Source organism: Arachis hypogaea, chromosome 17 (genome assembly GCF_003086295.3).
Source record: "Arachis hypogaea cultivar Tifrunner chromosome 17, arahy.Tifrunner.gnm2.J5K5, whole genome shotgun sequence".
NCBI lineage: Eukaryota > Viridiplantae > Streptophyta > Magnoliopsida > Fabales > Fabaceae > Arachis > Arachis hypogaea.
Window position 1 is genome coordinate 46,295,019 of NC_092052.1, and position 72,089 is coordinate 46,367,107.

At 39.0% G+C, this 72,089-nt stretch overlaps 2 protein-coding genes and 2 non-coding genes across 4 annotated transcripts; all 4 read left to right on the plus strand.

Annotated features, from left to right (window-relative positions):
- The first annotated feature begins 5,037 nt into the window (after positions 1-5,037).
- Positions 5,038-5,145, plus strand: LOC112767618 (small nucleolar RNA R71). The gene has a single exon (XR_003185060.1). It is a non-coding gene; the product is annotated as a small nucleolar RNA R71 (small nucleolar RNA).
- A 13,586-nt stretch (positions 5,146-18,731) lies between these two features.
- Positions 18,732-19,322, plus strand: LOC140180594 (uncharacterized). Its single transcript, XM_072221841.1, has one exon. The coding sequence runs from the start codon at positions 18,732-18,734 to the stop codon at positions 19,320-19,322; it is 591 nt and encodes a 196-aa protein (XP_072077942.1).
- Positions 19,323-37,392: 18,070 nt separating this feature from the next.
- On the plus strand, positions 37,393-37,499 carry LOC112768008 (small nucleolar RNA R71). Its single transcript, XR_003185447.1, has one exon. It is a non-coding gene; the product is annotated as a small nucleolar RNA R71 (small nucleolar RNA).
- Positions 37,500-67,414: 29,915 nt separating this feature from the next.
- LOC140180595 (pentatricopeptide repeat-containing protein At4g13650-like) lies at positions 67,415-68,299 on the plus strand. The gene is made up of 2 exons (XM_072221842.1): positions 67,415-67,468; positions 67,976-68,299. Exons 1-2 carry the CDS (start codon positions 67,415-67,417, stop codon positions 68,297-68,299), a joined length of 378 nt encoding a protein of 125 aa, XP_072077943.1.
- Positions 68,300-72,089: the final 3,790 nt, after the last annotated feature.

The following is a 72,089-nucleotide window of genomic DNA, read 5'->3' on the forward strand; positions in this document are numbered from 1 at the left end:
TCTCGATCATGCTGGAATAGGATTTACTATCCTTTTGCGTCTGTCACTAACTCCCTGCAATCGCGAGTTTGGAGCTCGTCACAGTCATTCATTCATTGAATCCTACTCGGAATACCACAGACAAGGTTTAGACTTTCCGGATTCTCTTGAATGCCGCCATCATTCTAGCTTACGCCACGAAGATTCTGGTTAGGAGATCTAAGAGATATTCATTCTAGCTTATTTCATGTAGAACGGAAGTGTTTGTCAGGCACGTGTTCATAGGGGAGAATGGTGATGAGCGTCACACATAATCATCACCTTCATCACGTTCTTGGGTGCGAATGGATATCTTAGAAGCGAAATAAGAAGAATTGAATAGAAAACAGTAGTACTTTGCATTAATCTTTGAGGAACAGCAGAGCTCTACACCTTAATCTATGGAGTGTAGAAACTCTACCATTTGAAAATACATAAGTGAAAGGTCCAGGCATGGCTGAATGGCCAGCCCCTCTGATCTAAGAACCAGGCGTCCAAAGATGGTCAAAAAGACTAGTAAAAGGTCCTATTTATAATAAACTAGTCACTAGGGTTTATATGAGTAAGTAATTGATGCATAAATCCACTTCCTGGGCCCACTTGGTGTGTGTTTGGGTTGAGCTTGAGTGTTGCACATGCAGAGGCCATTTGTGGAGTTGAACGCTAGCTTTTGTGCCAGTTTGGGCGTTCAACTCTGGTTTTAGCTCCTTTTCTGGCGCTGGACGCCAGATTTGGGTAGAAAGCTGGCGTTGAACGCCAGTTTATGTCGTCTATTCTTGGCCAAAGGATGGACTATTATATATTGCTGGAAAGCCCTGGATGTCGACTTTCCAACGCAATTGGAAGCGCGCCATTCCGAGTTCTGTAGCTCCAGAAATTCCATTTTGAGTGCAGGGAGGTCAGAATCCAACAGCATCAGCAGTCCTTTTTCAACCTCTGAATCTGATTTCTGCTCAAGTCCCTCAATTTCAGTCAGAAAATACCTGAAATCACAGAAAAACACACAATCTCATAGTAAAGTCCAGAAATGTGAATTTAACATAAAAACTAATGAAAACATCCCTAAAAATAACTAGATCTTACTAAAAACAATGTCAAAAAGCGTATAAATTATCCGCTCATCACAACACCAAACTTAAATTGTTGCTTGTCCCCAAGCAACTGAAAATCAAATAAGATAAAAAGAAGAGAATATACTATAAATTCTAAACTATCAATGAAACAGAGCTTCAATCATATGAGCGGGAGTTATAGCTTTTTGCCTCTTAAATAGTTTTCGCATCTCACTTTATCCATTGAAGTTCAGAATGATTGGCATCTATAGGAACTCAAAGTTCAGATAGTGTTATTGATTCTCCTAGTTCAGTATGATGATTCTTGAACACAGCTATTTTATGAGTCTTGGCCGTGGCCCTAAGCACTTTGTTTTCCAGTATTACCACCGGATACATAAATGCCACAGACACATAATTGGGTGAACCTTTTCAGATTGTGACTCAGCTTTGCTAAAGTCCCCAATTAGAGGTGTCCAGGGTTCTTAAGCACACTCTTTTTTTGCTTTGGACCTTGACTTTAACCGCTCAGTCTCAAGTTTTCACTTGACACCTACATGCCACAAGCACATGGTTAGGGACAGCTTGGTTTAGCCGCTTAGACCAGGATTTTATTCCTTTAGGCCCTCCTATCCACTGATGCTCAAAGACTTAGGATCCTTTTTATTGCCCTTGCCTTTTGGTTTTAAGGGTTACTGGCTTTTTGCTCTTGCCTCTTGGTTTTAAGAGCTTTGGCTTTTTCTGCTTGCTTTTTCTTTTTCTTTCTATTTTTTTTTTGCCTATTTTTTTTTCTGCAAGATTTGTTCTTTGCTGCTTTTTCTTGCTTCAAGAATCATTTTTATGATTTTTCAGATTATCAAATAACATGTCTCCTAGTCATCATTCTTTCAAGAGCCAACATATTTAACATTCTTAAACAACAACTTCAAAAGACATATGCACTGTTCAAGCATTCATTCAGAAAACAAGAAGCATTGTCACCACATCAATATAATTAAGCTAAGTTCAAGGATAAATTCGAAACTCATGTACTTCTTGTTCTTTTGAATTAAAACATTTTTCATTTAAGAGAGGTGATGGATTCATAGGACATTCATAACTTTAAGACATAGTTACTAACTACTAATGATCATGTAATGAAGACACAAACATAGATAAGCACATAACATAGAAAACGAAAATAGAAGAAATAAGAACAAGGAATGAATCCACCTTAGTGATGGTGGCGTTTCCTTCTTGAGGAACCAATGATGTCCTTGGGCTCTTCTATGTCTCTTCCTTGTCTTTGTTGCTCTTCCCTCATTGCTTTTTGATCTTCTCTTATTTCATGAAGCATGATGGAGTGCTCTTGATGTTCCACCCTTAGTTGCTTCCAATAATTGTGTGGAAGAAAATGTATCCCCTGAGGTATCTCAGGGATCTCTTGATTTGCAGTCAAATGTTCTACCACTGAGCTATAGACCCTTGATGGAAGCTTTTGTCTTCCCTTTCCTCTTTCTAGAGGTTTCTCTGGCCTTAGGTGCCATCAATGGTTATGGAAAGAACAAAAAAGCTATGCTTTTACCACACCAAACTTAGAATGTTGCTCGCCCTCGAGCAAAAGAAGAAAGAATAGAAGAAGAAGAAGAAGATATGGAGGAGATAGATGGGAGTGTGTATTCGGCCATATGGGTGGGATTGGGTGGGAGAGAGATGTTGATGAATTTTGAAGGTAGTGGGTGTATGGATGTGAGTGGTAAATGGAAAACAGAAGGGATGATCATGAATGGAAAGAGAGATGATGAGGTAGGTGGGGATTCTGTGGGGTCCACAGATCCTGAGATGATCCTGTGGGGTCCACAGATCCTGAGGTATCAAGGCATTTACATCTCTGCACCAATTTAGGCATGTAAAATGCCCTTGCACACAACTCTGGGCGTTCAGCGCCAGGTTGGTGGCCATTTTGGGCGTTCAGCGCCCATTTGTGTGCCATTTCTGGCGTTGAACGCCAGAACCATGCCTGTTCTGGCGTTCAGCGCCCAGAAGCTGCCCATTTTGGGCGTTCAGCGCCAGAACCATGCTCTGTTCTGGCGCTGAACGCCAGACAGATGCTCCTCCAGGGTGTGATTTTTCTTCTGCTGTTTTTGATTCCGTTTTCAATTTTTATATTTATTTTGTGACTCCACATGATCATGAACCTATAAAGATATATAATTAAGAAAAATATAGTTAGATAGATAGAAATTGGGTTGCCTCCCAACAAGCGCTTCTTTAATGTCAATAGCTTGACAGTGGGCTCTCATGGAGCCTCACAGATGTGCAGAGCTTTGTTGAGACTCTCCAACACCAAACTTAGAGTTTGGATATGGGAGTTCAACACCAAACTTAGAGTTTGGTTGTGGCCTCCCAACACCAAACTTAGAGTTTGACTGTGGGGGCTTGGGTTGACTCTGCTTTGAGAGAAGCTTTTCATGCTTCCTCTCCATGGTTGCAGAGGGAGACCCTTGAGTTTTAAACACAAGGGAGTCCTCATTCCATTGAAGGACTAGTTCACCTCTGTCAACATCAATCACAGCTCTTGCTGTGGCCAGGAAAGGTCTTCCTAGGATGATGGATTCATCCTCTTCCTTTCCAGTATCCAGGACTATGAAATCAGCAGGGATGTAAAGGCCTTCAACCTTTACTAACACGTCCTCTACTTGTCCATATGCCTGTTTTCTTGAATTGTCTGCCATCTCTAATGAGATTTTAGCAGCTTGCACCCCATAGATTCCCAGTTTCTCTATTACAGAGAGGGGCATGAGGTTTATTCCTGAACCAAGGTCACACAGAGCCTTAAAGATCATGGTGCCTATGGTACAGGGTATTATGAACTTTCCAGGATCCTGTCTCTTCTGAGGCAATGTCAATTGATCCAGATCACTTAGTTCATTGATGAACAAGGGAGGTTCAACTTCCCAAGTATTAATGCCAAATAATTTGGCATTCAGCTTCATGATTGCACCAAGAAACTTGGTAGTTTGCTCTTCAGTAACATCCTCATTCTTTTCAGAAGAGGAATACTCATCAGAGCTCATGAAGGGTATAATGAGGTTCAATGGGATCTCTATGGTCTCTAGATGAGCCTCAGAGTCCTTTGGTTCCTCAGGGGGGAGCTCCTTATTGATCACTGGACATCCCAGGAGGTCTTCCTCCTTGGGATTCACGTCCTCTCCTTCCCTTACAGGTTCGGCCATGGTGCTTATGTCAATGGCCTTGCACTCTCCTTTTGGATTCTCTTCTGTATTGCTTGGGAGAGTACTAGGAGGGGTTTCAGTGATCCTTTTACTCAGCTGGCCCACTTGTGCTTCCAGATTTCTAATGGAAGACCTTGTTTCATTCATGAAACTTACAGTGGCCTTGGATAGATCAGAGACTAAGTTTGCTAAATTAGAAGCATTTTGTTCAGAGTTCTCTGTCTGTTGCTGAGTGGATGATGGAAAAGGTTTATTAGTGTTAAACCTGTTTCTTCCACCATTATTAAAGCCTTGTTGAGGCTTTTGATCCTTCCATGAAAAATTTGGATGATTTCTCCATGATGAGTTATAGATGTTTCCATAAGGTTCACCTAAGTAATTCACCTCTGCTATTACAGGGGTTCTCAGGATCATAAGCTTCTTCTTCATGAGAAGCCTCTTGAGTACTGTTGGATGCAGCTTGCATTCCATGCAGACTCTGAGAGATCATATTGACTTGCTGAGTCAATATTTTATTCTGAGCCATTCAGAGTATCAACTTCAAGAACTCCCTTCTTCATAGGCATCCCATTACTCACAGGATTCCTTTCAGAAGTGTACATGAACTGGTTATTAGCAACCATGTCAATGAGTTCTTGAGCTTCTGCAGGCGTTTTCTTTAGGTGAATGGATCCACCTGCAGAAGTGTCCAGTGACATTTTTGATAGCTCAGATAAACCATCATAGAATATATCCAGGATGGTCCATTCTGAAAGCATGTCAGAAGGACACTTTTTGGTCAACTGTTTGTATCTTTCCCAAGCTTCATAGAGGGATTCACCTTCTTTCTGTCTGAAGGTTTGAACATCAGCTCTAAGCTTGCTCAGCTTTTGAGGAGGAAAGTACTTGGCTAAGAAAGCCGTGACCAGCTTATCCCAAGAGTTCAGGCTGTCTTTGGGTTGAGAATCCAACCATAATCTAGCTCTGTCTCTTACAGCAAAAGGAAAAAGCATGAGTCTATAGACTTCAGGATCTACTCCATTAGTCTTAACGGTATCACATATCTGCAAGAATTCAGTTAAGAACTGAAAAGGATCGTCAGATGGAAGTCCATGAAATTTGCAGTTCTGCTGCATCAGAGAAACTAATTGAGGTTTCAGCTCAAAGTTGTTTGCTCCAATGGCAGGAATGGAGATGCTTCTTCCATGTAAATTGGAATTAGGTGCAGTAAAGTCACCAAGCATCTTCCTTACATTATTATTATTTTCGGCTGCCATCTCCTCTTCCTGTTCGAAAATTTCTGAAAGGTTATCTCTGGATTGTTGTATTTTAGCTTCTCTTAGTTTCCTTTTCAGAGTCCTTTTCAGGTTCTGGATCTGCTTCAACAAGAATGTTCTTGTCCTTGCTCCTGCTCATATGACAAAGAAGAGGGCACAGAAAAATAATAATAATAATAATATGGATCCTTTATACCACAGTATAGGGATCCCTGTGTGAGTAGAAGAAGAGGGGGAGACAAAGAATGTAATATAATGGAAGAAACACAACTGTGAGGATGGCAGAGATGTGAGATGAGATGTTAGGATATGAATGAATAAATAGAATAAGATGGGGGAGGGATAATTTTCGAAAAATATTTTTGAAAAAGAGTTAGTGATTTTCGAAAATGGTTTTTGAAAAATGTTAGTATTTTTTCGAAAAAAATTTTAAAATTAAAAATAAAAATAAGAATAATTAGTTAATTAAAAATAAATTTTTGAAAAAGAGGGGAGATATTTTCGAAAATTAGAGAGAGAGAGTTAGTTAGGTAGTTTTGAAAAAGTTAAGAAACAAACAAAAAAGTTAGTTAGTTAGTTGAAACAAATTTTGAAAAGGTGAGAAGTTAGGAAGTTAGAAAAGATATTTTGAAATCATATTTTTTGAAAAAGATAAGATAAGAAGATATTTTTGAAAAGATATGATAGAAATTAGTTTTGAAAAAGATTTGATTTTTTTTAAAATCTCGATTAATGACTTGATTCATAAGAAATCACAAGATATGATTCTAGAACTTAAAGTTTGAATCTTTCTTAACAAGCAAGTAACAAACTTCAAATTTTTGAATCAAAACATTAATTGATTATGTTATTTTCGAAAATTTGATATAAAAATAAGAAAAAGATTTTTGAAAAATATTTTTGGAATTTTCGAAAATAACTAAGAATTTTTAAAAAGATTTGATTTTTGAAAAAGATTTTGAAAAAGATAAGATTTTCAAATTGAAAATTTGATTTGACTCATGAGAAACAAAAAATTTTTTGAAAAAGTCAATCCAAAATTTCGAATTTGATGAGAGAAAATGGGAAGGATATTTTTTTGATTTTTGAATTTTTATGATGCAAGAGAAAAACACTAAAAAGATGCAATGCATGAAATTTTTTTTGATCAAAACATGTGATGCATGCAAGAATGTTATGAATGTCAAGATGAACACCAAGAACACTATGAAGATCATGATGAACATCAAGAACACAATTTTGAAAAATTTTTAATGCAAAGAAAACATGCAAGACACCAAACTTAGAATTCTTTAATGCTTAAACTCTAAGAATTCAAGAATGCATATGAAAAACATGAAAAGACACAAAACAAAAAATCATCAAGATCAAACAAGAAGACTTACCAAGAACAACTTGAAGATCATGAAGAACACTATGAATGCATGAAATTTTCGAAAAAATGCAAGATGCATATACAATTGACACCAAACTTATAACATGACTCAAGACTCAAACAAGAAATAGGAAAATATTTTTTGATTTTTATGATTTTCTAATTTTTTTGGTATTTTTTCGAAAATTATATGAAAAAGAAAAAATAAGGATTCCAAAATTTTTAATATGAATTCCAGGAATCTTACATTCTTAGTCTAAAGCTTCAGTCCAGGAATTAGACATGGCTCACTAGCCAGCCAAGCTTTCAATGAAAGCTCAAGTCCAAAACACTAGACATGGCCAATGGCCAGCCAAGCTTCAGCATTTAACACCAGAGTATATTGCTCTTGATAACAAATTGCTGCCTCAGTCCTAATAATTTAGACATGGCTTCATGAAACACTAGAATTCATTCTTAAAAATTCTGAATCAAAATATATTTTTGAAAATATTTTTTTTTTTCGAAAACAGGTGAGAAAATTTTGAAATATTTTTGGAAAATTTTTGAAAAGAAAACAAAAAGAAAATTACCTAATCTGAGCAACAAGATGAACCGTCAGTTGTCCAAACTCAAACAATTCCCGGCAACGGCGCCAAAAACTTGGTGCACGAAATTGTGATGTCCAGGCTCGAACAATCCCTGGCAACGTGAGCAACTTGGTACACGTAATCGTGATTACACTTTAATTATGTAAAATTCATGGCTCTTTCTTTCCCTGGCAATGGCGCCAAGAACATGGTGCCAATACCATGGTTCACAACTTCGATACAACTAACCAGCAAGTGCACTGGGTCGTCCAAGTAATACCTTACGTGAGTAAGGGTCGAATCCCGCGGAGATTGTTGGTATGAAGCAAGCTATGGTCACCTTGCAAATCTCAGTTAGGCAGATATAAATTGATAATGGTGTTTTCGAATAATAAATAATAGGATAGGGATAGAGGTACTTATGTAAATCATTGGTAGGAATTTCAGATAAGCGAATGGAGATGCTTTTCGTTCCTCTGAACCTCTGCTTTCCTACTATCTTCATCCAATCAATCTTACTCCTTTCCATGGCTGGCTTTATCTGATACATCACCACTGTCAATGGCTACTTTCGGTCATCTCTCGGGAAAATGATCCAATGCCCTGTCACGGCACGGCTAATCGTCTGGAGGCATCACCCTTGTCAATGGCTTCATCTTATCCTCTCAGTGAATAATATGCTCTCGCACCCTGTCACGGCATGGCTATTCATCTGTCGGTTCTCGATCATGCTGGAATAGGATTTACTATCCTTTTGCGTCTGTCACTAACGCCCTGCAATCGTGAGTTTGGAGCTCGTCACAGTCATTCATTCATTGAATCCTACTCGGAATACCACAGACAAGGTTTAGACTTTCCGGATTCTCTTGAATGCCGCCATCATTCTAGCTTACGCCACGAAGATTCTGGTTAGGAGATCTAAGAGATATTCATTCTAGCTTATTTCATGTAGAACGGAAGTGTTTGTCAGGCACGTGTTCATAGGGGAGAATGGTGATGAGCGTCACACATAATCATCACCTTCATCACGTTCTTGGGTGCGAATGGATATCTTAGAAGCGAAATAAGAAGAATTGAATAGAAAACAGTAGTACTTTGCATTAATCTTTGAGGAACAGCAGAGCTCTACACCTTAATCTATGGAGTGTAGAAACTCTACCGTTTGAAAATACATAAGTGAAAGGTCCAGGCATGGCCGAATGGCCAGCCCCTCTGATCTAAGAACCAGGCATCCAAAGATGGTCAAAAAGACTAGTAAAAGGTCCTATTTATAATAAACTAGTCACTAGGGTTTACATGAGTAAGTAATTGATGCATAAATCCACTTCCTGGGCCCACTTGGTGTGTGTTTGGGCTGAGCTTGAGTGTTGCACGTGCAGAGGCCATTTGTGGAGTTGAACGCCAGCTTTTGTGCCAGTTTGGGCGTTCAACTCTGGTTTTGGCTCCTTTTCTCGCGCTGGACGCCAGATTTTGGTAGAAAGCTGGCGTTGAACGCCAGTTTACGTCATCTATGCTTGGCCAAAGTATAAACTATTATATATTGCTGGAAAGCCCTGGATGTCTACTTTCCAACGCAATTGGAAGCGCGCCATTCCGAGTTCTGTAGCTCCAGAAAATCCATTTTGAGTGCAGGGAGGTCAGAATCCAACAGCATCAGCAGTCCTTTTTCAACCTCTGAATCTGATTTCTGCTCAAGTCCCTCAATTTCAGTCAGAAAATACCTGAAATCACAGAAAAACACACAATCTCATAGTAAAGTCCAGAAATGTGAATTTAACATAAAAACTAATGAAAACATCCCTAAAAGTAACTAGATCCTACTAAAAACATACTAAAAACAATGTCAAAAAGCGTATAAATTATCCGCTCATCAGGAAGAAAAAGGAAAATTAGAAGAGGAGAAGAAGTAGATCTAGATCTAAAACGTAATCTTAATTCTAGAGAGAAGTGAGAGCTTCTCTCTCTAGAAACTAACTCTAACTACTTCTAAAACTTAAACTATGACTAATGATCAAAAGTATGTTAATTTCCCTTCAATTCTTGGCTTAAATAGCATTAGAAATGAGTTGGATTGGGCCCACAAGGCTTCTAAAATCGCTGGCCATGAGTTGCATTAAGTGAATCATGTGCAACGATCAGCGCGTACGCGTATAGTGCGCATGTGTGCCTGTATTCGCGATACAACTATGGCAAATATTATATCATTTCGAAGCTTCGGATGTTAGCTTTCCAACGCAATTAGAATCACATCATTTGGACCTCTGTAGCTCAAGTTATGGTCGATTGAGTGCGAAGAGATCGACTTGACAGCTTTTGCAATTTCTTCATTCCTTCATGAGTTCTCCATTTTTACATGCTTTTCCTTCATTCTCTTGATCCAATCTTTGCCTCCTAAATCTAAAATCACTTAACAAACATATCAAGGTATCTAATGGAATCAAGGTAAATTAAATTTAGCTATTTTAAGACCTAGAAATCATGTTTAACTCTTAAGCACAAATTAGGAGACAATCATGAAAGCATGCTATTTCATTGAATAAATGTGGGTAAAAGGTTATAAATTCCCCTAAATGAAGCACAAGATAAACCCTACAAAGGGGGTTTATCAACCTCCCCACACTTAAACCAAGCATGTCCTCATGCTTAAACCAAGAGAAAGCAAAGGGATCAGCATTTATTCATTGAATTCTAACTAAATGCAATCTACCTATATGCAACTATCTAAATGAATGCAATTGCTTAGTCAAAATAAATCAATTTCCAAGGAGCGTATATGCACAAGGGCCTAGGACTAGCAAGTCTACTCCACAATTGAATTGAGTTATTAAATATTTTTACAAACTTGCATGAAAAGATGATCATTGGTGAAAACATGTAATTGAGCAATCGAACCCTCACCGGTAGTGTTTGCACTCTATTCGCTCAAGTGTTTACGGTTGATTCACTCGATTCTCCTCTATTTCATGCTTTCCAAGACTTGTTTTTCATCTAACAATCAACATATATTCAATGCATGCATACAATTATCATGAGGTCTTTTCATCGGTTGTAATAGGGCTAGGGTCAAGGTAGGATGCATATTTGGTCAAGTGAGCTTGAAATTTGAATCTTCGATAAGCTTAAACTTCCCACCTAACCTATGACATCCTATACAATTAAGTTTTAATCTAACTACCCATTTTTCACTTTTTCACATGCTCATGCATTCTCTTTTCATTTCACAACACATATGCATTGATTTTATTGAGCTTCACTTGCTTTGGGGCATTTTGTCCCTTTTTTATTTCTTTTCTTTTTCCATTTCTTTCTTTCTTCTTCTTTTTTTTTCATTTTTTTATTTTCTTTTTCTTTTGTTTTTTTCTCATCTTATTTTTTTCTTTTCTTTCAAACTATATACAAGAACGTCAATGCATAAGGTCTATACATTTTAATTAACACATGAGCATGTACCCAATTCCCAATATTTACAACAAAAATAAAAAACTACCCTTTTATTCACCCAATGTCCCAAGTTTTCTCACACTTGAATGATACACACACACACTAGCCTAAGCCAATCAAAGATCCAAATAGAGGACTTTTATTGTTTTTCACTTTAGGGCTTGTAATGTGCTAAATTAAAGAACAAAGTGGGTTAATCGTAGGCTCAAAGTTGGCTAACAATGGAAGGTAAAAGGTAAGGCTATTTAGGTAAGTGAGCTAAATGAAATGATGGCCTCAATCATATAAATGCATTAATACACAAAGTAATAGACATAAAGAATCAAACAAATCAAAGATCACAACCATAGGAAGAGAATAATGCACACAAGAAGGAAAAATAAGTGGTTATAAGATGTAACCACACCATTAGGCTCAAAACTCACAAGCTTGTGTTCTTAGCTTAAAAATCATGTTCCACAATATATATATGATTCAAGCAAGTTTTATGAAAAGTTTTCACTCAAATCAATTGAGGTGCCCGAAAACAGTTTCTTGGAAAAGAAATCATCACCTTAACCAAGTAGTCCTAACATAAAAGGGAAGTGGTAAAATATGTACAAATTCTAACTAACATACAACCTATCATGCAATGCAACAACTAGCTAACATCAGTGTTGAAAAAGAAATTGTTACCCATAGAGATTGATGAACGGATTTCTTGACGGTTTAGAATTCACAAATGAAAGCTCGTTGCAATATAGTATCTAAACCAATCAATAATCCTTTCATACAAAAGATTGTTTGTCACTAAAACAAACCCCTAAATTTATAAACTGAAGTATTGGAACCTCGGATCGTTCTCCCTAGGAATTGCAATAAAGTGTCTTGTTATTGGTTATGGAGTATGTTTTGGGGTTTTTGGGATAAGAGACATGAAATATAAATGGCAATGAAAATAAACTAACAACTAGAAAAGTCTTGGCAAGGTTTGGTGGTCAAGGATCTCTATCCTTATCACTAACCACAACATGAGAATTGGCAAGGATCAATCCCACTAAGTCAACCCCTAACTAATAGTAGAGGAAAGTCAAGTGAGCTATATCAATCCAAGTCCATAAGTCCTAGTTCTCCACCAAATCAATTAGTGAGATCTAGAGTTAATGGCTCCCAATCGTCAATCACTTGGACATTAGTAACTCAAGAGTTCCTAAGTTACCTTTCCAAGCCAAGAACATAAAATTCTATACTAAAATCCTTCCAAGCATTTCATCAAACACTTGGAAGGCACAAAAGGAAAGCAAAGTAAAATTGCAAGGAAAGTAAATCTACACTACTCAATTGCAAGGAATTAAACAACAACAAATCAAATGAACAATAAAGGAACATGAAAACATAAAGTGCATCAAGATAAAAGTAGAGAATTACATGAATTAAATGCTAAAATAGAGAGAGGAGAAGTAGAAGAAGAAGAATTGATAAAGGAAAAGTAAATCAAAGCATGAAATTAACCTAGATCTAAGAATTCCTAATCTAGATCTAACCTACTCCTAATTCTAGAGAGAAGAGAGAGCTTCTCTCTCTAGAAACTAACTAAAGCATGATAAAACTAAAATAAAACTAAACTAATGACTAGATGCCTCAGCTCTCTTCAATTCTTGGGTTAAATAGCATCAGAAATGAGTTGGATTGGGCCCAAAATGCCTTAGAATTCGCTGGCCACGAGTTGCATTAAGTGAACCATGTGCAACCATCGGTGCGTACAAGTATCGTGAGCGTGCGCACCTCTATGCGCGGTGCAACTATAACAAATCTTATATTATTTTGAAGCTCTAGATGTTAGCTTTCCAACGCAACTGGAACCGCATCATTTGGACTTCTGTAGCTCAAGTTATGGTCGATTAAGTGAGAAGAGGTCGGCTTGACAGCTTTTGCGATTCCTTCATTTCTTCATGAGTTCTCCATTTTTACATGCTTTTACTTCATTCCCTTGATCCAATCTTTGCCTCCTAAACCTGAAATTACTTAACAAATATATCAAGGCATCTAATGAAATCAAGGTGAATTAAATTTAGCTATTCTAAGACCTAAAAAACATGTTTTCACTCTTAAGCACAATTAAAGGAGAAGTTATAAAACCATGCTATTTCATTGAACAAATGTGGGAAAAGATGATAAAATTCTTCTAAATTTAACTCAAGATAAATCCTACAAATAGGGTTTATCAGAGATCGGTCGGACGACCTCCCCACACTTGAAGATTGTACCGTTCTCAGTGCATGCAAAGGAGAGAGCAAGGTGGACGAGTTGCTATAATTGGTGAGCTCCTTCAAAGGGTTGTGCGGTTGGACTTGTTTGTTGCCCCATTTAAAAGCTCTTCCTTTTCTTCCTTCGGTGGCCAACCTAAAAGGAAAGAAAGAGAAAGAAAATTAAGCCTACAATAAAGATAGCAAAGCAAGTAGAACATAGGCGGGGCTAATGCCAACTAAAAGTAAGGTTCTCACTACATGGTAGCTACAACATGTGGGTGAGAGAGCAATATAAGCTAAGGCATATTAATGCAACAAGTCACGAAGCACCAAAATAATACAAGAGAGTCTCAACAATTGAGTAGAAAAGTTCAACACCATTATTAAAATGAGAAACTTCGGAAAAAAAGAAAATAGTCTATAAAAACAAAATTGAAATGCAAAGAGTAGAAGTATACGAATGCGATAAATAAAAGAAAATGGAAGATGAGAGAAAAAACTCTTTTGAAAAGGAAACTCTTTTTTATTTTACCGATGCGGACGCGTCATGCACGCTTACGCGTCGATGCGCAGTTTGGCCGAAGGGTACATACGCGCTAGGTGCGCCTTCGCGCAGATAAGCTGTGTAGGCATGGGCGCGGACGCGTTCGGTGCGCGTCCGCGTCTGGTGAGTTGGGCTAGAGGCTTAATGCTGGCCCAGAGCTGGCATAACTCTCGGGTCATTGTCCTAGAAACTGTTTCAGCGGATTGGCGTGCACGCGGCATGTGCGCGGGCGCGCGCATTGCAATATATGTAAATTGACGCGTATGCGCACAGTGCACGTACACGTGAATGGGGTTATGCGATTGGCCCAGTGTTGTCGTGAGAGTGGCCCAACTCTCTGAAAAATGTATGGGCCTGCATCCGCGTATGGACGCGTGCGCGCACAGCGTGCGTACGCGTCCTTGACCTTTTTTTTTTTCAGAAATAGCAAAACTAGCTCAACATCCTCCTAACACTATCTACAGCTCAAAATTAACTCAAAATACAAAATGACAAAAATCTTTTTGGCTTTTTGGGAATCTTCAAATATAAGCAAGGGATACTTACCCCACAAGCAACCTACAACCAATTTATTGAAACAAATATAGGAAAAGAAATCTAACTACAATGGTAACTCAATTCACTTATTAATTAAAATTGCAAGAGGGTGGAAAGAGTATACCATGGTGGGGTGTCCCCCACCTAGCACTTTTAGTTTAAGTCCTTAAGTTGGACATTTGATGGGGTCCTTGCTATGGTGGCTTATGCTTGAATTCATCCTTGAATCCCCACCAATGTTTGCACTTCCAATGACCACCGGGATCCCAAATTAGGCGTATAAAGTCTTCAAGGAAGCGTAAGCAAGTGACAAGGCCCCAAAGTTGATGATTGTCTATGTATATTCCGGGGTCCTATACTTTGTTTGTCAACCCCCCTTCTTCTTGATTTTCATGCTTCCAATAGGATGACAAACTTATTGAATTCTCTTTGTAACTCCTTCTCATCATCCTAATTCCATTGACTTGAATTCCACTCCACCTTTGAATCCTAAAATTTGAGTTTCTACGCACTATGTACCTTGATTCTTATTGCCAACCAACATCCAACTCTTTTCTACTTTCTAACACACAAATAGTTCTAAGTTGACCATCCGTTTCTAGCAATGCATATTGATATGGGCCAAGGAAATTAAAGGATGAGATGATTACCCACTCAATTTGTGATTTGGATGGTGGCTTAGCAAGGAAGATATCCAATGGTCTTGACATTGTAGGCTCCACTTCCTTTGGCTCCTCCTTGATGATTTCCATCTTTTGACAACTTTCTTCAATTTCCTCTTGTTTGCTAACTTCTTCCAACTCTTCTTCATTGATCAAAACATGCATCGGAGGTTGTGCACAAGCCTCCTCAACATCGGTTTCACATCTCATGGAAGAAGCTTCAACAAGATCACCATTGTCACTTGGTGTATAGTTGTCTTCAATGATGGAGTTTTCTTCTTGTTCAACCTCCCCTAGGTCTTCTTCCACTTCTTCTTCTTCAACAATCTCCATCTCTTCCACTTGTTGCAAAACACGCTCTATTTCCTTGTGCTCAACTTGAGACTCTAAAATCTCCCTCACACTTCCCTCTTCGGTTGCTTTTTCACAATTATTTGTGGACATATTTTTCTTGTGGCATGAATCCCACGAGTCCAACTTTTGACAGATGGTTGCTTAAAGCCGATCCATTGCTTCCTTAAGATGATCCTTTGACTCTTGTTCCTCTTCACTAACATAAATATGATCATATGGCTCTTGGATTGATGGACATGGATATTCTTCCATGCAGGGTTTTGATGGAAAGGAGAATTTATCATGTGGTTGGAAAGGAGGTTCATCAAAGCTTGGAGGTTGGAAGGTGTTTTGGTTGTTCGTAGAAGGTGGAAGTATATGGGACATAAGTTCTTGGAGGGTAGAGGTGAAACTAGTTAGTGCGATTTGGAGCTCTTCTTGCTCTTGAGGAATGATACCAAGTGTATCATCCATGGGAACTTGATTTGGAGGGTAAAGATATTAGAGTGGTGGTGATTCAATGGTTGTTTGTTCATAATTATCACAAGGATATGCATAGGGGGAATATGAATTAGGATTTGGTGGAGACAATTGGTGGAAATAGGATGTGGCTTGAGAGTATGGTGGTTGGAATGATGGTATTTGAGGACTATATTGAGAGTATGGTGCATGGAATGATGGTGGTTGAGTGGAATAATCATGATAAGAACCGTCATATCCATTGGAATGATATGCATTATAGGAGGGATTACTATCATAGTAGCTTGAATGAGGAGGTTGCCATGGTGATTGCTCATATGGATGTGGCTCCCTTCTCAAGTATTCATCTCTCCCATAATGTGAGCCATCATTCAAGTTTTCATCACCTAAAACATAGTCATAACCATATCCAAAACCACAAGGACAAGAATTCATAGTGACAAATAAAAAAAAACAAAACTAATAGAGTCCTAAAACTAACAAAATCTAACAAACAAGTGAAAAACAAACATATTTACAATATTCACATATGTACAATAACCAATAACAAGGCACACAATTGCAATTCCTCAGCAACGGCGCCATTTTGATGATTGGATTTTTGACGGTTTAGAATTCACAATAAATTCTCATTGCAAGTATAGTTTCTAAGCCAACATTAATCCTTTCATACAAAAGATTGTTTGTCACAAGTACAAACCCCAAAATTTATAAACCGAAGTATTGAACCTCGGGTCGTTCTTCCTAGGAATTGCAATAAAGTGTTCTTGTTATTGGTTATGAGTTATGTTTGGGGTTTTTTATAAGAGACATGAAAGATAAATGGCAATGAAAATAAACTAACAACTAACAAAGCTCTTGACAAGGTATGAGAACTAGAAGTCCTATCCTAGCTATCCTCCTCAATTGTGATGAGAATTGTCCATTGCTACCACTTAGTTAACCTCTAACCATGGAGGAAAGTCAAGTGGATGAATTAACTTGATTCTACAAGTCCTAGTCAACTCCTAAGGAAAGACTAGCTTTAGTGGTATCCAAGTCAATTAACAATCTTTATTTATCAATCAACAAAAGTGTTTGATAACTTAAGTGTCACTAATTACTCTACCTAGGCCAAGAGGAACAAAATCTAACTAATAACTAGAAGAAGCATTTCATCAAACACATAGAAGGCAATAAAAGTAAACAACATGAATTGCAAGAATTAAAGGGAGATCTAATTAGAATAGCAAGAGATCAACAATAGAGACGGAAAATAATTATGAAACAACAAAGAACTTACCAATTGCATTGAAGAAGAAGTGTAGATCTACAAAAGAGAGTTCATAAACTACAACTAACAATACAAAGGAATTACAAGAGAAGAAGAATTCTACAACTACAAGAGAGCAATTAGGGAAGAAAAAAGGAAAATTAGAAGAGGAGAAGAAGTAGATCTAGATCTAAAACCTAATCCTAATTCTAAAGAGAAGTGAGAGCTTCTCTCTTTAGAAACTAAATCTAACTACTTCTAAAACTTAAACTATGACTAATGATCAAAAGAATGTTAATTTCCCTTCAATCCTTAGCTTAAACAGCATCAGAAATGAGTTGGTTTGGGTCCACAAGGCTTCTAAAATCACTGGCCACGAGTTGCATTAAGTGAATCATGTGCAACCATCGGCGCATACGCGTATAGTGCGCGTGCGCGCCCCTCGTCGCGAAGCAACTATGGCAAATCTTATATCATTTCGAAGCCCCCAGATGTTAGCTTTCCAACACAACTGGAACCGCATCATTTGGACCTTTGTAGCTCAAGTTATGGTCGATTGAGTGCGAAGAGGTCGGCTTGACAGCTTTTGCGATTTCTTCATTCCTTCATGAGTTCTCCATTTTTACATGCTTTTCCTTTATTCCCTTGATCCAATCTTTGCCTGCTAAATCTGAAATTACTTAACAAACATATCAAGGCATCTAATGGAATCAAGGTAAATTAAATTTAGCTATTTTAAGATCTAGAAAGCATGTTTTCACTCTTAAGCAAAAATTAGGAGACAATCATGAAAGCATGCTATTTCATTGAATAAATGTGGGTAAAAGGTTATAAAATCCCCTAAATCAAGCACAAGATAAACCCTACAAAGGGGGTTTATCAGGCACTGGCTCAGCAATTTCCAGAGTCGAATGTACCTAGCTGACGCCTCTGATGCGACTTGTTGCAAAGCCTTCACGACAACTTTGACCAAAGCTGCGATGAAGTGGTTTGATAACCTGCCTCCCAGGTCAATAACTTGCTTTGATGACCTAGTGAGGAAATTTCTTACCAGATTTTCAATTCAGAAAGACAAAGTGAAGCATGCTCCAAACTTGCTAGGAGTTAAACAAGAAGCCAGAGAGGCACTCCAATACTATATGAAGAGATTCAAAAAGCCTGCTTGAAAATATAAAACTTGCCTACTAAAGTAGTGATAATGGAATTAGATAATGGAATTAGTTAATGGCCTTAAAGAAGGATCATTCTCTCAATACATATCTAAGCGACACCCGACTTCCTTGAAAAAGGAGGAGTACAACTTAGAGAGCCTCCCCCAATGCCCAACCTGTCCTACCCAACTCGGGAGAAGAAGAAAGAAACTAAGAAAAATGAGTACAACTTGGAAAAACCTCAAAGGTACCATAATTACACCCCACTCCGAGTCTCTATTGTGGATGTCTACAGGGAGATATGCCACACTGAGAAACTTCCTCCTCCTCGCCTAATCAAACATAAAAAGGCAGAAAGTCGGACAAAATACTGTGAGTAGCACAAGCTTTATGGATATTCTACCAATGATTCCTATGATTTAAAGAATGTCATAAAAAAGTTGGCCAGAGAAGGTCGGCTAGACAGATACTTGGTTGAGAGGTCGGATGACCAAAGGAAAAGAAAGAGAGATGAAGATTGGGGTTGGCAAGAATGCACCCCCACAAACTCCTGAATGACGCGTACACATGATTAATAGAGGGTTTGCTGGAGGAAGAATCACAAAATCCTCAAGAAAAATGCATCTTAGAGAGGTATACCAAGTCGGGAAAGATAACAGAATTCCCAATTTGTTAACCATCTCGTTCACCAAAGAAGATGCTCAAGGAGTAACACCTGGCCATGACGACCCAGTGGCAATAACAGTAATCCTTGCCAATGCAAATCTCCATAGAATTCTGGTGGATCAAGGGAGTTTGGCGGACATATTGTTTAAGCCTGCCTTTGACAAGCTCGGGTTAGATGTAAAGGATCTAAAGGCAAATTCTGACAACCTCTTCGGGATGGGGGACATGCCAATCCAACCTCTTGGATTTATATCCCTATACACCACCTTTGGAAAAGTCACAAAGTCAAGGACGTTAAGCGTTGACTATATTGTGGTCGACATCATATCAACATACAATGCCCTAATAGGTCGGATCACTTTAAACCGACTAGCAGCAGTTGTCTCTACAAGTCACTTGTGTATGAAGTTTTCCACTGCAAAAGGAATCGCCAGCATAAAGGGATATCAAAAGTTGGCACGAAAGTGTTACAATAAAAGCCTTACTCTAAAAGGCAACCCGGGCAGAAAGGAAGTCAACATTATCGAGCTCGGTGGTGTTTAACCTCGGGAAAGTAGAAGAAGTAAAAATTGGAGATCATGCTGAAAAGATAACGAATATATGGGCCAACCTAGATGGAGGCCTTAAAGCACAACTCATTGACCTCCTACGAAGAAACTCTGACCTCTTTGCTTGGAAAGCCTCCGAAATGCCTGGTATAGATCCCGACCAAATGTCTCATAAGCTTGCCGTCTACCCAGGTTCCGGACCTATTCAGCAAAACCGTCAGAAACTCGGGCCGAAAGAACACAGGTCATGGAAGAACAAGTGCAAGCGTTATTAGAAGATGGATTCATAATAGAGGTAACTATCCATTGTTTCTGGATAACGTAGTTCTGGTAAAAATGCAGAATAGAAAGTAGAGGATGTGTGTCGACTACACCGACCTGAACAAGGCTTGTCCAAAGGATTCATATCCTCTCCCAAGCATCGATGCTCTGGTTGACTCGTCCTCATGTTATCGGTATTTATTCTTCATGGACGCATACTCGGGATGCAATCAAATCCCAATGTATAAACCAGACCAAGAAAAGACTTTTTTCATCACTCCCAAGGCTAACTATTGTTACGTAGTAAAGCCTTTTGGATTAAAGAACACCGGAGCCATAAAGCAGCAATTGATGAACAAGATGTTTTCCACCACTTAGCACTTAGGAAAACTCATGGAAGTATATATGGACGATATGCTCGTCAAAACTAAGGACAACATAGCTCTTTTGTCTGACCTTTCCGAGGCATTCTTCACAATAAGAAAGCATGAGATGATATTAAATCCTCCAAAATGCACTTTTACAATAAAGGCTGGGAAGTTCTTAGGTGATATGCTCACTCAACGAGGCATAGAGGCCAACCCGGACAAGTGCACAATCATACTAGAGATGAAAAGCCCGACTTGTCTCAAAGAAGTCTAACAACTAAATGGAATGTTGGCAGCACTATCCAGGTTCTTAGCAGAATCAACATTGAAGTCTCTACTATTATACTTAATACTAAAAAATGAAAGTCAAATTGAATGGACCCAAGAATGTGAGCAAGCCTTTCAAGGTTTTAAAGCATTCCTGGGCTAACCCCCTATACTCACCAGACCTATTACGGGAGAAGAGCTCATTCTCTATTTGGTAGTGGCAAGCCGACGTATCACCTCTGCACTAATCTGAGAAGATGAGAACGGACAACAGCCTATCTACTTTATCAACAAAGCTTTGCAAGGAGCAAATCTAAACTACCAAAAGATAGAAAAGTTTGTATATGCTCTTATCCTTGCCTCCCGAAGGCTCCAACCTTACTTCCAGGATCACACTATAAAGGTCCAAACTAATCAACCCATGAAGCACATTCTACAAAAAATGGACCTAGTAGGAAGGATGCTACAATGGGTTGTGGAACTGTCCGAGTTCAATTTGAAATATGAACCTCGGACAGTAATCAAGTCCCAGTACCTTGTCGACTTTGTAGCTAAATACACTGAAAGTCGGGGAAGCCCAACAACTTGGAGCTTATACGTAGATGGATCATCCAATAAAGCCGGCTGTGGAGCAGGTGTCATCCTGGAAAGCGAACAAGGAACTCAGATAGAACTCCTGTTAAGGTTCAAGTTTCCTGCTTCTAATAACCAAGCAGAATATGAAGTCTTACTCGTTGGCTTGAAATTGGATGATAGTGTTTAGTGACTCCCAAGTGGTAACTTTGCAAGTTAATGGCACCTATCAAGCCAAAAATCCCAACATGAAAAGGTACCTAGATGAATCTTGGGAACAACTATCACAGTTCTTGAAAAGAGAGGTTTGACGTATTACTCGGGAATCAAACGCTGGAGCAGATGTCCTCTCCAAGCTAGCCAGCACCAAGCTATAGGACAACAATAGAAGTCTCATCCAGAAAACTCTCCACGCACCATCAGTTTCAAAGGTAGATGACAACTCGGACACTATGGCCATATCCAACCAAAATTTAGGATGGATGAACCCATAGTTAACTATATTAAATTTGATGTCCTTCTTGAAGATGAAAAAGAGACTCGAAGATAAGGGAAGCCCAAAATTATAACTTGGTTTACAATGTTCTATACAAAAGAGGGATATCAACACCTCTCCTAAAGTGCGTCTCGATCTCTAATATGAAAGAGGTCCTAAAGGAAGTACACAACAGCATATGTGGACACTACTTGGGAGCCCGATCACTAGCCAAGAAGGTTATCTGAGCCGGCTTCTTTTGGCCGACCTTGCAAAGAGAAGCGACTGAGTTCGTCAAAAGGTGCCCGCCTACTTCCACGTTGCACCTCCCGAAGAGCTCATCAGTGTCACCTCACCATGGCCATTCACAAAATGGGGTCTCAATCTTCTCGAACCATTCCCTCAAGCTCCAAGACAAGTAAAATACCTCATAGTTGAAATTGACTATTTTACTAAATAGATTGAGGCAGAACCATTAGCGACCATCACGGCCTAGCGAAGTCGGAAGTTTTTCTACAAGAACATTGTCACAAGGTTTAGAGTTCTCCATTCTATCACCATGGACAATGGAACTTAATTTACCGAATTGACCTTCAGAAACTTGGTGGCCAATCTCAAGATAAAGCATCAATTCACATCGGTAGAACACCCTCAGGCCAACGGACAAGCTGAAGGTCCAAACAAATTCATATTGGCCGGATTGAAGCACTGACTACAAGACGCAAAGGGAGCATGGGCATATGAGCTTTCTCAAGTCTTTTAGGCATATCAGACCACTCCTCGTTCCACAATAGGGGAGTCACCTTTCCAACTTGCTTATGAAGTGGAAGCCATGATTCCTTAGAGATCGTTGAAGAATCTCCTAGGGTTATATTCTACAATGAAGGGGTCAATACCCAAGAACAAAAGGAAGAGCTCGACCTTCTCCTGGAAGTTTGAGAACAAGCTCGGATCAAAGAGGAGGCATTAAAGAAAAGGATGGATTTGAAGTACAATCAGAAAGTAATCAAAAGAAGGTTTACGACGAACGACCTTATACTGATCCGAAATGACATCAAAATTCAGAAGTCGGGTCATGGAAAGCTGGCTGCAAATAGAAAAGGATGCTAAAAGATTGTTGAAGACATAGGGAAAGGTTATTACAAAGTGTCTGACTTACAAGGGAAGGAACTCCCGAGGTCGTGGCACACGAGTAACTAAAAGAAGTACTATAGTTAGGTAGCGTACTTTGTTCCCTGGTGTACTCTTTTTCCCAACTTCATTATTTTTTTTCCGAGAAGGGTTTTTCCTGAAGGGAGTTTTAACGAGGCACCATTGATAAACCACTATTTTATAGTTTATATTGTGTTTAATTGTGTGATTTTATCATGATCCTTACCTACTTATTCATTAAATTAGCATGAAATTATAATTCCTTCCTGAATTTATAACATGTGTGAAAACTGCTTCCTAGAGACTTTAATTATGTAATTTTAATTCTCCTCTATTCCATTCGATGCCGTGATCTGTGTGTTGAGTGTTTCAGACTTTATAGGGCATGAATGAGTTGGAAATTGGAAAGGAAGCTAGCAAAAATGGAAGGAACACAAGAATTTGAGGAGGTAACCAGCGAGAAGTGACGTGGTCGCATGGCTCACGCGACCGCGCGAAGGAGAGCAAATCACAGTGACGCGGCCGCATGGCTCACGCGGCCGCGCGGATTGGGAAATCTCAAGCGACGCGATAGCGTGGACGACACGAACGCGTGGCAAGGAAAAGCGCGAATGACGCGTCCGCATGGATGACGCGTTCGCGTTACATGTGCGATCTGCATAATCTGCAGAATTTGCTGGGGGCAATTTTGGACCTTATTTCGACCCAATTTTCGGCCCGGAACAACAGACTAGAGCCAGAGAATATGCAGAAACAAAAGACAACATTCATTCTACACAGTTTGCAGTTTTAGATCTAGTTTTACTCTTTTAGGTTTCTCTCTCTAGGTTTTAGAATTTTAATTTTCAATTGGTCTTAGCATTGGAACATTGAGAAGAGCTATTTCCTCATCAAGACTTCGTCATTCTAGTTCGTTCTCTTAACTTGGTTTTATTCTTCCATGTTCTTTGCTTTGTTCAATTTTGTCATTTGAATACTTTCATGATTATTTAGTACAAGGATTATTTCTTCCATTTTAATTTATTTTCCATTCCAATAATCATATCTTCTTTTAATTCCCTTTCATGTGTTATGGATTATTATTTACAATGAGTGAGTAGTTCCCTCACTTGATGGGGAGTTGATTGAAAGGAACTCTTGAGTTGGAAGGATTGAAAGAAAATTTGTAATTGGGTTAACTGTTGGATTGTTATCTAATCACTAACACCAATCCCTTTGAACTAAGTGGGTTGTAACTCGTGAACAGATCTAGCATTCCAACTTGTTTGACTTTCCTTTACCTAGTAAAGGATAACTAAACAGAACAACCATTAATTATAAATTAATCTTGAAATCATCTCATCAATAATAGAGATTCCAACTAATCAACTCCCAGTCAAGGCTTTTATTCATATTATTTGAATTTTCTCAATTTAGTTTTCCACCTACTTAACTCAACTTCTTGGAACATTTGATTAATAAAATAGCACACTTTTCTGCAACTCGTTGGGAGATGACCTGGGACTTAAACTCCCAGTAATTTTTAATTTAAACTCTCTGTGACATATTTCTAAATTGATAGGCAGATTTTCGGTGACTTAAGAACTATACTTGCAACGTAACTATTTTAATAATTTTTAATTCACCAACTTCTGTGCTTCGTCAATTTTTGGCGCCGTTGCCGGGGAGTTGCAATAGAGTGCTAAAGTTATTAATTAGAATTTATTTATTTACATTTTATTTTATTTTGCTACTATGAGCTGCATGTTTCTTTCGTCAAATGACGCGTTCACTTCCTGATCCGCGCTTGCTAATATTCGATCCTGAAATTGAAAGGACTATTTCACGAATAAGGCGAGAACAGCGTCGGTTAGTCCGCTCTGAGGGCGGATCTGAAAGTGAACTTGAGGAAGAAACCAGCCCCCGTTCTATTGATTCGGTTGTTTTACGTGCAGAAGACATGGCAGCTAGGAGAGTTACCATCCAGGAGGAAGGAGCCCCTGATTTTATAATGCAACCGTTTCAAGCGCATCATCCAGCGGTAGCTACAGATTTTGAAATAAAGACTGCACTGCTAAATTTGATGCCCAAGTTTCATGGCCTACCTGCTCAAGAGCCTATCAAGCACTTGAAAGATTTCCAGGCAGCTTGTTCTACTGTCAGACGTGATGGTACTGATGAAACTTCAATTTTGCTGAAAGCTTTCCCGTTTTCTCTTGAGGGAAAAGTAAGAGAGTGGTACTACACTCAACCTATAGCAAATGTATCCAACTGGGATACACTTAGAAAGGAGTTTTTGGATAAATTCTTTCCATCTGAAGTTACTGATAAACTGAGGAAGGATATTTTCACAATTGTTCAGGATGACAATGAGACTCTCTTTGAATACTGGGAGCGCTTCAATAATCTTCTGGAAGCATGCCCCCACCACATGATTAACAAGATAGTGTTACTTAGCGGCTTGGCAATTGATCAGTGATTTAGCTGAATCTACTAGGAACCATAGACAAAAGTAAGGTCATTCAAAAGCCGTTGCAGAAGTATCCTCTAGCAGAGAGACTGCGGCTCTAGCTCAGAGTATATGTGAGATGACCAACTTGATGAAGCAGATGCAATTGAATCAACAATAAGCTCAGCAAGCTCAACCTCCTCCACCACAGCAAAACCAACAACTAGTCCCGCAAAGAATTTGCGGAATCTGTGCTAATTATAGCCATTACACTGATGAATACCCGCAGCTCCAACAAGAAGACAACATGGTGGCATCCACTCATAACTTCTATGACCGCCCCAACCAAGGGTACAATCAAAGTGGAATAATAACAACAATAGGCAGATTTTCGGTGAGTTAAGAACTATACTTGCAACGTAACTATTTTAATAATTTTTAATTCACCAACTTCTGTGCTTTGTCAACCATAGCAAGGGCCAAGGATACACAAAAATCCTTAGTAGCAAATTTATGTAAGGCATATTTCATTTATCAATGGTAAATCCACTTTTTCTTTAAAGTTTCCTATAAAAATGCATTAATTTAAGCTTGATAAACTGCGAAAATCATTGCCCGACCTAGAATGGTCGGCAAGATGAAGCATCGAGGTACAAATTAATGTAAGAAGTTATATGATAAACCCCAACTTTGTGGTTTATCTTTTGTTGAATTTAGGGGATTTTATCAACTTATCTCACATTTATTCAATAAAATAGTATGGTTTTTGTAATTCTTCCCAATTTGTGCTTAAGGGTAAAAACATTCTTTTTAGCCCTTAAAATAGCTAAATTTAATTCACTTTAATTCCATTCGATGTCTTGATATATTTGTTGAGTGATTTTAGGTTTATAAGGCAAGTATTGGATGGAAGAAGTGAAGAGAAAAGCATGCAAAGTGGAGAATTCATGAGGAAATGAGGATTTGCTAAATTAAAGGCCACGCGTACGCGTCGGTGAGGAGGAGATCTGCCAACGATGCGCACCCGTCACCCACGCGTAGGCGTGAGGAGAGAATTCGACAGGCGACGCGCACGCATGACGCTGATCATGTGACCTCATTAAAGTGAAAACCCTGGGGGCATTTTCTGAGGCTATTTGGTGCAGAATTCAAGATGGAAAAAAGGGGGAGCAATTAGATAGTGTAGGAAACATGCCTTAGGTTAGTTCTAGAGAGAGAAGCTCCCTCTTCTCTCTAGAAATTAGAGTTCTTAGTTTAGTTTTCTCTTAGATTTAGGTTTAATTACTTATTTTGATTTAGTTCCCTTTACTTTTCCTTGTTGATTTGCTTTAATCTTCTTAGTTTCTCTTGTTATTTCCTTTATTTTACCAATTTTTATGTTATATGAACTCTTATTAATTCCCCTTTCCTTTAATGCAATTCGAGGTTTTATGTTCCTTTTCTTGCTTGTTTGAGTTGTTATTGTTAATTTCTTGTATTGGGTAGTTGTAGAGTTTATTATTCCTTGCAATTTACTATGCTTTCCCTTTATGCCTTCCAAGTGTTTGACAAAATGCTTGGTTGGGCTTTAGAGTAGTTTTTTAGCGTTCTTGGCTTAGAAAGAGAAATTAGGTGCTCTTGAGTCATTAATACCAAATTTAGATTGGTGATCTAGAGTGATTAGTTAGCTTGTATCATTAATATTACTTATGGATTGGGATTAACTAGTCCTATTTGACTTTCTTCCTATGTTGAAGATAACATTATACCTTCTTCCGATTTTAGAGATGACAAAATAGGATTAGCTCTTGTTAACTATTGTATGATAGTTAATGACTAGGGTAGAAAGCCTAGATTCTTAATCCTTGCCATGAATGCCTCTTTTTAGTAATTTCTTTCTTTAGCTGTTTTCTTTACTTTTGTTGTCATTTAAATTCTTGTTTCTTTATCAACCCAACCCGTGAAACTCATAACCAATAATTGAGCACTCGATTGTAATTCCTAGGAAGAACGACCTGGGACTAATACTCTCAGTTATTTTTATTGGGTTGAACTTGTGACAACCAAAACTAAACTTTGAGTAAGGATTGTGTGTTGGTTCGAAAATATACTTTGACGAGGTTATTTGTGACATTCCTAACCGACGATAATCCTTACATCAAGTTTTTGGTACCGTTGCCGAGGAATTGCAATGTGTGCTTATTATTGGTTATTGTATATATGTTGATAGTGTGAATAGGTTTTCTCTTTGTTTGTTTGCTTGTTTGAGTCACTAGTTAGGTCCTAGTTTCTTTATCTCTTGTTAGCTTTTGTTTTTGGTTTTCCTTTTCTACCATGAATTCTCATCCCTTTGGCTGTGAGTTTGGTTCAAACTATATTGTAGGAAATAGAAATGGAGACTTTAATGGAGGCTTGCATCAAGGATTTGGAAATCAAAGATGGGAGGAGCCTCAAGCATATAGACAACCTTCTTGGCAACAACCTCCTCCGGTTTCTTATGGGTATAATCCAACTCCTAATGCATACCAACCTAATGGATGTGGTGACCCTCATTGTCGTTGTCAACCATAACCACCACATGCATAAGACCTCTTCCCTTAACATAGTCCTCAACAACCTCACTCACAAGCCCCATACCACCACTCACCTCCATATGATCCAAATCCATATCCACCACACCAACAATCATATGAGCCATATTTAGAACCACCACCATTCCAACATCAATATTCTCAAGAACCGTCAATTCCATATACATCACCTCCATACTCTTACCAAGATGAACCACCTTCCAATTATGAACCCTTTCTCCCAAGCAATGAACCCTCTCTTCCACCACCTCCTTCAATGGATAAAGTTTTCCAACCCTTTATGCAAGAACAAAGAGATCTTTACTCTCGTCTTCAAAAGCAAGAAGAGGAGCAGAAGAGGTTAGAAACCATGTTGGCTACCATGAATGAAGCCGCAAACCGTATGGCCTCCTACATAAGTTCATATATTCAAGACACTCCCATTGACGAATGTGGAGGATCAACCAAAGAGCATAGTGAATGAGTGAATTTAGAGCTTCAAGGTCAAGAAGAGGAGTTAAAGTAGGAATTGCAACAAGAGGAGGAAGTTGAGACAATTGAGCCAGAAGGAGTGGTTGAAGAATGAGGAGAGGTTGATCAAGAATTGGACTCAATCGTTGATGAGTTCTTGTCCTCACTAACAAATCACCTCGAAGATCCCATTGAGCTTTCTTCCATAGAGCTTGAAAGTGATGTTAAGGAGGGTGCACAACCTCCAAAGCATATGGTGAATGATGAAGAATTGGAAGAAGTTGAGCAAGCAATAAATATTCCTCTTGATGATGAATCTGCACCAACACATGAGCCTCTTGAGATTGAAGAATCTTCTTCTATTAAAATTGAGGTTGATGTTGAGATGAGTTTCACATTACCTCCAAGTTATGACATGAAGGATGGAGAAGAGTTAAAAGAGGTTGGTGAGCAAGCAAATGAATGTAAAGGACCTTGTCAAGAGGTGAACATCGAAGATTCTTGTCAAGAGGTGGAGGTAATCAAAGAAGAGCACAAGGGAGTGGACCTCACATTGTCAAAGTGTGGGGATGTCTCTCTTCCTAAGTCACCATCATCCTTTATACCATTCAAGTGGGTAAATCTCTTATCTCTAAGCTTTTTAATTCCACTTGAATATGGTTTGCTTGAAATGGATGGCCAACTTAGAGCTCTTTGTGGAATAAAAAGCAAGAAAGAGTTGGTTAGTGGTAGGCATCACAATTCAAGGTTCACTATGGTTGAATCACCAAAATATAAGTGCAAGGGATGGTGTAGTGCTACATTGATAGGATCTAGGAAGGTGTCTAGATACTCAATTGAGAATTCACAAGCCTTGTCACTCGGACTGAACTATGGTAGTCAACAAGAAGATGGATGCAAGAACAAGGTTTGGGACCCCAGAATTCATTTCAATAATCAACACTCTTGGGGCCTTGTCACTTGCTCAAGCTTACTTGAAGGCCGTATGCGCCTAATTTGGGATCCCGATGGACATTTGATATGCAAACATTGGTGGGAATTCAAGGATGAATTCAAGCATAAGCCACCATAGCAAGGACCCCATCAATTTTCCAACTTAAGGACAATAAATAAAAGTGTTAGGTGGGAGACTGATGCGGGGAGAGGCTAGGATCAATTCGCATGTGGGTTAGGAACTCGGTTATCCAAAGAGAACGAATTTAACGTTGCAAGTATAGTCCTAACCCTATGAATTGGCCCCTTGGATCAAATTAGAAAAATTCACAAGATATGTCACAAGCAAGACCAAATTAAAACTGAGAGTATTAGACTCCCGAGTCATCTCCCTAGGAGCACTTTTAGAACAATGAGTGTGCAATTTCGGTTGTAGTAATCAACGGGTTGTGAATGAAGAAATGAACATATAAAGTAATAAAAGAACATGCAAAATTGTAATGATTGAACTCATTAAGAAATTAAAGAACCGACTATGTAATATAAACAAGTAAAGTATAAAAGAAATCAACATATAAAGGTATAAAAGATTGAAAGCATCGAAAAGAGTCTTGGCTTGGAGTGAGCTAAGGGTCCTTTCCTTGTTGGAACCACAACTATGACAATTATGATGGATTAGTCTCACTTGATCAACCCTTACATCGGAAAGTACGTTAAATGAGCATAAGTGTCCTTTACCCACAAATCCTAACTTGCTTGCTAATTACCTTAGCAACAAATTAGCGTTAGTGGGAACAAGAACAATTAACAACCCAAGAATTGAAACTAAATGTTGGACATTCCAACTCTAGGAACCCAATTGCTCACCTTACCCAAGCCAAGACCCAAAAATTTAGCCTAAAACCATGTTTGACATTTTGTCAAATACTTGGTGGGCAAAAAGCTTAAACATAAGGAAAATTGATGCACGGAAACTTGTCTCTCAACAATTTTCCTTCGGCAAGTATACCGAATTGTCGTCAAGTAAAAACTCACAATAGAGTGAGGTCGAATCCCACAGGGATTGATTGGTCAAGCAACTTTAATTAGAGGAATGTTCTAGTTGAGCGAAGCAGAATTTGATTTGAGATTTGCAGAAAATTAAATGGCGGGAAAGTAAATAGCAGAAAATGTAAATTGCTGGAAATAAAGAGCTAAATGTAAATGGCGGAAAGTAAATTGCAGAATCTTAAATGGGAATGGGGAAGATGCTCATAAAAGTAAATTGCAGAAATTAAAGAGAATGGGTAAGATCAAAAATGGGGAATTCATTGGGTTTAGGAGATGTTGCATTCTCCGGATCAAGTTTATTTTCATCTCTTCCTCAATCAATGTGTTCATTGATCTCCTTGGCAATATTAAGTAATCGAATTACAATTTCTTGTAATTCAATCTCTCAAATCTTGATCAATAGCCAATTCCTTGGTCAATTGCTCATGAGAAGAGATGAAGTATGGTCACTGATTATACCACATGCCTTCCCAAATCAAGTGTTGGTAGAATTATAGTCACCATATCCATCCAACCCCAATTTGGTCCAACATGAGAAAGTATTTCTAGCATGATCTCTTCATTCCTCATCCAAGGTTCAGAAGAGATCCAAGTATGAATAGCTTCTTTTCCAAGATAACTACCCAATTGGATGAAGATTGAAAGCTTTCTAGTAAAATCAAGAGAAAAGATAGAAGAAGAATAATGAAAACTAATATTGATCCATCAAATTACAACAGAGCTCCCTAACCCAATGAAAGGTGTGGGTTCTAGAACGTTAGTGACAATCACCTTTTCACTAACGTTCCTCACCCAGGGATGATCCATGTTAACTTCAACGTTAGTGGCATCAACGTGACCACTAACGTTGCCTCTTGATCCTTCGCACACGTTATTGGGACTCACCTTTTTCAATAACGTTGAGAGTCCTCCCTCCCCCTACGTTAGAGTTCACGTTAACTTAGTTAACGTGGCTCTTAACGTAGGCTTGCCAATTCTTCGAGAACGTTAGTGACACCTACCTTTGTCACTAACGTTCCAAGGTGCCCCTACTTCCCACGTTAGAGTCCACGTTAACTAAGTTAACGTGGCTTCTAACGTGGTAATGGTAGCAATCTCTAACGTTAGTGACAAAGGTGAGTGTCACTAACGTTGGCTCATCATCCTATCCTCAACGTTTGCTTCCACGTTAACTAAGTTAATGTGGGAGTTAACGTGGCTCATAGTGGCTCATTGTGGCTCATTCCAACGTTAGTGACAAAGGTGAGTGTCACTAACGTTGGCGATTGTTTGCTTTCTCTACGTTAACTTCCACGTTAACTAACGTTAACTAAGTTAACGTGGGAGTTAACGTATCTCAAGGTGGCTTAGTCCAACGTTAGTGACAATGGTGAGTGTCACTAACGTTGGCCATTCTTTTGCTTCCCAATGTTAGAGTCCACGTTAACTAAGTTAACATGGAAGCTAACGTGGCCAATATGAGCTTGGTCCAACGTTAGTGACAAAGGTGAGTGTCACTAACGTTGGCTCCACTTTCTTTCTTCCACATTAGAGTTCACATTAACTTAGTTAACGTGACTCTTAACGTGGGCTATGATGGCTTCGAGGACGTTATTGGCAATTACTTTTCTTATTAACGTTGCAAGCTAGCTCCCATTCCACGTTAGTGGTCACGTTAGTTAGACTAACGTGGCTGCTAACGTGGTTCTTTCTTGCTTCCTTTGTCCTGAAATCAAGCAATAAAGTGCATCAAAGTTCTAATCCACATCATGAGACATGCATCATCCAATTTGTCATCTAATTCATGCAAAATTCCCATGAAATCATGTAAAGTGCACAATGTATGCTTAAATCAAGATGTAAGTGAAATTCCACCCAAAACTTGCTTATTTCCTAAGAAAATGCATGAAACTACCTTAAAATAGTAAAGAAAAGGTCAGTGAAATTGGCCAAAATGCCCTGGCATCACAACACCAAACTTAAAGCTTGCTTGTCCCTAAGCAAGTATTGGAACAAGAGAATGATGAATGAAATGCCAAGAGAAGTGAGTCATTATTGTGGAAGTTATGTCCTTGGTTTTATGGTGGTTTCATGCATAGCAACTTAGGTTCGTTCCTTCACTGGCTTTCAGACCTTTATCATGTCCTGAAATGCTCATTTGACTGCACCCTATGAGACTCTTATTCTCTGATCCTTTTTGTCATTTTAGGGCTTATTTGAGTTCTTAGACTAGATGCTCTGTAAGGGGGCGACTCTTTAAGATAAGCTTTCATCCAGCACTCCCGAACCAGTTGGTTCAAGGTGCTAGGTGTTAAGACACCCCTAAGGACTTACTCCCTCAAGTCTCTTTCCCCCATACATACACACCACAGGCACATGGTTTGTTATTTTCTTTCTTGAGACCTTGGTGTCCAGCACCTCTTTGGGTTACTAAGTGTTCTGTAGCGAAGGTTACTCTTGATAGTGGACTTTCAGCTGATAATCCCGGGTTATTTAACCCAAGTTACCAAGTGATAAGGCACCCCTAAGAGCTTATTCATCCAAGTAAATCCCTTACACAGGAACACCAGAGACACTTCCCTCAAGATTCAAACCCTTGGTGCCTAGCCTTATTTCTTACTCTTTTTCTTTTATTCTTAACTTTCATTTTTCTTTCCCTTTTCTTTTATTTGGATCTTGTTATTTGGCTAGTCTCATGGGGTGTGTTTCAAACATATGATTCAGGACAGATAGTTGCCTTCCCACCTTATTGGTGAACCAACTTAGCTAATCTATTATCACACCACAAATCTAGGAACTTACTCCACAATATGAATTCCACTCTGGTCTTTGATAACACACATTCTCTTTTTATTTGATTAAAAAGGAGGCAAGCAACACAATAAGCAAGATGGAATTAAAAACTAGCAATCACAGACCTAAGCAATGAGAATACTAAAAATAGAATTGAAAATCCTAAACTACCATGGAAGCATGTTCTATTTCATACATGATTTTCCTTATTTAAAACTTTGAAAAAGATGGGACAATGAGGGAACTCCACCACCTTTTACTCATGGGGTTGCCCCTGCTCTCCTTCTTGTTTGTCCTCTTTGTGTCTACTTGTGCTTCCTTGCATCCGTGCTAGTCTGGCTCTTTTCCAGTCTTCAAGTGCCTTCTTTACTGATTCATGACTCTTCTCAACCCTTACTCTTTCTTCTCGTGCTAACTCATCCTTCACTTCGTCATATTTTGTGATTCCCGGATGTACATTAGGTAGCTATCCAACTAAGTATCCAAGCCTTGCTAGCATGTTTACATGATTTCCACTTTCACTCATGTAAACCCCTTCAGAGAATGCCCTGTGCTCGTCAAAGAGTTCTGCTTGTTCTATTTGTTTTCGATGCATCTCATGTATGAGTGCACCTTGATGTGCTTGGATGTTGATTAGCTTCTGGAAAGATTCTTGTTGTTCATTTTGCCTTTGTTCTATCTTGTGAAAAGATTCACCCCATTGTTTTCCTTGTTCCAATTGTTGCTCCATCACATTTGCTTCTGCTACTCCCCTTGTTGATTCGTCCATCTAGAAAATGATTCTTCTTGGTGGTTCATCATTTGTAGCTGGAGCTCCTTCTGTGCCTCTTGATTTTCCCAATATTGCCTAGATAAGCCATCAATAGCTTCTTGTAATTGGTGCATGTTCAAGGTGGCTGGGGCTTGCTCTTCTAGGTCTTGTCCTTCTACTACTTGATGGGCTGGCCTCTTCCTAGGCTTCCATTGAGGTAGGGGAGATGCAACAGCATTCATCCGTCGGACCGTAATTGGAATGCCCTCTTTTATCCACTCGGGGTCTTCGTCTTCAAACACCACCCCAGCCCTGTCGCATAGTCGAAAAATAGTGCTGGGGTAGCCTAACTTTCCTCTAGAATCGCTATTCTCGGCCCTCTTCCTGATGCCTTGGGCTATGAGTTCATGAACCTTGATCTCTCCTCCTTTGAGTATACAGTGCACCATTGTGGCTCTCTTGAGATTCACCTCTGAGTTGTTCCCGGTGGGGAGGATGGATCTCCTTACAATTTCGAACCACCCATTTGCTTCGGGAGTGAGGTCCCCTCTCTTAATGAACTTGGGTTTCCTTTCGGAATCTCGCACCCATTCAACGCCTGGTACACATATATCTTGCACAATCTAGTCATAATTGGGGCTGTTATCAATTCTTGAATGATAGATCTCTTCCTCAAACGGTATAGACCGTAACTTTAATGCCCTCATGACGCTCATGGGACTGAAATCCACGGTCTTTCCTCTTACAAAACTTGTGTAAGACTCATCTGCCTTATCATATCGGACAACATTTGCATAAAACTCTTTTACAAGATTTGCATTTACCCTAGTGACCGGATCAGTGAGGAGCTCCCATCTTCTCTTTTCCACCTTCTTTGTGATTTCGAGGCACTCAGTCTTTCTGACTTGAAATCCTAGCTCATATATGATCTCTTTATCAACCATCTACCCATACTGCAACACATGGTGAAGGGTTCTAAATTTCTTTTCATCAAAAGGGCGTTGCTCCACAGGCTCCTTTCCCTTTCTTCTTTTAGAGCTTGATGATGCCATCAGTGATTTTGGCTATGTAAAGGTGTTGGATTTCGAGAATGAGAGGTTTGAAGAAGTGGTTGTTGGAATGTGGAGTATAAAGGATGGGAATTTCGAATGTGGAAGGGGTACGGACTAAAATCACTTATATAAGGAAGTGGTAAGTGAATGAAAGGTTTGGATTGATAGAGTGGTTGTGTGATGAACGGATGGGGTTTTAGCATAGGATGAGCACAAGGATCCTGATCTTTATGAAGGAGATTGGTTCGGTCTCCAAGGGTCTCATTCTTTCAATTTTTGCATGGCAACATTTTTCAATGCATTCCCCCTTGAGACACGTGTGAAATACTCTCCTTTTGTGGTAGCCGAATCTTCCTTTCTATTGTCCATCAATTTTCCTATAAAACAAAAAAAGTGTAATTATTAATTGTGTAGATAGTGGCTGCAAAATAAAAATGGGAACAACTACCATTTTTTTTTAGTTTTTGTTTATAACTAACTAAGTAGTATTCATGAATGCCAACCAACTGATTAACTGAATATCCATGTATGCAACATTGGCAACACCAAACTTAGTTTGGTGCCATGTGGTGTAAAAGATTTGTTCAAGACCCCTAAGAGTGACATGATGTGGGTTACATTCATGTTCTCTTAGTGTGCCTTGAACACCAAACTTGTTCCTCACTATATGTTGCACACAATGATTCATTCAAGTGCATATCAAGTTGATTTGAATTTCATGAACCTTGATTTATTAACTATTTTTAAAAGCATGTAAAACATAGGTTGCCTCCCATGAAGCGCTTCTTTAGCGTCACTAGCTTGACGTTCTGCCTTTATCAGGGTGGTTGGTAGTGCTTCAAGTCCTCCCCCCTTGCAGTAAATCTATCTCCATTGGCTTCATCAAGGATCTCCACGTGTTCCAAGGAGAGGACTCTGTTGATGGTAAAAACTTTAGGTAGCTAAGATGGGATGGTGGGGAGATCGGGGGGAATGGCTGGGAAGTAAGCTGAGATTACTTTATCCCCTGGAGAGAAATCCTCTGTAGGGATCTTCTTGTTCCTCCACCTCCTTGGTACCTTCTTCTTTGTTTCTTTTGATGTTGCCTTGCTCTTTGTGACCTCCTCTTCCAAATAGGTTTCGTTGCTGGTCTCATATAGCTCTGGTGGTTTAGGTTCCTCCTGATTTTCTTTGAGCTGTGACAGCTGCTGATTGCCTTGTTCCTCAACTAAGGAGATTTCCAGATGTGCTGGTTGTGCTTCAGTACTTATTTCTTCCTTCAGTATCTCACTGTGATCTTTGCTTGGTTCTTTGTTCTCTTGATCTGTTTCTTGTGAGGGCTTGAAAACATTGAAACTGAGTTATTCATCATGGATCCTCAAAATTAGCTCCCCTCGCTCCACATCTATAAGTGCTCTGGTGGTAGCCAGGAATGGTCTTCCCAATATAATTGGGTGCAGGTGACTCTCTTCCATGTCCAAGATGACAAAGTCTGTGGGCAGGGAGTATTTTCCAACCTTCACTAGCACATTTTCAACCACTCCTACTGCTTATTTTTTAGTTTTGTCAGCCATCTTGATAACTACATCTGTGGGTATTATCTCATTGATCTGTAGCCTTTTCATAAGTGATAAAGGCATTAAGTTGATGCTTGCTCCGAGATCGCAAAGTCCTTTATCAAACATTGTTTCTCCTATGTTACAGGGGATGTAGAAACTCCATGGGTCCTTCCTTTTTTTAGGCAACTCTAGTTGAATGAGAGCACTGCACTCCTTGTTCATCATTATGGTTTGTCCTCCCTTGAGTGAGCTTTTCTTGGTCAGCAGTTCCTTCATATACTTAATGTATGAGGGCATTTGTTAGAGGGCCTTGATGAATGGTATGTTTACATGGAGAGATACAAACATGTCAAGAAACCTTGAGTATAGTCTCTTCTCTACACAGCCATTTAGTAATTGGGGAAAGGGTGCATAGAGTCTCAGCAGCTCCTTCTGTGTCAGCTCTTTCTGTGTAATTGTGGTTTCTTGATGATTTTCCCCCTGCTTTCCTGCTGAAGTGTCTTTAGGTTGTTCTGATGGGTTGTTCAGCTCTTCCTCAGTCTCCTTATCACTTATAGTCACCATCTTGCAATCTTTCCATTTGACTTTCTTTGCTTCACCTCTTGGATTTTTCTCTGTGTCACTTGGAAACCCATCAGTAGGTTTGGGAATCTTCTCAGATAAGTATCCCACTTGAAATTCCAGCTTCTTGATGGTGTCTCCCTGGTTCTTGATACTGGCTCGCACCTCCTCTTTGAACACCTTGTTATCTTGAATCTCTTTGCATATGCTTTCAAGTATATTCTCAATCCTTGAGAGTCTATCTTCAGATGATGAGGAGTTGAGGTTGGATGGGTGAGTTGGGTTATTTTGGTTTTGGTATGGATGTAGAGAGGTGTTGTTAGGGTGGTGTTGATATGATCTCTGTGTGGAATGTTGGTGAGCTGCATGGTTGTTAGGGTTGTGACGTCTCTGATCTTGGCTTTGATCTTGTTGATTTCTCCACCAAAAGTTTGGGTGATTCCTCCATCCAGGGTTGTAGGTCTTGGAGTATGGGTCATGGTTCTGCCTGGGCGAGTTTTCAATGTAGTTGGCTTGTTCATGCTCACTTTCTGCTTCTGCATTCACTCCTTCTTGAGTTGTTGATGAGGTGGTGATTGCTGCTACTTGGTTCCTCTCCAACTTCTTGGTGAGGTCAGCTAATTGCTTGGTAATGAGCTTGTTTTGGGCCAGCAGTGCATCTACATTGTTTAGCTCCATCACTCCTCTAGTGTTGCCTCTTTCAGAAGCATAGAAATAGTCATTCTCTGCTACAGTCTCAATGACATCTATGGCTTCTTCAATGGTCTTCTTCTTGTTCAGAGATCCCCTGATGAGTGGTCTACTGCCTTCTTTGATTCATAAAAAAGACCTTCATAGAAAATGTGCAGCTGCACCCATTCGTTGAACATATCTGGTGGACACCTTCTTGTCAGGTCCTTAAACCTCTCCCATGCTTCATATAGAGTCTCACCATCTTGCTGCTTGAAGGTTTGCACCTCAGCTCTCAGCCTGTTGATCCGTTGAGGAGGATAGAATCTTGCCAAGAACTTGTTCACCACCTCTTCCCAGGTTGCTAAACTCTCCTTTGGAAAGGATTCCAGCCATTTAGATGCCTTGTCCTTGAGTGAGAAAGGGAACAGAAGTAGTCTATAGGTGTCAGGATGAACACCATTAGACTTCACAGTATCACATATCCTCAGAAAGGTGGTTAGATGTTGATTGGGGTCTTCTTGGACACCTCCTCCGAATGAACAATTGTTCTGAACAAGGGTGATGAGCTGTGGCTTTAGTTCAAAGTTATTGGCATGTATGGTTGGCCATTGGATGCTACTTCCGCAATATCTTGGGTTTGGATTGATGTATGAACCCAGAACTCTTCTCTCTTGCCCAGCATGATTTGCTAGACCTTCTCTACCATGGTTGTGAGCCTCTTCTTCATGATGGTTCTCCATATTCTCGTCCATATCTAGTTTAAAGTACTCCTCCTCTACCTCAGCACCAACTACTCTCTTTCCCCTTGCTTCCCTCCTTAATCTAAGGTCCTCTCAGGTTCAGAATCAAAGGAAGTTGAAGCCCTGTTTCTTCTCCCTGTCATACAACCAACAAGGCACAAGCAAGGAAATAGATGCAGAAAGTAATTTCTACAGAAATGCTGTTAGTGTGAGTGATGCAATATATCAAACAGTTAGTGGGTTAGTAGACTGAATTGTAAACAACTAAGAAATGGGTAGGGGGAAGAGAAGAAAATAACTGAACAGAAAGTAAATTACTCAAATGAACTTAAATCAAACAAAAGAAAAAAATGCTCAATCTAGTTATCCTCCAATTTAATCATTGTTGATACAAAATCAATCCCCGACAACGGCACCATAAACTTGATGCACGGAAACTTGTCTCTCAACAATTTTCCTTCGGCAAGTATACTGAATTGTCGTCAAGTAAAAACTCACAATAGAGTGAGGTCGAATCCCACAGGGATTGATTGGTCAAGAAACTTTAATTAGAGGAATATTCTAGTTGAGTGAAGCAGAATTTGATTTGAGATTTGCAAAAAATTAAATGGCGGGAAAGTAAATAGCAGAAAATGTAAATTGCTGGAAATAAAGAGCTGAATGTAAATGGCGGAAAGTAAATTGCAGAATCTTAAATGGGAATGGGGAAGATGCTCATAAAAGTAAATTGCAGAAATTAAAGAGAATGGGTAAGATCAAAAATGGGGAATTAATTGGGCTTAGGAGATGTTGCATTCTCCGGATCAAGTTCATTTTCATCTCTTCCTCAATCAATGCGTTCATTGATCTCCTTGGCAATCTTAAGTGATCGAATTACAATTCCTTGTAATTCAATCTCTCAAATCTTGATCAATAGCCAATTCCTTGGTCAATTGCTCATGAGAAAAGATGAAGTATGGTCACTGATTATACCACATGCATTCCCAAATCAAGTGTTGGTAGAATTATAGTCACCATATCCATCCAATCCCAATTCGGTCCAACATGAGAAAGCATTTCTAGCATGATCTCTTCATTCCTCTTCCAAGGTTCAGAAGAGATCCAAGTATGAATAGCTTCTTTTCCAAGATAACTACCCAATTGGATGAAGATTGAAAGCCTTCTAGTAAAATCAATAGAAAAGATAGAAGAAGAATAATGAAAACTAATATTTATCCATCAAATTACAACAGAGCTCCCTAACCCAATGAAAGGGGTTTAGTTGTTCATAGCTCTGGAAATCAAAAACAAAGATGGAAAATACATTATGAAAAGTAAAACTAGAAGTGCAGAGAAAGTAAAATTATACAGAGAGTAGTTCTTGATGAGATATTTTGGAGGAAAATAAATTTCTCCAAAAACACCCAAATCTAACCGGCAAGTGCACCGGGTCGCATCAAGTAATAAAAACTCACGGGAGTGAGGTCGATCCCACAGGGATTGAAGGATTGAGCAATTTTTGTTTAGTGGTTAATTTAGTCAAGCGAATCAAGGTTTGGTTGAGTGTTTTGTGATTTGCAGAAATTAAATTGCATGGAATTAAAGAGAACATGAAATAAATTGCTGAATCTTAAAGAGCAAGAAATTAAATAACAGAAACTTAAAATGCAAGAAATGTAAATTGCGGAATCTTAAAGTGCAAGGAATGTAAATTGCTTGAAATGTAAAGGGGATTGGGATGTGGAATTGCAGAAATTAAACAAGGAAAAATTAAATTGCATCAAACAGAAGAGGGAAAGGGAATTGGGATTGAACCGGATATGAAGCAGAAGAGTAAATGAACATAGAAAGCAGTAAACAGAGAAGTGAAATGGGAAATTCAGATCTCAGGACCCAGAGACTAGAAAACCAAGTCTAGATCTCAATGCCTTCCTAGATCCAACAAGAACAATTGCAAGAAAATTGTAAATTGCAAAGATTATAGCTGAAGAACAATTAACCGGAAATGAAATTCAATTAACAGTAAAGAAACAGAGAGATCCAAGATTGAGATTGAAACAGAATTTCTTCAATTCTCCAATCCAAGATCCAAGACAAATGTAAAATGAAATAGAAAGCAATGAAAGCAAAGAAATTAAAGTTCAAAAGCTCTCTGAAAACTATTATGAAAATTCCAAAAGGAAAGCTCCCCGAAGAACTTGAATTCTATCCTATTTATACACTTTCTTCAATTGATCTTCAAGCCTTGAGTTGGGCCTTTGCTCTTCGTGGAATTGGGTTGAAAGAGGCCTTGGTTGATTGCTCTTGAAGTTTGGAGAAGAACCAAAGTGAACCAATTGAACCGGTTTTTAGGTTAGCAAAAGTTGGACCAAAAGTTTGAGCCAAAGTTAGGGGTCTAACTTTGGCTCCAACTTTTCATAGCAGCAAACACATTTTTCTGGTATGAACGTTGGTGCCAACGTTAGGGGTCTAACTTTGACCCTAACGTTGGCCTTGTCTAGTGTGCTTGTGGTGCCAACGTTAGCCTCCAAGTTAGGGGGCTAACGTTGGCGCAAACTTTTGCTCTTTTCCCTTATATTTTCATGTGCCAACGTTAGCCTCCAAGTTAGGGGTCTAACGTTGGCGCAAACGTTGGATGGCCAGGGAGGAAATCATGTGCCAACGTTAGCCTCTAAGTTAGGGGGCTAACGTTGGCGCAAACTTTTGGTGCCCAGGGGAGAATTTTCAAGCTCCAACGTTAGCCTCCAAGTTAGGGGGCTAACGTTGGGGCTAACTTTTCAACCAAAAGTTTGTGCAAAAGTTTGATGCTAACTTTAGGTCCAGCTTCTTGCTTCCTGGTTCAATTTCACTTATTCCATTGTCCTCTCTTCACTCCTAGCCATTCCTTCTTGCTTCAACCTTTCTCCAAGCTTTCTTCTCCTATCATTAATCAACCAAACTCATCAAAGCTATGCTCAAAATCATGAGATATTCATTCTTTCATAATATGCAACAAATATAGCATAAAACCTCATGAAATGGCATGAATTCATATATGGTTGGTTCAATCAAGGGAAACATGAAAATCTACTCAATTAGCTTGCTTGTAGCTCAAGAAAGTGCATAATTCTAATGAAAACAAAAGAAAAAGACTAGCTAAATTAGGCTAGGATGGCTTGTCATCACAACACCAAACTTAAAGCTTGCTTGTCCCCAAGCAAGAAATGAATTATGCTCAGAGATTCTTTCAGTCAAGATGGATTGAGGAACACTTGTAAAGTGCAGTGAGTGAAGTGATCAAGAATTAGTGGGGTGAACTCTAAATCATATGCTCATGCAAGGGCTTCAGTGCTCACTAGTCCTTACATATTGGGAGTCGTAGGTCTTTAGGATTTTCATCCAAATGGTATCATGGAGATCTCTTTATATGTAATCACCTTGAAGCAGCTTATAGTTTCTGTGCTTTGGCCTCGACTCTAAGTATCATGTCTCAAAGCGGCTCTTTAGATAAGCTTTCAATCAATACTCCTAAACCAGTTGGTTTTAAGGTATTAGGTGTTGAAGCACCCCTAAGGATTTACATGCTCAAGCCTCTTTCCTTGACACACTTCAACCACAAGCATTTACTAGGACAACAACTCTTTGAGTTTTTGTTTCTTTCTTTCTTTTTTCTGCCTAGTAATTGATGCTCAGAGCCTTGGGCCATATTCCTTTTGTTTTTGTATTTTCTTTTCTTTCTTTTGTTTTGTTTGCTGCTTCTTGGATCAATAAATTTTTGAGAATCTCCACAATACTTCTTTGAACTTCATGTCCCGCCTATGAGCTCCCATGCAAGTTTTCACAAGCATGCAACCTCAATACAAAATCATATAACCAGAACCACCACTTCTTCTAATCTTTTGCTTGCCTCAAAATTGTTTAATTCCTCAATCTTTCTTCTCAAAGAACTTTCATGTGATGCATTTCTTGGAAATTGAGTGCAAACAAGTTTTGAAGATGAGAATGTTGTGAATGATCAAACATCTTGCTTATTGAATTATAAAGAAAGACTATGTTATGCAGGCAGGGGTATATAGAAATAAAACTATACTATGCAGACAGGCAGGGCAATTAAGGATACAATCCAACTTTCAATTACAGCAATATTTGATGCAAAACAATGACTTAACAATACAACCTGTTGAAGTTTACTTGCTTTCCTTCTTCTCATCATCATCATTACTGGCCTTTAGGTTCATCTTTTGTTTCTTTGGTTGATGATGCTTAATCCTTCCAACAGCTTGTATGGACCTCTGCAATGATATTGAAAGTTGCTTGTTTCCCAAGCACTTGAAAAATGGTTAGCTTGCATGATTTATTTGCGGGCTTTTTGAACTTACTTTGGTGTGGGAACACCAAACTTAGTACCTTGCCGATGCATTAGATTAACCATGTGTGAAACTCTTTTTCTTCTTTTTCAAAAATGACAAAACTGAAAACTAGGAAACAGCCGAATAGTTAACTAGTTCATCCATCATGCTTGAAACCAGCATTATGCAGAAAATGAGAATGTGTTTTGTGATGGGATTTTGGTGAAACACCAAACTTAGAATCCTTCATTCTCCCTTAGATTGTTTTGGTGTGCAACACCAAACTTAGCTTCTTGCATTATAGATAAAACTAATTAACCTTTTTATTAAACTAGTTATGAACAGAAAACTACCTCGGGTTGGGTTGCCTCCCAACAAGCACTCTTTTATTGTCACTAGCTTGACATCCTTCACTCTGTGCTCATGGAAGTTGAGGCTTCTGTTGCCTTAGGTTTCCTCCTCTTGCTATGGGCTTCCTTCCCTCTATTTCTCTTTCCATAGCCTTCTTATTTTCCTCCATGACTCCCTTCTCTTTCAACACAGCATCCTTTTCATGGCACTTTGGGTTCAGAGTCCCCTTTTTCTCACCCAATTCAGCAAGGTTTTGCACTAATTGTTCCACCTGCCTTTCAAGTCTTCTGAGTGAAGCCTCCTGGTTCTTGCTTATCATCTCTTGATGCTTCTTTATTTCTTCCCACTCTATTGCCATCATTTCTTGAATTTTGATGGACCTTTCCATCAGCATTTCTAGAATATAGATCATTTGAAAGGTTGGAAGTGGTTGTGGCAATTGTGGTGGTTGATGAAGGTCATTTTGAGTGAATGGTGAGGTAGGACGAGGTTGGAAGTGTGTGTGATTGTTGTTGTGGGGGTGTGTTTTAAGTTGGTTTTTGAAGTTGGGATTGTTGCAGTTGAAGTCCCTTGGTCTTTGGTTTTGGTTCTCAACCCCCCTCCCATTAGAATGAGTTCTCCAAGGTGGAGTGTACACATCATTCTGAGGCCTGTTCTGAAGCATGCTGGAGTGATTGCTTGGAGCTTGTAGTTGCTCATAGCTTTGTTGCTCATGGTTAATGGCCCCAAAGCTTTGTTCATCTTGATTACACCCATATGAGCTTTGAGTCAGGTTGTATGTATGTACTACAGCATGTCTCAACTCAATGATTTTTCTAGCCATCATATCTAATTGTTGTAGAGTCTACTGATGCATCTGCTTGTTTTGGCTTATTACTGCACGAGCACCTTCAATTTCTTTCTCTACTGGATGCACTTCTGCCTCTTGCTTAACAACTCTTTGTGATGGGTTAAATTTGACTAGGAGTCCATTCATCAGTTCTTCCCATCCGATAATGCTTCCTTGTGGAAAAGCTTCAAACCATTGGGCAACATCATTCATGGCTATGGATAGTTGCTTCGAGCTATGGGTTACATTATCATCCATGGTGGGAGTATTACTCTCATGATTGCTAGGATTTGTTGAGTTCCCTTCCATGATCTGCACAGTCACAACCAATTCAAGTGAAGATAGAGCATATTCAGGCTAGGATATGATTGAAGAATCAATTGACACAAAGTATCAAACAGTTGGCAAACTTGAGAGAGAAATGAACGAAAACCACTCCTCTCGTTTGTTTTTCAAGCTATGAAAATCATATTCAGCAGGATGAGCCAAGGAAATTTCACTCTATTGCTAGAATGAGGTTTCTATTAACTCAGGCAAAACTTCAAACAGTTAGTGGGTTAGTCAAAAATTAAAGAAAAAGTGCTTGATCTAGATTACCACCTCACTTAATCATTGTCAATCTAATCAATCCCCGGCAACGGCGCCAAAAACTTGATGAGATATTTTGGAGGAAAATAAATTTCTCCAAAAACACCCAAATCTAACCGGCAAGTGCACCGGGTCGCATCAAGTAATAAAAACTCACGGGAGTGAGGTCGATCCCACAGGGATTGAAGGATTGAGCAATTTTTGTTTAGTGGTTAATTTAGTCAAGCGAATCAAGGTTTGGTTGAGTGTTTTGTGATTTGCAGAAATTAAATTGCATGGAATTAAAGAGAACATGAAATAAATTGCTGAATCTTAAAGAGCAAGAAATTAAATAACAGAAACTTAAAATGCAAGAAATGTAAATTGCGGAATCTTAAAGTGCAAGGAATGTAAATTGCTTGAAATGTAAAGGGGATTGGGATGTGGAATTGCAGAAATTAAACAAGGAAAAATTAAATTGCATCAAACAGAAGAGGGAAAGGGAATTGGGATTGAACCGGATATGAAGCAGAAGAGTAAATGAACATAGAAAGCAGTAAACAGAGAAGTGAAATGGGAAATTCAGATCTCAGGACCCAGAGACTAGAAAACCAAGTCTAGATCTCAATGCCTTCCTAGATCCAACAAGAACAATTGCAAGGAAATTGTAAATTGCAAAGATAATAGCTGAAGAACAATTAACCGGAAATGAAATTCAATTAACAGTAAAGAAACAGAGAGATCCAAGATTGAGATTGAAACAGAATTTCTTCAATTCTCCAATCCAAGATCCAAGACAAATGTAAAATGAAATAGAAAGCAATGAAAGCAAAGAAATTAAAGTTCAAAAGCTCTCCGAAAACTATTATGAAAATTCCAAAAGGAAAGCTCCCCGAAGAACTTGAATTCTATCCTATTTATACACTTTCTTCAATTGATCTTCAAGCCTTGAGTTGGGCCTTTGCTCTTGGTGGAATTGGGTTGAAAGAGGCCTTGGTTGATTGCTCTTGAAGTTTGGAGAAGAACCAAAGTGAACCAATTGAACCGGTTTTTAGGTTAGCAAAAGTTGGACCAAAAGTTTGAGCCAAAGTTAGGGGTCTAACTTTGGCTCCAACTTTTCATAGCAGCAAACACATTTTTCTGGTATGAACGTTGGCCTTGTCTAGTGTGCTTGTGGTGCCAACGTTAGCCTCCAAGTTAGGGGGCTAACGTTGGCGCAAACTTTTGCTCTTTTCCCTTATATTTTCATGTGCCAACGTTAGCCTCCAAGTTAGGGGTCTAAAGTTGGCGCAAACGTTGGATGGCCAGGGAGGAAATCATGTGCCAATGTTAGCCTCCAAGTTAGGGGGCTAACGTTGGCGCAAACTTTTGGTGCCCAGGGGAGAATTTTCAAGCTCCAACGTTAGCCTCCAAGTTAGGGGGCTAACGTTGGGGCTAACTTTTCAACCAAAAGTTTGTGCAAAAGTTTGATGCTAACTTTAGGTCCAGCTTCTTGCTTCCTGGTTCAATTTCACTTATTCCATTGTCCTCTCTTCACTCCTAGCCATTCCTTCTTGCTTCAACCTTTCTCCAAGCTTTCTTCTCCTATCATTAATCAACCAAACTCATCAAAGCTATGCTCAAAATCATGAGATATTCATTCTTTCATAATATGCAACAAATATAGCATAAAACCTCATGAAATGGCATGAATTCATATATGGTTGGTTCAATCAAGGGAAACATGAAAATCTACTCAATTAGCTTGCTTGTAGCTCAAGAAAGTGCATAATTTTAATGAAAACAAAAGAAAAAGACTAGCTAAATTAGGCTAGGATGGCTTGTCATCAGTTCTCCAATTTCCAACTCCCCCAAAAGCTGCTTTCTAATTCAAAACTACGCCTATATATATTACTCTTCTGATCTTCTAGTTGATTCTTCAAGTCTTGGATATGGGCCTTTGGATCTTGAGTTTGAAGCAGTTATCTTCCGCAGTGGGCTTAGCTTTACTTGCAGAGAGAAAGTGTGAAGTAGGCAGGGTCTTTAGCTCAGGACGTTAGTGGTGTTAACGTTAAGTGAGAGTGTGGGTTCGAGAACGTTAGTGACAATCACCTTTTTCACTAACGTTCCTCACCCAGGACGTTAGTGGCATCAACGTTAGTGGTGTTAACTTCAACGTTAGTGGCATCAACGTGACCACTAACGTTGCCTCTTTATCCTTCGCACACGTTATTGGGACTCACCTTTTTCAATAATGTTGAGAGTCCTCCCTCCCCCTACGTTAGAGTTCACGTTAACTTAGTTAACGTGGCTCTTAACGTAGGCTTGCCAATTCTTTGAGAACGTTAGTGACACTTACCTTTGTCACTAACGTTCCAAGGTGCCCCTACTTCCCACGTTAGAGTCCACGTTAACTAAGTTAACGTGGCTTCTAACGTGGTAATGATAGCCATCTCCAACGTTAGTGACAAAGGTGAGTGTCACTAATGTTGGCTCATCATCCTATCCTCAACGTTAGCTTCCACGTTAACTAAGTTAACGTGGGAGTTAATGTGGCTCATAGTGGCTCATTGTGGCTCATTCCAACGTTAGTGACAAAGGTGAGTGTCACTAACGTTGGCGATTGTTTGCTTTCTCTACGTTAACTTAAGTTAACGTGGGAGTTTACGTAGCTCAAGGTGGCTTAGTCCAACGTTAGTGACAATGGTGAGTGTCACTAACGTTGGCCATTCTTTTGCTTCCCAACGTTAGAGTCCACGTTAACTAAGTTAACATGGAAGCTAACGTGGCCAATATAAGCTTGGTCCAACGTTAGTGACAAAGGTGAGTGTCACTAACGTTGGCTCCACTTTCTTTCTTCCACGTTAGAGTTCACGTTAACTTAGTTAACGTGACTCTTAACGTGGGCTATGATGGCTTCGAGGACGTTATTGGCGATTACTTTTCTCATTAACGTTACAAGCTAGCTCCCATTCCACGTTAGTGGTCACGTTAGTTAGACTAATGTGGCTGCTAACGTGGTTCTTTCTTGCTTCCTTTGTCCTGAAATCAAGCAATAAAGTGCATCAAAGTTCTAATCCACATCATGAGACATGCATCATCCAATTTGTCATCTAATTCATGCAAAATTCCCATGAAATCATGTAAAGTGCACAATGTATGCTTAAATCAAGATGTAAGTGAAATTCCACCCAAAACTTGCTTATTTCCTAAGAAAATGCATGAAACTACCCTAAAACAGTAAAGAAATGGTCAGTGAAACTGGCCAAAATGCCCTGGCATAAAAAATGAGTAAAGACTTAAAACTCAAAGCAAAAATTGATCTCAATCAATAAGAATAACACAAGAAAGCATGTAATCAACATCCAACATCAAATTCATCAACAAGAAATTGAAATTACAAGAGAGAAGCAAAATTGAACTATAACTTAAATTAGAAGAAAGAGTAATGATATTGTAACTATAAAGAGTAATCACAAGGAAATACTTACAATGAAAGCTTGCAAAATCCAAGATAAAAAATGGAAATGGCACTTGAATGTAAAATCCTAATATAAACGCTAATAGAGATGATGAAAAACTTAGAGAAAAACTAAACTAAAACTCTCTACTACTACCCCTAAAACTACACTAAATGATATCCTATGTTATGTGACGTTGCGATTTTTGCCAGTAAAGAATTTCATAAAAACAGTCGCGTTGTAGATATAGTTTCTAAACCGACAAAAATCCCTTCGTATAAACGTTTTGGTTGTCACAAGTAACAAACCCCTTTGAAATTGATAACCGAGTATTCAAACCCCGGGTCGTCTTCTCAAGGAATTGCAGGGAGGTGTGTTTTTATTACTGGTTATGAGTTTGTAAATTGGGGTTCTGGAGTTTGGGCAATGCGCACAGGTATATTTTCAAGCAATAAAAATAAATAAATAACTGTAAAATAAACTCTTGGCAAGGTATGAAGAACTGGAGGTCCTATTCGAATTATCCTTATCAATTGTTATGGGAATTGGATTTTTTCTCCCGCTTTGTTAACCTCTAACTATGAAGATAAGTTAAGTGGATGAATTAATTCCAATTTTCAATCAACAATAAGTTTGATAACTCAAGAGTTACCAATTATTTAACCAAAGCCAAAAGGGGAGAAATTCTACTTGAATGAAAATAATTTGGATAAATCGAGAACTTTAATAAATTAAAGAAAGCAATCATAAGTCTGGAATACCTCAATTAACTCTAATAAAGACATCAAATGTAACATGGAAGAGTTCATAAATTAAATTGGGAAAATAAATAAAAATAAAGAACCTGGGATTGAGAGTCACTCCTAAAACTAAGAGAAATCCTAAATCCTAAATCCTAATCCTAAGAGAGAGGAGAGAACCTCTCTCTCTAAAACTACATCTAAAACATGAAAAGTGAATTCTGAGAGCCTCCTATGAATGGATGCAGTCCCCCACTTTATAGCCTCTAATCTGTGTTTTCTGGGCCGCAAACTGGGTCAAAAACAGTCCAGAATTCCCTGGTTTTGAATTTTGCCACGCTGGATTTCCGTCACTGTGACGCGGCCGCATAGATCACATGGTCGCGTCGCCTAGCGTCAGGGTAACTATATCATATTATATATCAAATCGAAGCCCCGGACGTTAACTTTCCAAATCAACTAGAACCGCGTCATTTGGACCTATGTAGCTAAAGTTATAGTCGTTTGAGTGCGAAGAGGTCATGCTGGACAGCTTAGCAATTTCTCCAACTTATTGTATTCCTTCCACTTTTGCATGCTTCCTTTCCATCCTTTGAGCCATTCTTGCCTTATAATATCTGAAAACACTTAACACACATATCAAGGCATCTAATGGTAATAAGAGAGGATTAATATTAGCAAATATAAGTCCAAAGAAACATGTTTTCAATCAAAGCACATAATTAGGAAGGCAAATGTAAAACCATGCAAATAGTATGAATAAGTGGGTAAAGAGTAGATAAAAACCACTCAATTGAGCACAAGATAAACCATAAAATAGTGGTTTATCAACCTCCCCACACTTAAACATTAGCATGTCCTCATGCTAAGCTCAAGAGAAACTATAAAGATGAAGAGGAATGGTAGAATGTATGAAATGCAACCTATCTATATGAATGCAACTACATGTAGAATGTTTCTACCTACTTGATTAAAAATAAACAAATCTTTCAAGAATAATTATGAACTGGATTTCACTAATTCAAATCATAAAAATAAAGTACAAATAGACTTGCAAGAAGAAAATAGCTCATGAAAGCAGGGAACAAGGAATTGAGCATCGAACCCTCACTGGTAGTGTATACACTCTAATCACTCAAGTGTTTAAGGTTCGATTCTCTCAATTTCTCCACTATCCTTGCTTTCTAAGGCTTGCTCTTCATCTAACAATCAACAAAAATTTAATGCACAAATACACATATCAAGAGGTCTTTTGAGGGTTGTAATGGGGTTAGGGTCAAGGTAGGATTGTATTTGGCCAAGTGGACTAAAATCTGAATCCTTAATTAACTTAAACTCTCCACCTAACTTAAACAGTCCATGTAATCATAATACAACATCTAACCATCCATTAACCATGTTTTCCACATATTCATGCATTCTAATTTCAAGTAAAACTCATATGCATTGCTTTCACCACTTACTTTGGGGCATTCTGTCCCCTTTCACTTATTTGCTCTTTTTCTCTTCTTTTTTTTTCTTTTTCTTCTTTTTCCTCTTTTTCTTCTCTTTTTTTTTATTTATTTTCTTTTGTTTTTCTCAATGCATATGATTAAATTATTGAATGCATGAACATGTCCTAAACATTTCTTTCATATTTTCAGAAAATTCTTAACATACTCAATTCTCAAACCAATTGTTTTCAATCCCAATTTTCCCATACTTAATTCATGAGCACTCTCACTAGTCTAAGCTAACCAATGATTCAAATTAAGGACATTATTGTTTTCCGTTTAGAGTTAATGATGTGCTAAAGTAAAGAACAAAGTGGTATAATAGGCTCAAAGTGGTTTGCAAGGGATAATGAAGGGTTAAGGCCATATGGGTATGTAAGCTCAGTGAAACAAAGGCCTCAATCATATAAGTGCATGCATACATCAAACCATGGAAATATAGAATTAAGCAAGACAAAGATCACAATTTTAGAGAGAAAAATACACACTAAAATAAAATTTTGGTTGATAAAATGCAACCAATTCAAATAGGCTCAAAAAATCTCACTGGTTTTGTGTGTTCGAGCTCTAAACCATGTTCCAGTATAATATTTCTTCAAACAAGTGTAACAAAAGATTTTATTCAAATTAGTAAAATGTTATAAAAAGTTTCTTGAAAAGGAAAATATTACTTTAACCAAGTGGTAAAATATGCAGAAATCAAACAAATATGCAATCAATCATGCAAATGTAACAGTGAACAAACAAAGAAAATAAAACAATGGTGTTGAGAAGAAGGTAACTAACCCATGGAGATCGGTATCGACCTCCCCACACTTAAAGATTGCACCGTCCTCGGTGCATGCTGAGATGTGCAGGTGGACGGGTCTTCTCCAATTGATGCTTTTCTCCAAGGATTTTGCTGATGGACTTGTTTGTCTCCCCATGTGAACGTCTTCCGGTTCCCTTCCGGGTGCCCATCCTGAAAGAAAAAGGGAAAAAGAGTAACCCAGAAATAAAGATAGGGTTGGTAGATGCCAAATAGTGAGGGTCTCAATTACATGGTAGCTACAACACGCAAGTGAGAAAATAATAGAAGCACATGGCATACTAGTGGTGCGAAAATTTGTAACAATGGAGAAGAGAATGGGGAAGGAGAGATAATATAAATTTATATCAATGCAAGAGTAATATAGATATAAAAGATTGGCATTGATTTGAATAATATTACTCAATAAGAATGAAACAAGTCACTAAGCACCAAGAAAATACCAGAAAAGATGTAACAGTTGAATAAGAGCATTTGAACACCAATAATAATTTTTAGAAAAATAAAAATATGCAATGAATGAAAGTTATGCAAATAAATAAAATAAAATGAGAGGGAAAAAGGATGAGAAGAAGAAAAAGAAAGTGAGAAAAGAGAGAGAAGGAAGAAATTAGGATAAAAAAAGAAAAGATAAGAAAATTGGCACTAATCTGGATAGGTTGTGCGACGCTGGCAACGCGGTCGCGTGGGTGACGCGGTCGCGTGGTGCGCGATAAGGTTGGGTGACGCGGACGCGTGAGGCACGCGATCGCGTGACTCGATTTGTGCTAGTGGCGCAAGTGCAGCCTCGCGGTCGCACAACTCTCTGTTCAAAACTCAGTATTGCCAAAATCCAGGGTGACGCGGTCGCGTGGTCGACGCGATCGCGCGGGTGGCCTTATTTCCAATATGACGTGGACGCGTGGGTGACGCATTCGCGTGGCAGGCCTTGTGCTACTAGCACGGGTCCAGCCCAACTCCAGCTCAACTTTCGGCCATGCACCCTTTTGACGTCGAAATCCTGGTCACGCGGCCGCGTGGGTGACGCGGTCGCGTGGGAGGCCATTATTCCCATATGACGCGGTTGCGTGGGAGGCCATTATTCCCATATGACGCGGTCGCGTGGGGTGATTTGTGCCATTGGCACGCCTCCAGCGCTGCTCCTGCGAAACTCTCTGTTCATATTAATATTGTCTCCCATCTCCTTGCGACGCGAACGCGTCGCTGATGCGGTCGCGTCGCGTGCTCGCTTTCTTTTTTTTTTATAGATAATCTGAAAAAAATGCAGAATGCAATGTTAATATGAATGTGATGCAAAACTCCAGGTTCAATATAATAAAATAAAATGAAACTCAAAAACAAATAAAACTAAATAAAAATGAAAAAAAAGAACGATCATACCATGGTGGGTTGTCTCCCACCCAGCACTTTTAGTTAGAGTCCTTAAGTTGGACATTTGGTGAGCTTTCTGTTATGGTGGCTTGTGTTTGAACCCATCCAGGAATCTCCACCAATGTTTGTGATTCCAGTGTCCTCCGGGATCCCAAACTAAGCATTTAAAGCCCTTTAGAAGCTTCAAACAGATTCTTAGGCTCCCAGATTGACAAATGCCAGAACAGATTCCAGGATCCCAAACTTTATTTTTACACCCGTTTTTGTCTCGATCTGCATTTTTCCAGCCGGGTGAAAGGTGATCTGAATTCTCACTGCAGCGACCAAACAGCTTCCTATACCCATTCAGTTGAGCTTTATACCAACCTTTGCGTTTAAACTTAAAGCTTCCAACCATGATGAACCTTCCAGGATAATTCTTACCACTGGCCATCTTCCTCCTACTCTTAATGTCACAAAGAGCTCTAAGTTGACCATCCGTCTCCAGTAGCCCATATTCAAGTGGAATTAGAAAGCTAAGGGATATGAATTTTACCCACTTGAATGTTGTGAAGGATGATGGCAACTTAGGGGGAGGTATTTTTAATGAAATTGCAAGTTCCACTCCCTTGTGCTCTTCTCTGATAATTACCACCTCTTTGCAAGCTTCTTCAATTTCAACCTCTTCCTCTTGGCAGCTCTCTTCCAATTTAATCTCCTCTTCATTGCTTTCCAAGGGCATGGGAGGTTGTGCTTCTTCTTCTTGAATCTCCATCTCTTGATCAACCTCTTCCAAGTCTTCAACTATGATATGCTTTGGAGGTGGTACACCCTCCTCAGCATCAAATTCAACCGTCTTAGAAGGAGGCTCTATGTCTTGACTTTCCCAAGGAGGTTCTGCATCTCCTAGATCTTCAACCAACTCTTCTTCTTGAACAATGACAGCTTCTTCTACTTGTTCTAGTACGAATTCATTCTCTGTCTTGTCTACTGGGGTTTCTGGTATCTCCTTCATGCTACGCTCTTCACTAGACTGTCCACATGGGGCTGTGGCTGATCCTTGTGTATTTAAGTACCCTGAAACCCATTGAATTACTATTTGCTCCAGTTGTTGAATGGTTGTTTGAAATTTATTTACTGTGTCCCTTAGGCGAACCTCTGCTTCTCGGGTTGCCAGACTTGGACATGATACAAAAGAAAGTGGTGGTGGTTGGGAGTGATTAGATTGGAATTGGGGTGGTTCTATATATGGTTCATATGGCTCATAAGGTGGTTGGTATGGTGGTTGAGGGTTAGGGTCATATGGAGGTGAATGGCGGAAAGGGGCTTGTGAGTTTGGTGGTCCAAAGTTATGTTGAGGAAAGGGTTCATAGGCATATGGTGGTGGTTGTTGATAGTCCATTGGAGGTGGTTGTTGCCATGAGGATTGATCAAGTCCTTGTGGCTCCTCCCATCTTTGATTGTTCCAACCTTGATGCCTGTTCTCATTGTAATTTCTTCTTCCTGCAACATAATTGTAACCAGACTCATAGCCAAAGGGGTGAGAGTTCATAGTAAATAGAAATTAAAAATAAAAACAAATTGAAATTAAAAGGTTATTTAAATTTTTAATTTGAAAATTAAATTTTGAAAATTTTTAAAATTGAATTTTGAAATTTGATTTTTTTTTAAATTTAAATTTTGAAATTTGATTTTTGAAATAAGATAAGATAAAATAAAAATTTTAAAATAAAAACCAATAACCTCTTAACTTAAGAAAAAGAAAAAATAAAAATAAAAATAAATAAACAAGCAAAAATAAAATATTTACAATAACCAATAATAAGGCACACGTTTGCAATTTCCCGGCAACGGCGAAAATCCCTTCGTACAAACGTTTTGGTTGTCACAAGTAACAAACCCCTTTGAAATTGATAACCGAGTATTCAAACCTCGGGTCGTCTTCTCAAGGAATTGCAGGGAGGTGTGTTCTTATTATTGGTTATGAGTTTGTAAATTGGGGTTCTGGAGTTTGGGCAATGCGCACAAGTATATTTTCAAGCAATAAAAATAAATAAATAACTGTAAAATAAACTCTTTGCAAGGTATGAAGAACTGGAGGTCCTATCCGAATTATCCTTATCAATTGTGATGGGAATTGGATTTTTTCTCCCGCTTTGTTAACCTCTAACTATGAAGGTAAGTTAAGTGGATGAATTAATTCCAATTTTCAATCAACAATGAGTTTGATAACTCAAGAGTTACCAATTATTTAACCAAAGCCAAAAGGGGAGAAATTCTACTTGAATGAAAATAATTTGGATAAATTGAGAACTTTAATAAATTAAAGAAAGCAATCATAAGTCCGGAATACCTCAATTAACTCTAATAAAGACATCAAATGTAACATGGAAGAGTTCATAAATTAAATTGGGAAAATAAATAAAAATAAAGAACCTGGGATTGAGAGTCACTCCTAAAACTAAGAGAAATCCTAAATCCTAATCCTAAGAGAAATGAGAGAACCTCTCTCTCTAAAACTACATCTAAAACATGAAAAGTGAATTCTGAGAGCCTCCTATGAATGGATACAGTCCCCCACTTTATAGCCTCTAACATGTGTTTTCTGGGCCGCAAACTGGGTCCAAAACAGTCCAGAATTCGCTGGTTTCGAATTTTGCCACGCTGGATTTCCGTCACTGCGACGCGGCCGCATGGATCACGCGGTCGCGTCGCCTAGCGTCAGGGTAACTATAGGATATTATATATCAAATCGAAGCTCCGGATGTTAGCTTTCCAACGCAACTAGAACTGCATCATTTGGACCTCTGTAGCTAAAGTTATAGCCGTTTGAGTGCGAAGAGGTTAGGCTGGACAGCTTAGCAATTTCTCCAACTTATTGTATTCCTTCCACTTTTGCATGCTTCCTTTCCATCCTCTGAGCCATTCCTGCCTTATAATATCTGAAAACACTTAACACACATATCAAGGCATCTAATGGTAATAAGAGAGGATTAATATTAGAAAATATAAGTCCAAAGAAACATGTTTTCAAGCAAAGCACATAATTAGGAAGGCAAATGTAAAACCATGCAAATAGTATGAATAAGTGGGTAAAGAGTAGATAAAAACCACTCAATTGAGCACAAGATAAACCATAAAATAGTGGTTTATCATTATGGCTTCATTCTCCCCTCCAATATGAGCTAGAAGACTTCAGAAATGGGCTTCCAAATCCCCCAAATCGTGAGGCACGTGCTATTTTAATAAAGTCATGTGCAGACACCTGTGCGGATGCACAGACGCGTGTGTCCGCACACTTTGCGAGAAATCCAGACTTGTGCGTACGCATAAGCAGTTGTGCGCACACACACTAGATGATGCATGGCTGGACGCGCGACGCGTTCGCTGCACTCCACGCGCTTTGCTTGGAAGGCTGTGCGTACACACAGGCAGTTGTGCGCACGCACACGTCTCTGAACTCACTCCTTTGATTTCTCTTGCTTCCTCCTCTTTGCATACTCTTCTTCCATTTTCTCCAATCCATCCCTACCTTATATACCTAAAAGCACTCACCAAAAATATCAAGGAATCGAATGGAAGGCAATTGGAATAAAATAGATTCAATTAAGTATAAAAGAGCATATTTTCATGATCAAGCACAAATTGGGAGGAGAGATCAAAAGCATGCTATTCAAGGGAATAAGTGCGAGTTTACGTGATGAAAACCCATTTAATTCTAACCAAAAATCATCATCAAATATGGATTCATCAATTCTCCCAAACTTTAACACTAGCATGTCCTCATGTTAAATACACAAAGGAGATAGATGAAAAGGAAAAATGACTTATGCTATATACTACTTAAATACATGCAACTATCCTAAGACTAATCTCTAATATGTACTACGATGAGAGTTGGTAGAAACAAACCATGAAATTCCAATCCATCACAAGAAAGATTTAGGGCCAATGCAAGGATTCATGCATTAAGATCAATGTCCAAAGAATTAAATTGAAGTTATCAAAACTATCCAATCAAACAACTTGCAAGAAGACGCGATATGAGGTGTAAAAGCATGGAATTGAGCGATCGAACCCCTCACCGGATGTGTTTCCACTCAATTAGCTCAGTATTTAGGGTTTAACCACTCAATTCTCCTTTTATCGTGCTTTTCAAAGATTTGCAATTCATCTAACAATCAACTAGTATTTAATGCATGAATAACAAGTATCATGAGGTCTTTAGAGGGATGTAATGGGGATAGGGTTTAGGTAGGATGATTTATGGTCAAGTGAACTTAAAGAATTACTTCTTTGATTAGCTTGAACGTCCACCTAATCCTACATCACCTATATACACATAACAATTCAACCTTCCCACCCATTCCTTTTTTATATCTCATCTTACTCATGCATTTTCTTTTCAAACATGTCATATGCATCCTTTATTTACTCTTTTTATTCATACTTTGTTAGGAACAAGGTTTTTTTTTTTTAATTTGAACTATAAATGCATATGTTTCAATTAATGAAATGCATAAGCATTACCTAATTGCCCAAAAAAGTTTTCACAAAGAATTCGTGCCTTTATCACCAATGCCTCCTAAATTTCTCCCACACTTAGAATTTACACACTAATCCACCCATGCTAATCAAAGAGTAATTCAAAGACATCAATGTTTTTCCGCTTAAGGGGAGTAATGTGCTATCATCAGAACAAAAGGGGATTCATAGGCTCAAAGGGGTTCACAAAGGTGAATGCAAGGGTTGGCCATATAGGTTAGTGAGTTTATCATCAAAGATGGCCTCAATCATGCTAAATGCATCCAAACACAAATACAGGACATAAAGAATCATGCAAATCAATGATCACAATAAAAAAAGAGTACAATCGCACACAAGAACAACATTGTGGTTGAAAAATGCAACCATCTATTAAAGCTCAAATCTCACAAGGTATGTTGTTCGAGCTCCTTTTTCCATGTTCTACAAACAAAGTACTCCAATCAAGTTGGTAAAATAATTTTTTTCCTCAATTCAATCAATGGTATGCCCTTAGAAAAGGATTTCATGGGAATTCCTTGGTGTTTCACCACTTTATTAATCATATCATGCAAAATACAAATATTAACTACTAAATATCCCTAAATGATTAGAGAAATATTCACAACAAACCAAACAAGATGCAATAGAAAAACTACTCAAAATGAAGAAAAAGTGCTAAAAAAAACATTGCAAAGTGTCTTTAAAAGAGAAACTTTTACTCCCCTTGAAGTCATCGATCCTCCCCCACACTTAAATTGTGCACGGTCCTCCGTGCATGCTCACGATCCGGGAGGATGAAGAGGGGGCCATCTTCAGCTGGTGGGCTCAGAAATGGGATGATCAGCTGCATCAAGCTCCTCCCCAGCTAGCTCGGATGAAGCAGTAGGAATCAGGCCGGCGTCTCTTACTTCTAATATCGCCGCTATCCACTCAAAACGTTTGTGCTCCAAATGCTCCATGTGATGGATATCGTGCAAGATATCGCAGAATAAATATGGAAAAGGACAGAGAAAAGGTAAAATAGTTGATGGAGGTGGTAAACTTGATGGTGGTGCTGTGGGTGTCTTCCTCTTGGAGGGGGTTGTTTTTGTTGATGTTTCCAAATCTCCCCTTGGAATGAACTTGTTGCCTCTAGGAAACTCAAGCATTATATCCATTGGTCGCCTCTCTACCCCCGCTGCATTTGCTAAACGCATAACCATCGATGGAAATAGAATGCTGACATTCTTTTTCTCAATCAATTTCCAAATCGATTTGTGCAATAAGGGCAAGATGGCTATATGCTTCCCTTGCATAATAGCCCAAAATAGCAAAGCAATTCTAAATCTCACATGGGTAGTGTGGATGCTCGGGATAATGTAGTCCACCACAATTTGATGCCATATACGAGCTTCAGCATTCAAATCAGAGTATGTAATACTAGTGGGACCAGAATTCTTCCCTTTGCTATACTCCCAAGAGGCACCAGGACGGCCTATTTTCTCAAGAATAGGAGTCAGAGATATTTTTCCATTGGAGACATCCTCTTTTATCTTGAAGTATCCATCTTTCTCCAATGGGATGTGGGGGATGTTGAAAATAGCTTCTAGAGCTTGATTGGAGGTATCCAACATCTTACCCCGGAGGAAGACTGGCTCTATTTCCCAAGCTTGGTAGTTTGCATAGAATTTCCGCACCATAGTCTCATTGACTTCAATGGGTTCTCGCTAGAGAAACTCCCAATGAAGTGAGGCAATCCTTCGGTGAATAATTTCCTTGTATTGGCTTGGAACCTTCAACAACCGCTCCCAATGAATTGTACGTGCCTCAATAGCCTCGTATTGAGAGTCGGCTCTTCGGTTAACCAAGGTATCCAGTTTATCACATTGGCGATGTCGCCAAATAGCAGGAAATGAAGCGGTAGTATCCTCAACCGGCGCAGCAACCGGTGTCTTACCCTTCTTCCTCATCCTGAAAATACAAGCAAAAGAACTTCGAGATCTGATAAACCCCGATTTCGTGATTTATCTTATGCTTATTTTAGGGGATTCTACCACCTTTTCTCACATTTATTCAATGAAATAGCATGGTTTTGTAATTCTCCCTTGAATTGTGCTTAAGTGTAAAAACATGCTTTTTAGGTCCTTGAATTGGTGATTTTAATTCACTTTGATTCCATTCGATTCCTTGATGTATTTGTTGAGTGATTTCAGGTTTATAAGGCAAGTATTGGATGGAAGAAATAAGGAGAAAAGCATGCAAAGGGGAGAATTCATGAAGAAACAAAGATTGGGAATGCAACAATGGACGCACACACGTACAAGGCACGCACGCACAGAAGTGGTTTTCGCATAGAGACGCGCACGCGTACATAACGCGTCCGCACGGATGAAGAATTTGCCAATCGACGCGCACGCGCCGATACTCTCACGCGACCCACTTAAAGGCAAAACGCTGGGGGCGATTTCTGAGTTGTCCAGGCCCAAATCCAACTTGTTTCTGAGTGTATTTCATGCAGAATTGAAGTCCAAGCAAAGGGGGAGCAATTGTTTGAAGTGTTAGCATCATGTAGTTTAGTTTCTAGAGAGAGAAGCTCCCTCTTCTCTCTAGAATTAGGATTAGAATTTCTTAGATCTATGTCTAATTCATGCTTTGATTTACTTTTTCTTTACAATTTCTTGTTCCTCTACTCTTCCTCTCTCTAATTTTGTATTTCATTCTTGTAATTGCTTACTTTGTTGTTGATGCACTTTTTCTTCTTCTATTTTCATTTCAATGCAATTTATGATTCATATTCCTTTATTGTTCATTTGATTTATTGTTGTTTAATTCCTTGCAATTGAGTAGTGTAGATTTACATTCCTTGCAATTTTACTGTGCTTTCGTTTTATGCCTTCCAAGTGTTTGATGAAATGCTTGGTTGGATCCTAGAGTAGAATTTTGTACTTTTGGCTTGGGAAGGTAACTTAGGAACTCTTGAGTCATTAATGTCCAAGTGATTGACGATTGAGAGCCATTAATGCTAGATCTCACTAATTGATTTGGTGTAGAACTAGGACTTATGGACTTGGGTTGATATAGCTTACTTGACTTTCCTATACTATTAGTTAGGGGTTAACCTAGTGGGATTGATCCTTGCCAATTCTAATATTGTGGTTAGTGATTAGGATAGAGATCCTTGACCACCTAACCTTGCCAAGACCTTTTTGTTAGTTTATTTTCATTGCTATTTACATTTCATGTCTCTTATAAAAAAAACCCCAAAACATAACTCATAACCAATAACAAGACACTTTGTTACAATTCCTAGGGAGAATGACCCGAGGTTTAAATACTTCAGTTTATAAAATTTAGGGGTTTGTTGCTTGTGACAAACAAAATTTTTGTATGAAAAGACTATTGTTTGGTTTAGAGACTATACTTTAAAACGAGAATTCATTTGTGAAATTCTAGACCACACAAAAGTCGCTCTCATCAAAATGGTGCTGTTGCCGGGGAGTTGCAATGGTGTTGTGTTATTGGTTATTGTATATATGTAAATATTGTAAATAGGTTTACCTTTTGCTTTTTTGTTAGTTTTTGCTAGTTTTAGTATTTAATTTTCTTGCTTCTTATTTGATTTTGTTTTCATTTTCTCTTGCTATCATGAATTCTCACTTTGGCTATGAGTTTGGTTCTAACTATGTTGTAGGAAGTGAGGGCTACAATGAAGATGTGTATCAAGAATGGGATAACCAAAGGTGAGAGGAGCCATATGCATATGATCAATCTTCATGGCAACAACCTCCACCAATGCACTATGAAGAAGAGCCATTCTATGATGCATATCAATCCAATGGCTATGGTGAATCCCCTTGTGACATTCAAGAACCACCACCATATGCCTATGAGCCATATCCCCAACAAAACCCTCAACCATACTCACAAGCCCCTTCTTACCAACCATCTTCATATGACCCTAATCCATATCCATCCTACCAACAATCATATGAGCCATATGAACTGCACATAGAGCCACCACTACTCCAACATCAACGTTTTCAAGAGCCGCCCCTCCATATTATTATCAAGATGAACCACCTCCAATACATGAAAACTTTCAACCACAAGATGAACTCTACTTTCCACCACAACCTCCTATGGAAGAATACTCATGTCCTTCAATCCAAGAGCCATATGATCCTATTCATGATATCCAAGAAGAACAAGAGTCAAGGGATCATCTCAAGGAAGCATTGGATCAACTTCAAGCGACCATGGAGTGTGCTGTGCAACAAATGGAAAGATTGGGAAATATTGAACCACCACAACTCTATCAAAAAGAACCACCTTCCTATAATGAATCCTTCCTCCAAATTGATGAACCCTTCCATCCACCCCAACCTCCAATAAATGACATCCTTGATGTTCTTGTTCAAGGACAAGAGGAGAAGAAAAGGGATGTGCAACAATTCACGGCCGCCTTGGACGAGGTGGTAAACCGGTTAGCATCCCAATGCTTGAATACTCAAGGAGCTCCCATGGTTACATGTGGAGAAACAAATAAAGAGCTTAACATGAAGGAGATATTGGTGGAGAATGAGAGAAGTTGCTTCGTATTGGAACAATTAGAGGAAGCTACAATTGTTGAAGAAGAGGAATAAGTGGTTGAAGACTTAGGAGATATGGAACCACCTTGGGAGTCTAGGATTGAAGAAAACCCCTCCAAGATGATTGAATTTGATGCTAAAGAGGAATGTGCACAACCTCCAAGGCATATCTCTTATGAAGAATTGGATGGGATAGAGCAAGAATTGAGTCCCCTTGGCGATGAAGATCAAGCATCAAGTCTTAGTGGTGAAGAATCCTTTGAGCATGAAGAACCTTCTCCCGATGAGATGGAAAGCAATGTGGAGGTAAATGTCTCTCACCCTCCCATTTATGATTTGAGTAAGGGAAAAAAGTTAGATAAAATTGTTGAACAAAGGATTGAGATTAAGAGATCTTGTGAGGAGGTGGAGATCTTTAGAAAAAGGAGGATGGGAATTGAATATGCTTTAGCAAGACCCTTGGAATCGTCTTTGCCTAGGTTGCCATCTACTCCTTCATTTGAGTGGGTGAAATTCATTTCTATTAGCTTTATTATCCCACTTGAATATGGTTTGCTTGAAACAGATGGCCAACTTAGGGAGCTTTGTGGGATGAGGCGTAAAAGAAAAATGTTTTGTGGTTGGCATTGTAAGTCGAGGCTCATTATGGTTGAAGCTTCAAAGAGCAAGGGTTGGACTAGTGCTCAATCGGATGGGTCTAGGAGAATAGTTTGGTGCTCCCATGAGAATTCATCTCTCTTGCCACCCGGAGGAAATCACCATGATCAACTCAAGGACGGGTGTGAAAACAAAGTGTGGGATCCCGGATCGCACAAGGAAGATCAACTTTGGGAGCCTGTTTCTTTTTCAGCCATGTCCTGTATGTCCTCTTCCTCTTCAACATCTTCTATTTCCACTACCTCTTCAACTGAGGCGTGTTCTGGTGGACTTGGCTCCTCCTGATTCCTCTCCTGCAGTGTGGTTCCGGACCTTAGGGTGATGGCATTAATGCCACCCTTTGGATTGGGTAATGGTTGAGAGGGGATTCCACTGGAGCTCGAAGGCTGGTTATTGGAGTTATTCATTGATCCAATCTGTGAGACAAGAGCTTGCAAAGTAGAGTTCAGACCATTTAGTGTAGCATAAAGGATATTTTTCATGGTCTGTTGTCTCCGATCAATAGATTGTAGTAAGTCGTCATTAGAAGATGAAGAAGGATAAGTAAATTGAGAGGTCTGCTGTTGGGTATTCTGTGGTCCTTGGGATTGCCTCAGGTGAGGTGCTCTGTAAGGCTGGTTCTGGTTCTGCTGCCTGTTGTTGTTATTATTCTACCTCTAATTTCCCTGATTGTCTCTACCTCCTCTATTGTTGTTGTCCCTCCAATTCTGGTTAGAATTGTCCTGCCATCCATGGCTGTAATTGCCACCTTGATTGTACCCTTGGTTGGGGCGGTCATAGAAGTTTTGAGTGGCTGCCACGGTGTTGTCTTCCTGCTGGAGCTGCGGATATTCATCAGTATAATGGCTATAATCAGCACAGACTCTGCAAACTCTCTGTGGGACTAACTGTTGGCTTTGCTATGGTGGAGAAGGTTGAGCTTGCTGAACTTGTTGTTGATTCAATTGCATCTGCTTCAGCAAGTTGGTCATTTCACAGATACTCTGAGTTAGAGCAGCAGTCTCTCTGCTAGAGGATACTTCTGCAATGGCTTTTGAACGGCCTTGTTTCTGCCTATGATTCCGAGTAGATTCAGCTAAGTCGCTGATCAATTGCCATGCCTCATCAGTGGTCTTGTACTTTTTCATAGACCCATTGCTAGCACTTTCCAATGTGGTCTTATCTTGGGGCCTCATGCCCTGTGTGACGTAACCGAGTAACACTATCTTGTCAATCATATGGTGGGGGCATACTTCCAGAAGATTATTGAAGCGCTCCCAGTATTCATAGAGAGTCTCGGATTCGTCCTGAACAATCATGGAAATGTCTTTCCTCAGTTTATCAGTAACTTCAGCTGGAAAGAACTTTTCCAAAAATTCTCTTCTAAGTGTATCCCAGTTGGATACAGTTGCTGCGGGTTGAGTGTAGTACCACTCTCTTGCCTTTCCCTCAAGAGAAAACGGGAAGGCTTTCAACAAAATTGAAGTTTCATTTGCACCATCACGCCTGACAGTAGAATAGGCTGCTTGAAAATCTCTCAGGTGCTTGATAGGCTCTTGAGCAGGTAAGCCATGAAACTTGGGCATCAAATTGAGCAGTGCAGTCTTTATTTCAAAGTCTGTAGCCACCGCTGGGTGATGCGCTTGAAACGGTTGCATTGAAAAATCAGGGGCTCCAGCCTCCTGGATAGTAACTCTTCTAGCTGCTTCCATATCACCTGCACGTAAATCAACCGAATCAGTAGAACGGGGGCTGGTTTCTTTCTCAAGTGACGTTTCGGATCCGCTCTCAGAGAGGACTAACCAACGCCGAGCTTGCCTTATTCGTGAAATAGTTCTTTCAATCTCAGGATAGAATACTGGCAAGCTTGGATCAGGAAGTGAACGCGTCATCTAACGAAAGAAACAAGCAGCTCATAGTAGCAGGATAAAATAAAATGAAAATAAATAAATTCCAATTACTAACTTTAGCACTCTATTGCAACTCCCCGGCAACGGCGCCAAAAATTGACGTGGCGGAAATTGGCGAGTCAAGAATTGTTATAAGATATGCGTTGCAAGTATAGTTCTTAACCAACCCAAAATCCGCTTATCAATTTAGAAGGGTGTCACAAAAATTAAAATTAAAATACTGGGAGTATGAATCCAAGGTCGTCTCCCAACGAGTTGCAGAAAGGTGTGCTATTTTATTAATCAGATGTTTTCAAAATGGTTTAAATTGAATAACAGGAAATTAAATTAGAGAATTTATGTAAATTAAATAAAAGCCTTGACTGGGAGTAGATTAGCTGGAAGCCCTATTCTTGTTGGAGTACTCTCAAGATTAATTGACAATTGAAGGTTGTCCTGTTTAGTTATCCCTTACTAGGTAAGGGAAAGTCAAGCAAGTTGGAATGCTACTTCTATTCACAAGTTCCAACCCACTCAATCAAAAGGGATTGGTGTCAGTGACTAGAGGGCAATCCAACAATAACCCAATTACAATTTTTCTTTTTAAGCATTCCGACTCAAGGGTTCCTTTCAATCAACTCCCCATCAAGTTAGGGAACTACTCGCTCATTGTGAATGTAGAATTCATAACATAGGAAAGAGAATTAAAGAAAGACATGATAAATAAAAATCAAAGAAATCAATTAAAAATAAAAGTAATTCTTGTATTAATAAATTCTAAAAATAATTCAATAGTAAAATTGAGTAAATTAAAGGACATGGAAGAGTAAGAGCCAAGTAAAGAAAACGAACTAGAATGACGAAGTCTTGATGAGGTAATAACTCTTCTCAATATCCCAATGCAAAAAGCAATAGAAATAAAAACCTAAGAACTATGAATGTGTACAGAGAAAACCTAGAGGAGGAGTAAAACTAGATCTAAAAACTAAAAATTGTGTAGAATGAATGTTGTTCTCGGTCTCTGCATGTTCTCTGGCTCTAGTCTGTATTTCTGGGCCGAAAACTGGGTCAAAACAGGACCCAAAATTGCACCCAGCGAATTCTGCAGATTATGCAGATTGCGCATGTCACGCGATCGCGTCATTCATGCGGCTGCATCATTCGGCCTTTTGCCCTGCCACTCGAGCGCGTCGTCCACGCCTCCGCGTCACTTGCGCTATTCCAATCCGCGCGGTCGCGTGAACCATACGGCCGCGTCACTGCGATTTCCTCTCTTTCGCGTGGTCGCATGAGCCATGCGGCCGCGTTACTTCTCACTGGTCATCTCCTCAATTTCTTGTGTTCCTTCCATTTTTGCAAGCTTCCTTTCCAATCTCCAACTTATTCATGCCCTATAAAGCCTGAAACACTTAACACACAGATCACGGCATCGAATGGAATAAAGGAGAATTAAAATACATAATTAAAAGTCTCTAGGAAGCAAGTTTTCAATCATGTAATAATTTTAGGAAGGAAATATAAATGCATGCTAATCATATGAATAAGTGAGTAAAGATCATGATAAAACCACACAATTAAACACATTATAAACCATAAAATAGTGGTTTATCAGGCAACAATAAAATAAAATCATTGAGGAAGCACTAATAATCATTAAAAGAAGGTTATATGAGTGGTGTGATTTACTAAAAACACGGTGTATATCTTCCAATGATGCGCGCGGTTGGAATACACACACCGGCCGAATATCATGGCAATCACACCTTTAAGGCAATTCACAACTCAAAGCTTCACAGATTAGTGCTTGAGTTGCAATTAGAAAACAAGGAAATGAAAGCAACTTCAAGCAAGCACCAAAAAAATGAATTGGCAGTTGTTCATTCTTAAGAAGTGGTAATCACATATACAATGTTCCTAAATTGAATGCAAAAGATGTTTGATCAAGACATCAACTAAGGTTGAACCATTGTATATTGATTACTGAACCAAAAATTTTGATGAACAATGACAAATGAATTCATGCAACACAATGCATTTGTAACCACGAGTTGCACATGAACAAACAAGGGAATGCATTGGTGAAATTACTTAATAACCATCAAAAGTCATAGTAGAATTTGCACAATTCATACAATATGCCTAACAAGAGATAAATTGAAAACATATGATGGCCAAGTCATATGAATCAAACAAAGTGTGCATTGAGGCATTTTGTCGAACATGTGGTATCCAATGTGCAAGTTAATCATAATTAAGCTCAAATATGCTCATAACCTATCCCAACAAATCAAGCAACAACACTTTGCAAATTAAGGAAACAAGAAAGAAAACAACTAAGAAAATCTAAGCAATATAAAAGGAATAGAAACACTTGCAAAGAAAATATTAACATAAAGAGAAAAGGAAAACAAGAACCTTAGATATAAAGGTTGAAAAGACAAGAATGAGGTGGGAAATAATGGCACTTCTTATAGCCACTGCGAAATCACAGCGGTTGGGTTCGTCGGAAAAAGAAGCAACATCGGAAGAGGGAGAGCTCACCGGTGGTGTATATAGAAAAGAGAAGGAAAGGAAGAGGGAAAAGAGAGAAGAAAAGGGAAGAAAAGGGAAAGAGAGAGGTCACCGGCGGTGGGCTGGCGGCGGCGGTGGAGCCGGGAAGAGAAGAGGGAGAGGGGGCAGCTATGAAGAAGAAAAAGAAAAGAGAAAGCTGCCTCTCAACAGGGCAAACAGAACGCGACCTGTGCGGACGCACAGAGACGAAAACTTGGAAGGGTGCGAACGCACACAGCGTGCGATCACTGAGACCAGAGGGGTTGCAAAAGGATGTGCGGACGCACAAAGATGTGTGACCGCACAGAGGGATTTTTTTTTAAATTAAAGGCTTGCGTGCGTGCGCACACAGGTCCATGCGTATGCACAGAGGTTGGGAATGGGAGAGGTTGTGCCCACGCACCAGCTGTTCCCTCGCTGCCGACAGAGGGGCTGCCAAGTTGCGTGCGGTCGCACACGTCCGTGCGGCCGTACAGATGGAGCATGAAAGGGAGTGCGTGCGGGCGCACGCAGATGAGCACTCGCTCAGGGTAAGGAAAACTGGCAGCGCACACGCACAGGCTGTGCTGGCACTGTGACCAGAGGGCAAACCAAAGCTCGCGCGGACGCACAGGCTGGTGCGTCCGCACAGATGACGAAACATTCAGGGTTGTGCGAGCACACAGGTGGGTGCGGACGCACAGATGCCGTGTTTCAGAAAAAATTTTTCTCTTCAAAACTTAAGTTCCTACGCTTAGCACATCAACATACCAGACCCAAACCATTCAAATAAGCACAAATTCACGGTCCACAAGCAAAATAACTTGAACAATTCAAAATTCATCAAATCAAACCTAAATTATCCATTATATCACAAAAAAGGCAAATAAGGCAAAAGACTATAAACAAGAGATAGAGTTGGAATAATGTCACCATGGTGGGGTGTCTCCCACCAAGCACTTTGGTTTAGAGTCCTAAGTTGGACTTGCATGGCTTCATTGATCACTTGGGAACTTCACCAAGGAGGAAGATCTCTAACTCCTTGGCATTTTTGGGTTGAGTGTGATAGAGCTTCACCCTATGACCATTGACCTTGAACTTAACTCCATTAGTAGGGTGAATCACTTCGACCACCCCATATGGTTTGACATCTACCACTTTAAACGGCCCATCCCATCTAGACCTCAATTTCCCAGGCATGAACCGCAACCTTGAATTGTACACAAGCACTTTGTCACCTATCTTAAAGTTCTTCCGCCTTATATTCTTGTCATGGAATGCCTTAGCTTTTTCTTTGTAGAACTGAGCATTTTCATATGCTTCCAACCTAAGGCATTCTAATTCTTCCAATTGGAACTTACGTTCCATTCTCGCCCCCTTTAAGTCTGGATTGCAATTCTTCACCACCCAAAAGGCTCTGTGTTGGATCTCAACCGGAAGATGACAAGGTTTTCCAAAAACAATACGGAAGGGGCTCATTCCAATTGGGGTCTTGTAAGCAGTCCTATAGGCCCATAATGCGTCTCCCAATCTGGAACTCCAATCCTTCCTCTGTGATTAACCACTTTCTCTAAGATTCTTTTGATCTCCCTGTTGGATACTTTCGCTTGCCATTGGTTTGGGGGTGATAGGCTATAGAAACTTTGTGAATAATCCCATACTTTTTAATCAATGCCTCAATTTTCCTGTTACAAAAGTGGGTTCCTTGGTCGCTCACGATTGCTCGTGGGGACCCAAATCTACAAATAATGTTATTTTTCAAAAAGGAAGCAACGGTATTAGCGTCATCGCAACGGGTAGGGATTGCTTCCACCCATTTAGAGACGTAATCCACTGCCAACAATATGTACACAAATCCATTGGAATTTGAAAATGGCCCCATGAAATCCATGCCCCAGACATCAAAAATCTCACAAAAAAGGATATTTAGGTCTTTTTATAAAATTAAATAAAAAGACATCTTAGTGGAGGACCCTTCTAAGTGCATGTATTGTTCATAAGAATATTGATATTGGAGAGTTTGCTGCAAGACATCTTCTAGAATTGGAACCCAAAGATTCAGCAACATATGTTCTGCTTTCAAATATGTATGCGGTGACTAGAAAATGGGGTTGTAGGGATTGGGCAAGGCAAATTATGAAAGATAGGGGTGTCAAGAAGGAGCCTGGTCAAAGTTGGATAGAGGTTAATAATTCTGTTCATGCATGTTTTGTTGGTAATCAAAAACACCCTCGTGCGGATATGATATACGAGTATCTCAGAAATCTGAATGAACAGGTGGCTCAAATCGGTTATGTGCCGCAACACAATAACCTTTTTGAGTGAGGCAGAGCGAGGTCAAAGGGATTTGATGAGCGGATATTTTATACACTTTTTAGCACTATTTTCTTATTGTTTTTGGTTATGTTTTGTTAGGTTTTATCAAGTTTTAGTAGGTTTTAGTATAAAAATCACTTTTTGGATGCTACTTTGAGTTTTTGTGGTTTTCCTATGTTATTAGGTGATTTTTGGGTGATTCTGGCAAGTTTTGGAAAAGTCTGATTCAGAGGCTGAGAAACGACTGCAGATGCTGTCAAATTCTGACCTCCATGCATTCAAACGAGCATTTCTGGAGTTACAGAGATCCAAATAGCGCACTCTCAACAGTATTAAAAAGCAAACTTCCAGGGCTTTCCAGTAATATATAATAGTCCATACTTGTCTTTGGAAATAACGGCCCAAAATGGGCATTGAACTCCCAACTATCACCAACTTTCTGGCGTTCAACGCCCAAAAGGGAGCAGCTTGGAGTTTGGACGCCCACAAAGGACCAAAGCTGGTGTTCAACGCCCCAAGGGGAGTCCCAGCTCGTGATTACACCCCAAGCCCAGCCCAAACACTCACCAAGTGGGTACAAGAAGTGGATTTTAACACTAAGAGTCCAGTCTATCTTAATTATGTAATCCCTAAGTATTAGATTAGTATTTAAAGGAGAAGATCACCCTTGTTTAGGATCTTCTTCCTCCTTTAGACACTATTTTTGGATTACATTGTTTCTCTGTAAGCTATGAGCGACTAAACCTCCTAGGTTACGGTTAGGAGCTCTGCTAATTCTCATGGATTAATAATATTACTGTTTCTATTTCAATCTATCTTTTATTCCATTCTAAGATGTATCTTCGTTCTTCAACCAAATGAAACCGGGTGGAACGAGAGTATGACCCGTTTCTACATGGGTTCTTGCGAGTCCTTAGCAGGATAGCATTGAACTACAGGCTTGACTATACATCTCTTAGACAGCTAATCTACGGCTTTGTTGGAGACATAGGAACATCTGTTCAGCCGAGGTATGGGGCGATTAAGGCCATTGTGGTATAAGCTAGAAGCATAAAGCGTCATTCTCCGATCCGGAAGATCCGACCTTGTCTATGGCGTTTTAAGTAGGATCATCAAGAGATTCAATTGCTAGAGCTTCACCCTTGTTCAGATTGGATGACCATTAGCACTGGCATTTGATTTGAAGCAGAGGAGATTAATGACCACTAGCCCCAACATTAATCACTTACAACTTGCCATGGAATGAATCATCCATTGTTGAAGTAGACAGTGAGAAAAGTTGATCCAAAAAGAGGAAGCATCTCTGAAGCCTCAACCGCTCTCTTATCATTAATTTCACACCAATTCAGTAACTCTTTTCTTATTCCTTTTTTATGCATTTTCACAAAAACCATCTTTTCTATCCGCCTGACTAAGATTTGCAAGATAGCCATTGCTTGCTCAATCCAACAATCCTCGTGGGATTCGACCCTCACTCACCTGAGGTATTACTTGGATGACCTGGTGCACTTGTCGGTCTATTTGTGCGAAGTTTGTGGAGTTCAATTTCGCGCACCGAGTTTTTGGCGCCGTTGCCGGGGATTGTTCTGAAATTGACAAACTACCGAACTATCTTGCTGCTTAGATTAGGTACTTTTTGAGGTTTGTTTGTTCTTTCAATATAATTGTGTTTCTCTTTTTCTTTTTCAAAAATTTTTCAAAACCTTTTTTTCTTCTTAGCAATCTTTTTCTTTTGTTTGAGTATTGTGTCAGTCCTTAAGTTTGGAACCTTTTCTTGGTTTTTTGTTTGTCTGTCTTTTCTTGAGTTTTTGGAAAATTGTTCTTATTTTTCTTCTTGATATTCGAATTGTTCTTGGTGTTTTTCTTTGTTTGATCTTAAAAACTTTTAAGTTTGGTGTCTCTTAGTTGTTTTTCTTTAAAAATTCAAAAATCCAAAAAAATATTTATCTTATCTTTCTTCAAATTTTCGAAAATCTTGCTACCTTTTCTTATCTTAATTTAAAAATTTTAAGTTTGGTGTTTTCTTGTTAGTAAAGTTTCAATTTTTAATTTTAATTTTAAGATCTAATCTTTTCAAATCTTTATCATATCTTTCCTTTCAAAAAATTTTCAAATCTTTATCATATCTTATCTTTTCAAATCTTTATCTTATCTTAAATCAATTTAAAAATCAAATCTTTTTCAAAATTCAAATTCAAAAATTTTCAAAATAAAATCTTTTCAAATCTTTTCAATTCTTATCTTATCTTGTTTGACTTATTCTTTCAAATTTTAATTTTCAAAATCTTTCTTTAACTCTCTTTTTCAAATTTTCAAAATCAAATCTTTTATTTTATTTTAAAATCTTATTGATTAGTTGGTTACTTATTTTATCTTATTCTCTTCTCTACTCCTCTTTCTCTTTCCTCTTTTTCAAAACTTCCTAACTAATTTCTCTCTCTTATTTTCGAAAATCACCATTTAATTTTCAAATATCCTTTTTTTTAGTTAATTGGTTGTCATATCTTTTCTTAATCTTTCCTTTTCTAATTTTTTTATTTTTTTAATTAAATTTTTTATTTTATTTTTTGAATTAGTTCTTATTTTATTTATTTATTTTTGATATTTAAAAAAAAAACTTTATACTCCCTTAATTTTGAAATCCCTTCACCTTTCTCTACGTTCATTCGTTCTTCTTCTCTAGATATCTTACTGGGAGTCCTCTATATATACTCTGACATAAAAACTCTCATTTTTTTTGCTTCTTTTCTATGTATGCAAGAACAAGAAGAGTTCACTATGGACCCAATTGGGAATGCACAACCTAGAAGAACTTTGGGATCTTATACAGCTCCCACTCCTGACTTTTATGGAAGTAATATTAGTGAACCTCCTATTGATCTAGATGACTTTAAGGTCAACTTCGACCTAATCATGCTGATGCAGCAACATTGCTAGTTTCATGGACTTCCGCAGGAAGATCCAAACAAATTCCTTTCTGACTTCCTACAGTTATGTGATACTGTAGAGACCAATGGAATAGAGCCTGAAGTCTATAGGAGAATACTCTTCCCATTTGCTCTGAATGATCAAGCAAAGCTATGGTGGATTTATGAGCCCAAAAGAAGTGTGAACACTTGGGATAAGGCTGTTATAAAATTCTTGAACAGCTTCTCCTCTTCGCAGGGATGGACTAAGCTCATTAAGAGGGTTATCAATAACCAGTACTTAAACTCATATGAGGAGACTAATAGCTGCAAAGATTGCTGGGAATGAACTTTTGTTGGAACAAATATACAGTAGCATGCAGAATCAAGTTGTTGAAGTATATAGTGATCCTCCAGATACTCATCATGATATGACTGGAAACCTCCCTCAAGGTGATACTCACAACTATAGCAGAGCTAAAGTTGAACTCCTAGAAGGGAGCAACAGTGGCGTTGAACGCCAAAAAGGTATCACCAAGGGCATTCAACGCCCAGAAAGGGGGTAATGGAGATCAATTCAGGAGATACTTTCCTCAAGCATCTAGACACCACAGAGGAATGCATGAGCATTGATATCATCGATTCCATGGTAGAGGAGGTGAATATAGTTGAGAGACTCCAAGAAGAGCTGGACGACATCTTTTATGATGCCAAGCCTGATCTGGAGGCACCAGAAGAAATGGAAGAGACTGAGCCTAAGGTGGTACACACTGTTGAGGAACTGAATGAAGAAGAGGCTTAAGAAGAGGCTGGAAGCACAATGTTACACGCCCCTCTTATGGGAAGAAAGCCTGAAGTACCACACCCTCAGAAGCCCCAAAAGGAGACCAAGG

What these genes read in the sequence shown, in the direction of transcription:
- LOC140180595 (XM_072221842.1), top strand. Translation starts at nt 67,415, where the DNA reads ATGACAAGGTTTTCCAAAAACAATACGGAAGGGGCTCATTCCAATTGG. An exon ending in CTCATTCCAATTGGGGTCTT is followed by an intron (nt 67,469 to 67,975) that starts GTAAGCAGTCCT and finishes ATTGTTCATAAG; the next exon opens with AATATTGATATTGGAGAGTT.
- LOC140180594 (XM_072221841.1), top strand. Translation starts at nt 18,732, where the DNA reads ATGCATCTTAGAGAGGTATACCAAGTCGGGAAAGATAACAGAATTCCC.